The 72,089-nt window shown below is 43.0% G+C and overlaps 1 protein-coding gene across 1 annotated transcript; it reads left to right on the top strand.

Annotated features, from left to right (window-relative positions):
- The first annotated feature begins 19,365 nt into the window (after window positions 1-19,365).
- Window positions 19,366-63,470, top strand: LOC140119328 (eosinophil peroxidase-like). The gene is made up of 13 exons (XM_072138232.1): window positions 19,366-19,545; window positions 21,983-22,076; window positions 23,583-23,758; window positions 28,328-28,448; window positions 33,158-33,287; window positions 39,026-39,229; window positions 40,679-40,994; window positions 48,263-48,423; window positions 48,501-48,741; window positions 48,827-48,997; window positions 56,562-56,799; window positions 57,566-57,773; window positions 63,007-63,470. Exons 1-13 carry the CDS (start codon window positions 19,470-19,472, stop codon window positions 63,016-63,018), a joined length of 2,148 nt encoding a protein of 715 aa, XP_071994333.1. The 5' UTR covers window positions 19,366-19,469; the 3' UTR covers window positions 63,019-63,470.
- Window positions 63,471-72,089: the final 8,619 nt, after the last annotated feature.

Below are 72,089 nucleotides of genomic sequence, written 5' to 3'. Positions count from 1 at the left end.
GTTGGGGCCGCCATCTTGGATTTGTATTTGCAGCGTGCAGATGAGATTTCTGACTGTCTCTGCTGTGTGTACTGTAGCCATGCCCCTTGCACAAAGCTCAGAGACACTTACATCCTGCCAGGAGATCGTGAGGAGAGAGGGAGGCTGCAGACTATAAACTACAAGGAGATAAGTGATCCGGGGGAAGGGGTAGGCAGGCACATATCTGTGAGATGTAGCAGAGCTCAACGTTTAATAGTCTGTCAGTCTCTGTCAGCCTCTGACAATGGCGTAACAACCGCTGTAACAGCTGCTACGGGGCTTGTGCTGCTCAGGGGCCTGGAATAAAACCAAAATTTATTAGTGCCGAGAACGCTGCTGGCCGAACGTGGGGATGTGACACAAACACCCCAACCCCCCGCCACCCCCCCTTCCCCCCCGACGGAGGACACTGCAGTGCGAACAGACTCCCGAACTCCCGTCCTCAACTTCCCGCCAACACTCCCACGGTCCCATTCTCTTCCCGGACGCCAAAACCATCTCCCTGCACCACTAGGATCAGGAAACAGAAAGTAACATACTATGCGTGTATATATACATACTATGCATGTATATACATTATGTGGAGATATATATATATATATATATATATATATATATATACACTATGTGTATATTATATATAATATGCATATATACAATTGTCTATAAGTGTGTATATATAATATGCATATATAGAGCATCTATGTGTGTATCTGGTGTATATGGTGTGCATGTATAGGCAGTAAGTGTGTAGATGCTGTATATACTGTATGTGTGAATACACTTTATGTATAGACAGTATGTGTGTAGATGCTGTATACACTGTATATGTGAATACACTGTATGTATAAGCAGTATGGGGTATATTTATCAGGGCTTAACTAGGACTTGTGATTATTTTCCCCAGTCCCACCTTCATGCCAGTGGGTAGAGGAGAGGCGCGGGGGACACTAAGCAGCATAGAGAGTGATAGGAGCTAAAACAGAAATAAAACCAAGTAAAATTGTAAAGTAAAGGGTTAAAATTAACTTTATTGTGTTAACATCACTAGGGGATTGAGATGTGAGGATTTTCTTTTTTGGGAAAACCCCTTTAACCCCTTAAGGACGGAGGGTTTTTCGGCTCATTTCTCGCTCTCCAACTTCAAAAATCCATAACTTTTTCATTATTACGTGTACAGACCTGTGTGAGGGCTTATTTTGTGCGTAACAAATTTTACTTTCCTGTAATGTTATTTATTTTAACATGCCGTGTACTGCGAAGCTAGAAAAAAATTCCAAATGTGGAAAAATTGAAAAAAATTCTTGTGGGCTCAGTTTTTACGACTTTCACTCTTCGCTCCACGTAACACGCCTACTTTATTCTTTGGTTCGGTGCGATCGCGGTGATACCAAATTTATATAGGTTTTATTGTGTTTTAATAGATTTTCAAAAATTAAACGAATGTGTACAAAAAAGAAAAAAAAATTTTTGCCATTTTCTGACGCTAAAAACTTTTTCATACTTTGGCGCACGGAGATGTGTTAGGGGTCATTTTTTGCGAAATGAGGCGACGTTTTCATTGCTACCATTTTGAGGTCTGTGCGACATTTTGATCATTTTTTATTTCATTTTTTATGTTATGTAAAAAGGTGTAAAAGTCGCATTTCTGACATTTGGGCGCCATTTCCCGCCTCGGAGGTCACCGCCGCCCGTAACCGTTTTTATATTTTGATAGATCGGGCATTTTGGGAAGCGGCGATACCTAATATGTTTGTGATTTTTACTGTTTATTATGTTTTAGGGAAAGGGGGGCGATTAGAATTTTTAATATTTTATTAATTTTTTTTTATTTTTTAAACTTTTTTTTCTTTTTTTTTTCACTATTTTTTAGACCATCTAGGGTACATTAACCCTAGATAGTCAGATCGCTCCAACCATATACTGCAATACTTCTGTATTGCAATATATGGCATTTTTGCAGCACATTCATTACAATGAGCCACTGGCTCATTGTAACGAATCTGCAGATGCCAGATAGTCTCGGGTCAAACGAAGACCCAAGGCTACCATGGCAACCGATCGCCGCCCCCGATGACGTTTGGGGGCGCGGCGATCGCAAAAAAGATGGCGGCGCCCGCGCGGCGCCGTCTTTTAAACGCCGCCGGCGACTTTGCCGGCGGCGTTGAAAGGGTTAATAGCCACGATCGGTGCAAGCAATATGCAACAACCCCCACCTCTGTATGAAGAGGACTCAGCCCGTGAGCCCTCTTCATACATCCCTTATACCTCTGTGCCGTAGAGCTACGGCGCAGAGCGTTAAGGGGTTAATATGTCTACTGTTTTCAACCTAAAGGGGTTAATGTGTATTTATTTTAAATGTATCTTCCTGTAAGTTATCAGGCTAATGACTGGCTGTCACACTGGAAAGTCTCAGACACAGAGTCTATACATTTTCTCTCTCTCTCTTGACTGGGTCTTTTTGGAATTTAGTTCTTCTTGGACTGTGTCCTTCTGGATGTGTCTCTGTGTACTGCTACCACAGAGATTGCGATCTTGCTGCAAAAGAGCCACCTGGCACCATAGGAGCCATAGGACCCAGCGAAATTGACCACTGGTCCACACTGACGTTCCTAAAAGCCAACAGCGCTCATTACCACTAAAGCCAGACAACTCTACATCTACAATTGGAGCCAGCCAATAGAAGGAGCCATGGATTGTGTTAAAGACCTCCGCTTCACTCTATTTTTCCCTGGCTGCCACTGACGTTGCGGTCCTCCCATATAACATCTGCCGAGGTCATACCTTCTACACACACAACCTCTAACCCGTTTTGCTCTGGCTGGCTGACCTGACCGGGTGCAGATGAGGCCCATAGAAGAAGCCAAGGCTTCTATGACACTCATATCATAGCCGGGTAATCCAAGTGCAACACCCTCGCCGATGCAATGGCGAAGGAGTGCTTGCGAATAAGCCCCACAGCATGTCATCACATCACACAGGGGACATTGCAGTGGTAGCTCCTGCCTGGCAGGGCAGGAGTTAAGTGTTTTGTATGATGCTAGATCTGTCATCCAATGATCTGTGTTACATCTTGTCCTATGTAAGCTGAGATGTGATTGGAGGAGCAGCCACCACCTGACCAGAGGAGTTACAAAACCCCTGGCCAGGAATGTTCTGGGGACACTCTGAGAGGAGTCTCTCTTAGGAGAGAGAGGAGAGCAGTCTCTCCCAGGAGGGAGAAGAGACCAGTCCTGGTCAGACCTGAGGGTCTGCAGGACATCAGCTAGAGTTTAGATTTAGCCTAGCTCAAATGAGAAGGGAAGCAGACTGGGAACTCCAGCCCAGAATCTATTCAGCCAGCATACCAGATAAGAGCAGGAAGAGCCTAGCCCCTGCCTCTGAAGAGTGGAGCTAATAGATTAGCTAGTATAGTGAGGAAAGGGGTATCATCCTACCTTCCAGGGTGATACCTGAAGCAATCCAGGATAAGGCTGAAGCTTCCTATTAGGACACAGCTGCCTCCCAGCCTGCCCTCTGCATCCAGGCTGGCGATCTACCTCCTGTGGCTTCCTCCAAAAGCATCTCAGTGCTCCATCACTCTGTTAAAGGCACGTTGCTGAAGTTCCTGTCGGTTCCAATAAAGAACTGTAAGTGTTTTTGTTCAACCTCTGCCTCCGTCTGGTCCCTGCTACTACAACTACCATCATCACAGGCACCCTGTCCACCACACAGAGACGCATCCTCTAGAGACCAAAGGGTTGCCCCAGGGAGATCCGCTATAGCAGCCTCTCCCTCATCATTTCTTGCCAACACCACCCTGCTGGAGACCTGCCAGGCTGTAGGACAGCCCTCCGGTTCCCCATACCAAGCACCGTGACACTAGCGTGCCTAGGCCGCAACCGCCAGCCACTCAGGTACTGCGGGCCCCGGCTGACTCCAGGCCCCGAGAAAAGGCTAGGCCCCGGTGGGGGATGTTGGCCAAGTTCTAGTTCATTCTGCCCCCATCATCATACTAGTACAGAGAGGATATAATGATGGTAATCCACGGGGCATGCCTTGACCAGACGTCCCGATGACTTAAGGTATACTATACATCCCCAAAACTATAACGTATAGCATGTGTATCTTCTTCTAGAAAAAAAGGCTACATATGGGCTCCAAAAGTTCACTGAGCCTGGTTGTGTCCGGAGATCTGTCAGTCTACTCCTTGTACCTAAACCTCAGAAGATTTTTTATTTCATATCAAAATCATGTGGATATTTCCTGAGTAAATCTCCAATAGTACTAGCTGAATTTTTGGTGTCAGTTTAAAGAGGGTAATCTCCCATTTAACATCACATAAGAATTGAATACAATACAATAGAAACACAATCCTTATGTTACATCTGTGCCTACAGCATCCTCCGTCTAAAGTACGGCTTAGGATGTCCTGATAGTGTTAGTTTGTTTCATTCTGCTTCTTCCTAATCTGAACACTTGTGTATTCATTCTCCTGACAATCTCAATTGTAACTTATAACTGATTGTAGTCTGCAATGGCTACAAGCAATGGCTACAAGCAGCTACATGATTATGAGAGGCTCATATAAGGAAACTGCCATTGCTAGACATGACAAATTGGGGCCAATGATTCAAAAGCCAATAAAGAAATTCACAATGGAATTCAGATTTTGGTTTTATGACTATATTCCAAAAGATGATGATTTGAATCAATGTTGATATTTATTTTTTTTGGTTCAGTTAGAATTTTTGTTTATCGAAAAAAATGAGCGTACTCTAACCCCTAACCCATTTTTCAGAGCACAGAATCATACAAGACACTGTGGCCCCCCTTTTACGCATTGATTGACATCCCAAAAAGAAAGAAGAACATTACGATTTGCGTACAAAGAGTTTCCAACTTGTCAAAAAGCAGGTGTGGTCGCAATAATTTAAAACATGAAACACTCTAAATGGTGTCTTTTAGGGGGATTCTAATTTATTAAACACAAAAGCGTTTGTTTTTAACAAGATATCTGTCTCACAGGTAAGTGTCTCAGTTTCATGGGAAAATTCCTATTGCTATTTTATTGGATCAAGACAGAAGCAGTATTATTAATATTACGCATGAGAACAACATGTGCTTGTTTATGCTTTGCTATAGAGAAGAATCCAAAAATAATTCACACCGGACATCTCCTGACCTTCCAAGGATACAGAAAGTATAAAGACGTCTAGCAGTTCTGATGAATATAGTTTAGGCAATTCTAGTGAAAACAATTTAAATTTTGAAATTGTTTGGCAGTAGGAGGCGTCATTCATACCTAGACAAAGGACGGTCATTGACGAACAATAAACACACTATGGATAATAATAATTTGTATTGGCAACCACAATGTTCCTGCCCTTAGGTAGATTTTGTCAAGCAGTTGTTTAGCAAGTTGCTCACAATAGATACTGTGACAGATTATCTTGCTATAACTAAAGTTTATTCATGTACCAATTCAGGTATGTATACAGTATACAAAATGTATGTATGTATATAAAGTGAACACTAGAACCCCAATTGGTTTATTACAACCAAGACACAATACATGTGTGGAGTAGGTTTTGTGTGTACACTGTGTAACACTTGGAGATGGAATGAATTGAATCTGTATAACGACAACGACAGGTTTATGTTGTACAGTGTAATAGATCAGGCACCCGGAATGGATTTGAAGGGGTTGTCCACTTTCAGCAAATAATTGACATTGTTTGTGTAAGGAAAAGTTATACAATTTTCCAATATACATTCTGTATGAATCCCTCACTGTTATCTAGATCTCTGCTTGCTTTGCTTCTATAGAAAGCTTCTCTATTTACTTCCAATGGATATAATGGGGGTCATTTACTAAGGGCCCGATTCGCGGTTTCCCTTGGCGCACGCGATCGGATTGTGGCGCATCGGCGCCGGAATGCGCGCGACGGAAATCGGGGGCGTGGCCGAGCGAAAACCCGACTTATTCGGAAAAACCGACGCATTTAAAAACCGAAAATGTGTCGCTTGGGAAGCGCTTACCTTCACCTGGTCCAGCTCGGTGTATTCCGGCGCGTAAAATGCATTTCAGTGCAGCAGCGCCACCTGGTGGACGGCGGAGGAACTGCCATCATAAATCCCGGCCGGACCCGAATCCAGCGCAGAGAACGCGCCGCTGGATCGCGAATGCACCGGGTAAGTAAATCTGCCCCAATGTGTCCATACTGATGTGATGGACATGTAGGTGCATGAGTCGTTATTATCACACAACTCCTATTACTCTCAGTGATAAAAACGGCTCATGCACCTGCGTGTCCATCACATCAGTATGGACAGATTATATCCACTGAAAGTAAATAGAGAATCTTTCTAAAGGAGTACAGCAAGCAGAGATCTAGAAAACCCTGATGAATTGATGCAGAAAGTATATTGAAAAGTTGTATAACTTTACATTACACAAAAAATATAATTTACTGAAAGTGGACAACAACTTTAAGTAAATGTCATTTAGTTTGTGACTGGAAAACAGGTTTTTTGAACTATAAATATACATATCACTGCAACACATCTTCCATTTGAAAGGGAACCAGCAAATAGATTTGGGGATACTATCTGGCAGCATGTCTTCTTGGAGTTTAGGTTTCAGTTACTAAAACTTGTTACTTTCCTTGTCATGGTGTCCACACTCCCGAGAATCCTAATAGTAAAGGTGGAGGGGCTTTAGTGACTTGAGCCCACTGGGACCATCACCACATGTACACTCTGGGACGGCTTTAGGCAAATGTGAGGCTCAAAAATAAAACTACTTTAAGAACCATCATATTCAGTAAGAGGCTCCTTTCAGCCCTGCAATAATAGCACACTGCAGTTTCCAAACAGTAATATGGTGAGGCACTCCATATTATGGAATTTAACCCCCTTCGTGACTAAACCATTTAGGACTTAGCCTGATTTTTTAAATCTGCCCTGTGCCATTATAAGGTTATACCTTTGTAACGCTTTATCATATACAGGGTATTTGATGATTGTTTTCTTGTCACACATTGTACTTTAAATTCATAGAAAAACTTTGATGATATCTTTTGATATTTAGTTATGAAAAAAAAACGGAAATTTGTCAAAAATGTCAAAAAGTTCTATTTTTTTTGCACCCAAATAACTTTATAACCAACATTTCACAAATGTCTGCCTTGTATTGGCATGGCTTTTCATGCATCCTCTCTTTTTTCTAGGTTGTTCAAAGGAAGGTTGAGAATTTTAGGTGAAATTTTTCTCATTTTTATGAAAATAGCTAAAACCAGAGGACATATTAACCCTTCCATAAGCGCCATAGACACATTTTTACTCCCTAAAAAACTGCCCCTTGCGTTTAGCTTTTTACTGCACTGACTTTTTACTTTACATGGGGCCAGTGAGGACCGCAGGACCAAGTAGAAATGCTGCTGCGGATCCTGAGAGGTCGGCACACACACAAACACATCTGCTGCTGACAGGAGAATGAGGAGTTGTGGAGTTATTGTGGAGGGGCAGCTGACCTGTTCTGTGTGTGAGTCCGCAAATTGCAGACGCCAGGATGCAGCCCTCCCTGACCTGATGCAGTTTGTCTTCAGCCGGGTCAAAATGGGCGGAGCTACCGAAAGCAGTGCCCACCCCACATGCCGATGTCTCTGGACTATAGATGTTGCACATAAAGCAGGCAATGCAGTGGAAAGCAGTTTAATGGGGTGAGCACATGACTGGGGCAGCTAATTAGACAAGTGCCAAAGGGTCAGGGAAAGTTTAAATGAGAGAGGGTCTTGTTTATAGTTGAGATGGGGGAGTGGTACCAGGTGGGCAGGAGTACAGTGGCATCCCTAGCGGCAGCTCGGTGGTCAGTTCGGGATCCAGTACAGCAGCGGTGAGCAGCAGTCGGGCTGTGATGTCACAAACCTGCATGCTACGGCCACGGTGGCAGGAGCTTATGCATGGTCATGTAAGGTCACCAGCCAGGTAGCAGAGGGGGTTTGGGGGGGGGGGGGTTTGGGCTTTACTTGAGGGGGTTTGCAGCGGGTGCTTACTAGTGTACAGGATTTATTTGGCAGTGGGGGGCAGTGGGGTCACCGGTACAGCTGCGGAGGAGTGGGTCGGTAGCAGGGACAACTGCATTAGGTTGGCAGGTGGCAGGGGATAGTAGCACAACCTCAATGGGTGGGGAAGAGGCTGCGGTCCCAGTGGTCCCGGCGAACAAACAGTTAGAGGAGGTGCGCTTGGTGGATAGGGCCATGGGTGAGGTTTATGTTTGATATTGGGGCCTGCTAGGGGCGCACCTGAAGCAGGAAATGCCCCTTGAGATATTTAATCTCAATCAGGGTAAGCCTGATGAGAGTAAGAAGGAGGAGGAGCGCTGGCTCTATAGACTTTCGCGCACCCTCTCTAACTGGTTCTAGGCGTTAACAATTTTGGAGCGTAGAATATTTTGGCTGATGCTCTTTCTCGATTCTAGTGGCGGCTGTTTGGGGAATTGGTGTCTGCAGTGGACGAGCGAGGGGGGTCTGTCCAGACCATTTATGGAAGCTGGTGTGAGCATGGGTTGGTTTTTGGCGCAGCAGTCGGTGCGTACGCAGCAGTGTGAAAGGGGTAGGAGGAGTTAGTGGTGGTTTTGTGGGTTGGTGAAGTTCCAAATGAATGGGAATCGTGTTTGATGTTGTGGGTAGCGAAAGCTTATAATGAAGGAAAATCTACCTCGATGGTCGCAAAGAAAATGGTGGCCATGGCTTTTGGTTTAAGCTGAAAGGTTTGAAGGATTTCACAAAGTCTTTTGGAATTAGGCAAGCTTTAAAAGGGTTGAGAAGGCTACAGGTGTCTCGTGATGGATGCAGGCCAGTGATGCTTCAGTTGCTAGTTGGCTTGGTGGGTGAGCATTTTTGTAGTTCAGTTTGAAGTGTTGTTATTCAGGTTGTCTTTTTCTCTGGCGTTCTTTGGGGCATCTCCGAGTTGGTTCCCCCGAGTCGGGTGGTGCCAGGGGGATTGAGAGTGGAACATGTTGGGATGAAGGATGGGGTGTTGGTTTGTTTTTTGCAAAAATCAAAAACGGATCAAAGGGGGAAAGGGGTACATGTGTGGTTGTGTTTAGGGAGTACCAGGCTGTGCGGCCGGTGAAGGATGGCCCGCTGTTAATCCATGCGGATGGAATCAAGGGCGTTGGGAATCAGAGAGATTTCGATTGTATGTTCTCCCTCATTTAATGGTATACGTTGTTGGGAATATTGTTAATGTTGTTGTTTTTTTTTCTCTTTGAAGGTGCTGGTCCATGTCTGGTATGGATTGCAGGTCACTTCTATGATCACTTGGGAGCCGTGAGGGCAAATATGTGACCGGCAGACGCATGATGGGGTTTTTAAGTTTTCAAGTGCAGGTCAGATGGCTGGGGGTGAGAGGAATGTGGTTCAGATTGCTGTCGGAGGTGCAGTATCATGTGGATTTGGATCAGGCGCCGGATGTTTTAGTTGTTCATGGAGGAGGGAATGATTTGGGGTTGCGCTCTTCATTGACCCTTATGCGGGACATCAAGTTAGACTGTTTGTGGTTGCTGAAGACCTTTCCGGGTTTGCTATTGGTTTGGTCAGATATGGCGCCACACAAGGGTTGGAGGCATGTCCGTTTGGTTAGGAGTATGAATCATGCGAGGGTTAAGGTGAAGAAATCCGTGGGGAAGTTTGTAGCCCGTAATGGGGCCTGATAGTGGGACATAGGGAGTTAGAGGAAGGTGGTGGCTTGTATCTGATGATGAGGTATGAGATGATGGGGTACATTTGAGTGTTGTGGGACAGGATAAGTGGCTCCTAGATATCTAGGAACACGTTGAAAAAGAGGTCCGCTCAGAGGAAACGCTCAGTCCGAATCAGTCGGATCGTCACACGGCTCGGCCCCCGATTTCTGTCGCATAAAAGCTAGCGCAGCAATTCGATCGCATGCGACACAATCCCAGTGCAAACACCGGTTAAATACCTGTCCTAGCTGCTCAAATCCCAAAAACCATGAACAGTCCGACAAAAGTGCGATCCGCGACCCATAGTAAATAAGCCCCAATGAGTTGGGGATGGAGGGCACATGTCCCATAGTCAAAGGATGGAGCTGTACCAGAGGAAAGTGTGACATCCATAGTGAGTAGTCACATCAGCGTAACATCTACCACAGCCTGCTTCTCAGGCAGAGTTATACATGGAGGTGCTTACATCATGGGGCATATTTACTAAGGGCTTTGCGCTGGTTTTCTGATGGACTTTGCACTTTCTTTTAGGTGTAAACTGCTTGCACAGGTATTTAAGAAGTGTCCGACCCCTTTGTGACGCAGCTGCACTAGCCTCCATGCAACACAAATTAGGGGGCGTTCCAGTGCTCAGTCGGACCGTGCCCTGGATTTAACATGCAAAGTCTGTTGAACGCCCTATGTTAAAGGTGCACCACGTACCACTAGCGCATGGAGCTGTGGCTTTGCCCAAATGCATTTGCGTTTGCAGTGAAACACATGCAATTGGTAAGCACTTGCATGCGATTCACTGGAAACACTATTGAAATTGGGCTGAGGCATGGCCCCCCTTTGCTTGGTGATGGAGACGTGTCAACGTATCTTTAAAGGGGTTGTCCGAGTTTATTAAAAAATCTTAAGCTGTGCTGCTGGGCGCTGTAAAAAAAATTATAATTACCTTCTCCAGTGCTCTCATTGTTCCGCGTTGCTGTCTGTCATGTATGTTTACAGGGGCAGACTAGCTCCGCTCTGACAACTTCTGGCTGCCTGGCAAGCCCACCCATTACCTTCCAGCACTTGACACACATTGAAACTAATTGGGGCACATTTACTAAGGCCCTGGTGCCCCCTGCACACTACACAGACAAACTACAATTAGTGCAGTTTGCACTGTTCATAGTAAATATGCCCCATTCTGTATAGGGGCTGGGGCAGGGGACGGGAGGATGGAAGTTGTCCGAGCGGAGCGTACCTACCCCTAGAAACAAACAGACGCATGGCTCAAATGTACGGTGGTGTGGGAGAACGGAGCACTAGTGAAGATAAGTATAAGTTTATTTATTTATTTTACACCCCCCCCTTCCCAGGAAAAATGACAATTTTTTAATCAACTCCGACAACCCCTGAAACGCACATGTATCTTATCAGAATGCACAAGTGTTTTGTCATCATTTCGGCACAATGGGGCACATTTACTAAAGTCCTTGAGCCAGTTTTCTTTCGGACTTTGGACGTTCTTTCTAGTGCAAACTGCTTGCACATGTATTCAAGAAGTGTCTGCACCACATATGTGTCGCACGCGGAACATAGTTCCAAAGACAGACATAGAACTGTGATAAGGAGCCAGCCTAATGATAAACTACCCAAGTGAGTTTGTAGATGCATCCGTTCTCATTATTATTGCCATCTCTCAGGTTTCGTTTTTTTATAAGGAGAGAAAAGTCCTGCAAGCACAACTTCTACTTCCATAAAAAAAAATTTAAAAACTTAAGCCAATTGACAACTAATGTTTTTAAACAGCTATTAAAAACAATGGTAGCTATATTCTTCTGACGTGTGTACATAAAGTATTCAGTGAGTGTAGAGTGTGTGTACAGTTAGTATATGGTGAGTGTACAGTGTGTGTATAGTTAGTTTATGGTATGTGAACAATATGTGTACAGCTAGTGTTCGGTGAGTATACGGTGTGTGTACGGTGAGTGTACTGTCTGTTCAGTGTGTGTATGATGTGCAACATCCCCCACCGGGGCCTGGCCTTTCTTCAGTGGGGCCCATGTGGCTTATGCGGCCTTGGACACGCTGTGGTCACAGTGCCTGGTATTGGGACCAAAGGACAGGCCTACAGCCTGGCAGGTCTCCAGCAGGTGGTGTGTGCAAGAATAACGGAGGGAGAGGCTGACGTGAGAGGCTCCCTGGGGCAACCACTAAGGTGTATACAGGATCCATGGTTGAAGGATAGGGAGCCTGTGATGGTGAAGCAGCCTGATCAAGGGATCACATGGAGGCACGTTGTGCAAATCAACTGACAGTTCTTTATTCGAACAAGAGAAGTTGGCAATGGCCTAACATCAACAGCAGATTCGGCAGAGCTGGAAAGCTGACAAGAGATAGCTGGTCCGCAGGAAGGGTTGTTCACAGCATGGTAATAGCTTCAGGCTGGGCTGGGTAAGATGGAGGATGGAGCAGAGTCCGGACAGTGGACCTTTGCTCTATCCTAGTCTTCTGACTGGCTATAGGTGTCAGGCAGCTGGCCAGAGACACCTCTGCTTCCAGGTAGTGTGTCTGGACGGCATCTCTGCAGAAGCTGCACACTGGACTTGCTTCTCACTCTGCTGACTAATATCCAAGACAAGGGTCTGACCACCTGCTCCCACCCACAGGGGGTTTTTATACTCTCCTAGTGAAGTGGCAACACTGTCCAACCAGCTTCCAGCTTGCTTTACAATAGTACAAAGGATATAATTGGTTAATAACATCTCACATGTTAACTCTTTACCAGGCAGTTGTTTCCAGCTGCAATTACTAAGTTCTCCACTTTTGGAGATCTCCTAAAGAGATGGTCAGTCTCCCTAGGCATCTTCTAAAAAGGGGAGGACGCTTTTTGCAACAACTACCTACCCTATGCATCGGCAGGGTTGTTGCAGATGTATGCACAGTGTGTGTACCATGTTTGTATGGTGAGTGTACTGTGTGCACAAGGCAAGATAAATCCCTGTAAGGGGCTAGCACTTCCTTCAAGTCTCTCATCCTAAACGTAGAGCATAGGAAGCAAGGAATAGACTTTAATATGGATAAGAGGGGCATAGAAATCGGGCGCTAGGAGGACACAGTGGGTTCATGCTGATATGTGACATATGAGGGTAAGTGGGTGATATTGGGGGTAGAGACTATGAGTAAATATGGTATGCAGGTAGGCAGCCCCCTCCCAAACATACTGCATAGCCTGACCTGATGTGGAGTTGCAGTCTCTTCTGTTTTTTCAGGCACTTGTTTTCCCTCCTCCTCTCTCCTCCCTCTCCTATGTGTCCTCGCTGCCTCTTCTATCTTGGTAGGAGATAGCACCAGACAATACTGCCACCTGCTGGACACAATAATTATCTCTTCTCCAAAATAGAGGGGGGATAATTATTGGAACTTTCGGACAGCGTCTTCCCCAGCACAGCAGACCACTAACACTAGGTTACTGTCAGGATGCTATGTGCCAGACAGCGTGCCCCTCTGCTCCCCAGGGCCCTATAGAAGCTGCTGTGACTGCTAAGCTGGCACGACACACAAGTAATAACATGTGTTTTTTGTTTTAACATTAAAAATAAGGATTGACAATGTAAAACACTTATGGCTACTAATATAACATTAATTAATACAACATAACATTTGACAATGTGTTAGTCCTGTTTGTGTTTCAAAACACAATAAAAAAACACATCATGTGACCAAAGCTCGACAGTCTATAAAAGCCCTCCTACAGTCTTTATACAGCATCCCCCACAGTCTATATACAGCCCTCACAGTCTATATACAGCCCCCACAAGTCTATATACAGCCCCTCCAGAGCTATATACACCCCCACAGTCTATATACAACCCCCCACTATCTATATACAGCCCCCCCATCCGGACCGTCTGTATGCAGCCTCCCAACCCCACAGTCCATGTACAGCTCTTCCCCCACACAAACTATTTATAGGATCCCCCCCCCCCCCCACACACACACAGTTTAAATACATCCTCCCAAGTATTAACTATATAATGTACAATCCCCCTAGAAAATTCATTTGGCAATTAATAAAATTAAAACTTACCTGCCTGTTCCCACTTCACTACAATATATCCTTCTCTCAGCTTTTCAGAGATGTGAGCGACGACTGATGACATCAAATGCCAATTGGGTCCTCCAAGTGGGTACAGAGCAGGGAAGGCAGACAGTTTGCTCCAGGTTCCAGGTTCCCATAGAGCCCTAGTAACTATCCCATCTTTTACCTAAAAATTGTATCCCTCAGATCCCCACAAAATCAGAGTTATAAACTTGCCTTGTATCTATGTGCAACACCCCTGCCAATGCATAGGCTAGGTGGTTGTTGCAAATAGCGCCCTCTCCTTGTCAGGATCTATCAGGTGAGCCTGCGCAACTTATCCACAAGCTACTGCTAGGTAAACTTAGTAATTGCAGCTGCAGCCACTGCCTGTTAAGGCAAGAGATAAGCATGCCAAATCCTATTGTCTAATGATATTCTTTGTAATATTGTAAAGCAATCTGGAAGCTGGTAGGAGGGTGCTACCACCTGACCGAGGGAGTACAAAACCCCCTGGTAAGCGGGAGCACGTGGTCAGAGACTAGTCAGAAGTGAGAGACTCCATCTTGAGCACAAGTCAGCAAAGCAAGCAGAGGAGAGTGCACCTCCTGCAGAGCTTCAATTATTTTTCAAGTATATAAATGATAAGAAACTAAAAACAGAGAGTGTGGGTCCCCTTAGAAATAACATGGGGGTCATGGTGGAAGGAGACGAGGAAAGGGCCAATCTACTGAATGTCGCCTTCTCAACTGTCTTTACCCAGGAAAATCCCCTGGTGGAAGACACAATGAGGAATAATGTTAATTCTTTTTATAATGTCAACAGTTTAACCCAGGAAGAGGTACGGCGCCGCCTCGCAACCACTAAGATAGATAAATCACCGGGGCCAGATGGCATACACCCCCGGGTTCTGCATGAATTATGTACGGTGATAGACAGACCGTTATTTTTAATATTTGAAGATTCACTGAGGACTGGTTATGTTCCACAGGAATGGCGCATAGCAAATGTGGTACCAATATACAAAAAAGGATCAAATAGCGATCCTGGAAACTACAGACCCGTAAGTCTAACTGCTGTGGTGGGGAAAATATTTGAGGGGTTTATTAGAGATGCTATCCTGGAGTATCTCACTGTGCACAACCTTATAACCCAGCGTCAGCATGGGTTTATGAGAGATCGGTCCTGTCAGACTAATCTGATTGGTTTCTACGAGGAGGTAAGTTCAAGACTGGATCTGGGGGACGCTGTGGATGTTGTATATCTGGACTTCTCAAAGGCATTTGACACCGTGCCACATAAAAGGTTGGTATATAAAATGAGACTGCTGGGAATAGGAGAAAATCTGTGTATCTGGGTAAGTAATTGGCTTAGTGATAGAAAACAGAGGGTGGTCATTAATGGCACATTCTCAGATTGGGTTGATGTTACCAGTGGAGTGCCACAGGGGTCAGTATTGGGGCCACTTCTTTTTAATATTTTTATTAATGACCTTGTAGTGGGTTTACACAGTCAAGTTTCAATATTTGCAGATGATACTAAGCTGTGTAAAGTAATAAATACTGAGGTCGATAGTTTAGCATTACAGAGGGATTTGTGGAAGCTTGAGGGATGGGCAGAGAAATGGTTGATGAGGTTTAATGTAGATAAATGTAAAGTTATGCACTTGGGCCATGGAAACAAAAAGTATAATTATGTTCTAAACGGTCAATTACTTAGTAAAACTGGAGCTGAAAAGGACTTGGGAATATTGCTGGACGGTAAACTTAATTTTAGTGACCAGAGCCAGGCGGCTGCTGCTAAAGCAAATAAAATAATGGGATGTATCAAGAGAGGAATAGATTCTCATGATAAAGACATAGTTTTGCCCTTATACAAATCCCTGGTCAGACCACACATGGAATATTGTGTACAGTTTTGGGCACCAGTGTATAAAAAGGATATAATAGAGCTGGAACGGGTGCAGAGGAGAGCAACCAGGATTATTAGGGGAATGGGGGGATTAGAATACACTGACAGATTACAAAATTTGGGATTATTCAGTTTAGAAAAAAGACGACTGAGGGGAGACCTCATTACAATGTACAAATACCTGAACGGACAGTACAAGGATCTCTCCAAAGATCTTTTTATACCTCGGCCTGTGACCAGGACAAGGGGGCATCCTCTACGCCTAGAGGAGAGGCGATTTTACCATCACCATAGACAAAGGTTCTTTACTGTAAGAGCAGTGAGACTATGGAACTCTCTGCCGCAGGAGGTTGTTATGGCCGACTCTATGTACATGTTCAAGAGAGGCCTGGATGACTTTCTGGAGAGAAATAATATCATGGGTTATGGGGATAAAACATTTATTTAATTCTTGAAGGTTGGACTTGATGGACTTGCGTCTCCTTCCAGCCTTATATACTATGATACTATGATACCAGAGAGTGTCATAATACCAGGAACCACAGGTGCCTCAGGCCCCTGCCTAGCACCCAGGGGAAGTCAGGAGACTAAGCCCCCAGAGCAGAAGTCCACGATCCGGACTTGGCTCCATCTTTACCAGCCCAGCCTGAAGTTACTACCAGGCTGTGAGCAACCTTCCTTCTGGAGGCCGTCCTCTGGTCCCAATACCAAGAACCGTGACTATAGCGGGCCAAGGCTGCATAAGCCAGCCACTCCGGTATTCTGAGCCTACAGCCATCAAGATGCATATGCATCTTTAGAGCGAGCCGTGGGGGAGTGGCTTAATGTCATGTGACCAGGGTGACATCATTGCATCAAAGCATGCTTGCATGGACTTCTACTCCTATGCAGGCTGCTGTGATTTCATGTGATATGATTTGCTCTGATTTCATGAAATATATGTTTGGTGTACAGTTTTCTGATGTTTGAAGGCTAAAGGACCTGTGATTATGTCACCCTGGTCACATGACATTACTGCTGCATGCAGAGATAGCAAGGGGTGGAGCTGATGGATTCAGTCTGAGGAGGCCACACCCACCTTGGGGATCTGAGGGGAACAAATTTTAGCTAAAAGGAGGGTGTCAGTTACTAGGGGCTCTATGGGAACCTGCCACCAGCTGTATTTGTGAATAATGGGGTGAAATGTTCCCTTTAACTGCTCTATACACTAATGAAATGTATTATCAGTAATCAGGTTATAAAGAAGTCTATAGCAAGATAAGGGGGTGAAGCACAAGAGACACAGATTTATCAGATCTCATACACCAGTTTTCTAGTGTACATGCTCTAAAATAATCACAATGAGAGGCAGAGTAGACACAGGTTATAAAGCAATTCTACAACATGCAAGACCTGGCATACAATTGACTCTTACAGCCGGAGACAGGTTCGGAAGAGGAGTTTTATCATCAAATGCCGATGCATGATGCACTGGTGTATGGTAATTTCTCCCATAGACATGTTGATTCTGAAAATTGTATATTTGTTTACAGTATTGAACAGCAGTGATGTCAATAAGCAGCTGCACGAGAAAGAATACTTATTGCTATCTGCAGCAGGATTACCATTTTGTCTTTTCTCTGCTTTTCTGTCTCATCTTTAATCCCTTCTCTTTTCACTTAAAAAGAAGCCAAAGCAGTAAAGAAGCATTTTTATGTTATCAAATATATTACAAATTGTCTTATATTCACATGTACACCTAATTGATAAAGAGAAAATAGCACAAAGCTACTGTTTATCTATCACCAGAATAAAGGATTGTAAACCAAGCACAGTTACATACCCGTCGAGCGCCATCCCAGGAAGTGCATTGTCCGACCGGAATGCATGTCAGCCGCGATTCATGAAGATTGTGCGCCCGATATCCTGCATGTGTCTTTTCCCCGCTCAGGTCCGCCAAAGTTCACCATCTTCGTCCTGGTGCATGTAAGTGCTTGTTCTTGCGACACAATTTAAATGTTAAATCCCGTGCCCAGTCCGAATCCGTCGTATCATCAGACGGCACGCCCCCGGTTTCTGTTGCATGAAAGCCGGCGCAGCTGCGCCAAAATCCGATCGCGTGCAACACAATACCCTTCTAAATACCTGTCAAAGCGGCGCAAATCCCGAAAAAGATGGAAATTCCGACAGAAATGCGATCAGCGGACCCTTAGTAAATAAGCCCCACTGTGTCCCCTTTGCCAGGATTCACTCTTATTTAAGCTTTCCTATGCCTTATTTTTAAGAAAAAGGGGCATTAGAAGTTATGCAAATGAGCCTTATGGGCTCCAGGCTCTATTAACACCTATGGAGCCCAGAGCCCCTCAATCTCATTTGCATAATTGTAAAAGCCTTTTTTTTAAATAAATCAGGGCATAATGAATGCTGTGTAGAAATGACATATGACATGCAATGGCAATACTACTGTATTGCAGTATATGATAGGAACTATCAGACCATCTAGGGTCTAAAAAATAGTAAAACAAGAAAAGAAAAAGAGAAGTAAAAAAGATATAAAAAGTAAAAAAAATATAAAAATTTTAATCATGCGCCTTTGCCAAGAACTGATATAAAACTAAATAAGCAGTAAGAATCACAAACATGTTAGGTATCGCCAAAGCTCCATACACCAAAGTATGAAAAAGTTATAGCGTCAGAAGATGGCGAAACTAATTTTTGGGAGGGTACACAATGGGGCAGATTTACTTACCCGGTCCATTCACGATCCAGCAGCGCGTTCTCTGCGGTGGATTCGGGTCCGGACGGGATTCATTAAGGCAGTTCCTCCAACGTCCACCAGGTGGCGCTGCTGCGCTGAAGAGCATCGGAACGCACTCAAGTTCACCGGCCTATTCCTAGTGAAGGTAAGTGCAAGCTCCGCGACCCTTTTTTTTTTTAATGCAGCGTTTTTTCCGAATCCGTCAGGTTTTCGTTCGGCCACGCCCCCCGATTTCCGTTGCGTGCATGCCAGTGCCAATGCGCCACAATCCGATCACGTGCGCCAAAATCCCGGGGCAATACAGGGAAAATCGGCGCAAATCGGAAATATTCGGGTAACACGTCGGGAAAACGCAAATCGGCCCTTAGTAAATGACCCCCATTGTTTTCATTTTTGAAAATGTATTAAAACACTATAAAACCTATATAAATTCAGTATAAATGTGATTGTACCGAACCAGAGAATAAAGTAGATGTATCATTTGGAGCGCACAGTGATAAAGTGGTAAAAATGGAGCCCGAAAGAAAGTGAGACAAATGCGCTTTTTTGCCTATTTCACCACATTTGGAATTTTTTTTCCAGCTTCCCAGTACACAACGTGGAATAATAAATAATGTCAATCAGAAGTAAAATTTGTTACGCAGCAAATAAGCCCTCACACAGGGAAAATGAAAAGGTTATAGATTGAAAAATGAACGCAAAAGGGTTAATATTCAATGCTGATTTATTTCTCATTACCTGTCAAATGATCCACTGAAATGTTAACTAGAAAGAACCAGAAAATTCCACTGAAATGTTCCAATTTTTTTTTTAATTTGCAGTTGCATAACTAACAGGAACCCATCACTTGAACCACCCCTGGGGTGTATCTGTGGCCAATCACCATAGCTCGCCCTGCCTATAAATTACAAGGTAAGTGGAAAGCCACTCATCAGGAGGAGGGAGAGGCGCTCAGTATCTTCTAGAGACGCATCATCCAGCAGCTGTAGTCACATATTGTCTTTTCTTTCAGGTGCCTCAGGATGAATTCTCCACCTATCTGTGCTGTACTGCTGCTGGCAGGTTTCCTGATCCAGACAAGTGCAGCTTCCAGTCAAGGTAATTTTTTTTCTCCTTAACCATTGTGTCCCAATATATGACAATATATCTATTTAAATTGTAATATTATTTGTTCGAAAACATATTTTTTACATTTTTTAATTCTTACATTATATTGTCACCTAATATGTTCCTCAAGGGCTGTTAACCAAGCACACTGACATACTGGATCCACACTGACATACAGGATCCAGTCATGTTTAGACTTCTTATACTTTTAGAAAAAAAAAAAGGTTTCAAAATTATGCAAATTAGATTGAGGGGCTCTAGACTCCATAGGTGTTAATGGAGCCTATGAAGAATGCAAATACGTTTTCCAAGGTGTTAAATGGAAAACAATACCTCCTTTTGCTACCTTGAAAGGCAGCCCCCTTGAATACATTTTTGGAAAAACCAGGGCATAAGAAGCTTAAAGGGGTTGTCCACTTTCAGCAAATAATTAATATAGTTTGTGTAAGGAAAAGTTATACAATTTTCCAATATATTACTATTATACTATTAGTACTAGTATTAGTATTATACTATTAGTACTATTATACTATTAGTACTAATATACTATTAGTTTTAGGTTAGCTGTATGAGTGGTCCTGGCCTAAAGAAGACAGTGTGGGGCCCCTCACTTGATGGTAGAGAGCGTGATTAGCCAAATTTGGTGCTAAAACGAATAAAGACTCATTATGGGGATTAGAGAAAATAATTATAACTGCACTGGAATTGGGAAAGCAGCACATACTAAGGGATGTAGAGAGTTAGAGTTGGTGAAAGTTCCTCTTTAATGCTCTTTACGCTGTGGTGAGTGGATAGTGTGAGCTATGAGTAGATTGAAATCAGTTTTATATGATTATTACCCTTCTAAACAGCCCAGAAGAATGCTTTTGTTGACCTAGATGAGCAGTTAGAAAGATATTTTATTGTGTTTTGGTCCCAATTATTTGTAGAATTTACATACATATGTATCAGGGCCTCTGCGCCACGTGCAGTGGCGTAGAAGCTCTGAAATAATCGCAACTGCTAGGTTATTGCTAGCACTTGCGATTATTTAGCCCTTTCCGTCACCTTCAAGCCAGTGGGGCGTGAAGGGGCGTGAAGTGGGGGCGTGGTCGGATGGCGCAGGGCGTTACTGTCCCAGCGCTTGTGCCCACGCTGCAGCCACATGTGATAAGTCGTTTAAAAGAAATCTACCGTTAAAATGTTCATGATAAACCAGGGACACTTACTCATACATCCAGGCAGCGTGATTGTGGTAATCTTCTTATATTTGTTATCCTTTGCCTCCTTTCTTCTAAAGTCAACTTTTTAAATTATGCTAATGAGTCTGAAGGGCTCTGACGCTGGCGTTTCCATAGTTCCTCAGTCATGTCTTTTCACTTGTTGTTACAATTAGCTGAGCAGGTCTCCCCCTAAACTTCTTGCAATTTTTAGATTACACAGGTTGAGGGAGGAAGGAGAGAGCAGGGAGAGGAGGAGACATGTTCTGTTATTTATAACAGTCTGTAAAGTTACAGCACTGAGAGGCTCTGGAAACACCCACCAGAGTCCCTCAGACTCATTAGCATAATGTTAAAAGTTTATTTTAGAAGTAAGGAGGACATAGATAACTGTTAGATTACTATATTCACTGTACCTGGATCTATAAGTAAGGGTCCCTAGCTTATCCATGCTTGATTTTGATGGTAGATTTCCTTTACCTTAATAAACAGAAATAGGGATGACACAAGTTAAAAATCTGCAGTTAAAAATCTTGTTCTTGCCTGGGTTCCAAACCTGCAACACCTGTGATTGGTGCTAGTACTGATCTCAAGTGTTAACTGCATAAATGCCGCTGACAGAGTCGCCTGTGGCATTTAAATAGATGGGGTTGGGGTACATGTACTCCAGTACTAATGTGCCGACTCACTGTGCACCACCATTTCAGGGAGGATCGGGCCTTCCCATGACTTTAATGGGTACTGTGATCCTCCCCAACATTTACATGCCTGTGTGCACGTGCCAGATCAATTTAAATGTTGCTGGTGACTTTGCGCCTGCGAATCGTGCCAGTGTTACCGCCAGAGGAAGGGGGGGAGGACAGTTGAGCCGGTACCTGGACCCAGAGTTTGCTGTTCGAGTCTGCTCATCCATAATCATAAATCAATGTAATAATAGTATGTTTTATCATATACTATATTGAAAAAATTATGTCCCCACTCCAACCTTTGCTCCTTCTATTACCGGTTTGTGTCACAGCATAGACTTACCAAGCTAAATTATCAAGAACAATATTAAATGGAAAGCATTTATCCTGTCCTCGTATATCTGCATATGTACAGACTTGAAAAAGCTTTTAGATACACTGCTCCATGCAGGAGAAGAAAGGAGCGGAAAATTATACTTCAAAGGTTTGATTACACTTTAAGGATTTGGTTTTGACTGACAGATATTTTTTCTTTTTTTTAAGGTGAAGAAAGCCTTCTGAGCTATGATATGATTCGGGAGTCTGCCAAAGAAGCCAGGGAGCTGGTGGATTCTGCATACTCCAAGACCAGGAAGGAGTAAGAATATATAAAAAGATAGGCAGTTCCAGAAATGAATATAATTGCAGCAATCACAGAGTGCTGCAGCGGCTGCTGACCCCAGAGAAACACTGCAGCACATCCATTGAAATTTTGGTGCTGACAGTAGTACATGACATGACATGACATAGTACATGACAGTACAGATAGGCTACTCCCTGTACTGTCATGTATTGTGTGCTTTTAATAGATTTGTAATAAAGCATCAAAATTTCAATAAATGTGCTGCAGTGTTTCTCCGAAATCTTCGGGGTTAAGGTCTGTTTAAAATAAGAATACACGGATGACAAATGTATCACAAGACACTTTAGATTAATAAGGGTGTACAAGTGGTCCCCTACTTAAAGGGAACCTACCACCACGAATCTACCTATAAAGGTAGATTGGGTGGTAGGTGGATGTAAGGGACGTGAGGAGAGCTCTTTTTAGAGCTAATCCTCACGTCCCCGCTAACTTTTGGGAAACTTTATTGACCTAATATGTAAATTTCGTTATGTGGCTACTGGGGCGTGGAGTAGCCGGCACGAGGCTACACAGCGCGGCTACTCCACGCCCCAGTAGCCACATTACTCCTCCTACCCTGTTGTGTACGGCTGCGCATGCGCAGTAGCTCCGGCCTCGGATCTGGGACTGCTCAGCCGGCGTTCTGCGCATGCGCATAACGCCATCATGACGGACGAGGGTGCGCAGCTACGAGGAGCTGCGCGCCGCACGCAACAGGATAGGAGGAGTAATGTGGCTACTGGGGCGTGGAGTAGCCGCGCTGTGTAGCCTCGTGCCGGCTACTCCACGCCCCAGTAGCCGCATAACGAAATTTACATATTAGGTCAATAAAGTTTCCCAAAAGTTAGCGGGGACGTGAGGATTAGCTCTAAAAAGAGCTATCCTCACGTCCCTTACATCCACCTACCACCCGATCTACCTTTATAGGTAGATTCGTGGTGGTAGGTTCTCTTTAAGAACACCTGACTTACAGACGACCCCTAGTTACAAACAGACCTCTGGATTTTGGTAATTTATTGTATTTCAGCCCTCGGCTACAATAAACAGCTATAACAGTTACCAAAAGGTGTCTGCAATGAAGCTTTATTGCTAATCCTGGTTGACATCCTAATAACAATCCAACATTTTTAAAATCCAAATGTCACAGAGACCAAAAAAGTTTTGACTGGGGTTACAATAATAAAGTATACAGTTTCGGCTTACATACAAATTCAACTAAAGAATTAACCTACAGAATCTTGTATGTAACCCGGGGACTGCCTGTATTCACACAAAGCATTCAACGTTTGTGTTTCAAAACGCATTGCAATAGCTGAAGTGAGATTTGCCTAATTAAATTGATGTAAACATTTGCGTTTACAAGATGCATCTGTTGACACAATAATACCAGATGCGATAACATCCCTTTAATGCATGCATTTGCTAATGAGATGTAAATACATGGAATTCAATACATTCAATAAAATTTAAATGTATTTTCAGTTTGAAGGTTCGCGCAAAAAGAGCAAATGCAAGAATATCGGATTTAAGGGCATTCTGCAACCAAGCTGTAGGTGGAGCAAGAAACTCCGCCCGAACAGCAGATTACAAGGATTTCACTATGATGCTCGTCGAAGAAAAGCTAAAATGCCTCTACCCAGGTGCCTCCAATGTATCAGGTATTGAAAATGGTTACAATAGAGGTGCCTCGCTAGTAATGTTTAGTAATAGCTTCCATATTACCTGGGACATGTTGTATTTGCAATCTCTGCTTGCTGTCATACTGTAGAAACCTTCATTATATTTATTTAGTGGATAAAAACTCTTCTGGTCACGTGATGGACACACAGGCGTGCGGCTTGTTAGGCCGGCGCCACACGTAGCGCTTTGTCTGCCCTTGCAAACGCAAACAAAGTCGCGCCCATCGGGGCGGGCCTCGGCCCGATCGCATCGGCGTTTCTATGGAAACACCTGCGATCGGGAACGAGCCGCCGGTGTTTCGGGTTAAATTAACGCGAAACACCGGCGGCTCATTCCCGATCGCAGGCGTTTCCCTAGAAACGCCGATGCGATCGGGCCGAGGCCCGCCCCGGTGGGCGCGACTTTGTCTGCGTTTGCGTTTGCAAGAGCAGGCAAAACGCTACGTGTGGCGCCAGCCTTACAGGCATAGCTAGTGGCTAAGCACCAGGGGCAGGTTAACACTGCCATGGGCCCTCATACCTACATATGGTACTAGAATCAAGTTTCTTGGGAAATGGAGGAGGCGTCCTTTCTGCCTGTTTTCAGTCTGCAGTTTTGGTATCTTTGGAGGATCTTCAAAGGTCCCGTTATGGCTCTTGTGTTCATGTGTATTGAGAGCAGGAACAAAGGTTTCATTGGTGAATGTTTTTTGCACTATAAAATTTGGAGGGTAGTTAAGGTGGACATGGGCCCCCTAGAAGACATGGGGTGATGCCACACGTCCTGTTTTTGGACCGTTTTAAAGCATGCAATTTCAATCTTTTTTTAAAACTTATCCGTTTTTGACTGTTTATCATGTGTTTGGCTGTTTATCACGTGGCGCTTTTGTCTGCGCTTGCAAACGCAAACAAAGTCGCGCCCACCGGGGCGGGCCTCAGCCCGATCGCATCGGCGTTTCTATGGAAACGCCTGCGATCGGGAACGAGCCGCTGGTGTTTCGCGTTAAATTTGCAAGCGCAGACAAAGCGCCATGTGTGGCCGGCCTAAGGTAAATAGTCAAAAACGGATGCGTTTCAAAAACACATTCGTTTATAAACGGACTGAAAACACATGCTTTAAAACGGTCCAAAAATGGGACGTGTGGCATCACCCTTAGGCCGGCGCCACACGTGGTGCTTTGTCTGCGCTTGCAAACGCAGACAAAGTCGCGCCCACCGGGGCGGGCCTCGGCCCGATCGCATCGGCGTTTCTATGGAAACGCCTGCGATCGGGAACGAGCCGCCGGTGTTTTGTGTTAATTTAACGCGAAACACCGGCGGCTCGTTCCCGATCGCAGGCGTTTCCATAGAAACCCCCATGCGATCGGGCTGAGGCCCGCCCCTGTGGGCGCGACTTTGTCTGCGTTTGCAAGCGCAGACAAAGCGCCACATGTGGCGCCGGCCTTAGGGTGAAGACACACGTGGCGTTTTTAGGCCGTTTTTAGTAGAGCGTTTTCAGATCGGAAAAAAACGCATGCGTTTTTGACCAGTTTGAATTAAGATAATTGGTCAAACACATGCGTTTTTAACGATCTGAAAACGCACTAACTAAAAATGGCCCAAAAACGGCCTAAAAATGCCACGTGTGTCTTCACCCTTAGGGCGCGTTCACACGTTGCGTTTTGGTTGCGTTTTCATTGCGTTTGAAACGCATATACAACAGCTGGTGAGAGGTAATTTGCCTAATTACATTACCGTTTACGTTTGTAAACGCAATGTTAACGCATGCATTAACAAAACGCGTGCGTTAACATCGCGTTTACGATGCGTTTTGTAAATGGAAATGTTAACAGTGATGTAATTAGGCAAATCACCTCTCCTCAGCTGTTGTATATGCGTTTCAAATGCAATGAAAATGCAGGTCAAAACGCAACGTGTGAACGCGCCCTTAGGCTCTGGGTTACCACCTGAAACGCCTACATTATAATCCACTACTATTAGGCACCTGTGGGATCATCACATGACTACAGCATGCTTATATACTGGAAGTGAAACCTAAAAGACCGAAAGCAGAGATCTTGAAAGACTTTGAGGAAGGCCAATGGCAGTAAGTGTGTTACATCAGCACTCTTTCTCTGTAGGATCCATTCCTGGTTTTGTCTTACAGATACTGATGCAAAATACTGATAGGAATACTGCAGTGTGAAACTGGTTTAACTGATACAGAAAGTATATTGGGAAATTTATTATTTTTAACCCCTTAATGCATTATGACGTACATGTATGCCATAATACACTAAGAATGTACAAAGAGGGCTCATGGGCTGAGCCCTCTACATACATGGTAGGTACCATTTACCTGATGGCGCGACGATCCATTCCCATGGCTGCCTGGCGTCTGTATGTGATTCCAGGACCTTTCATGAGGAAGGATCTATAAGAATATGCGGAAACACACTGTTATATATCCCCAGCAAATACTCCGTATACTGAAAAAAAAGGAAAAAAATTATAAAAAACCCAAAAAGCATAAAAATTCAGATCACCCCCTTTCCCTAGAACTGATAAAAAATAAATAAACATATGTCCGATCTATAAACATATAAAAACGGTTATTCCATGCAATAAACCCTGTGACAGAAATGTCCAAACGCATTTTTTTTGCCATTTTGCAACACATAAAAAATTTAATAAAAAGTGATCAAAGGTTAATACAGTCCCCAAAATGGTAGCAATGTAAACCTCCTCACGTCCCGCAAACAATGACATCATATAAAGGTCCGTATGGCAAAGTATGAAAAAGTAATTAGCGTCAGAATAGGGCAAAATGAAGAATTTTTTGTAAAAAAGATTAAAATGTTTAAAATCTATTAAAACCTATATAGATTTGATAGCCCCATGATCGTACCAACCCAAGGAATAAGTCGAGGTGTCATTTTGAGCGAAAAATTAAAGCCGTAAACACTGGGGGGTCATTTACTAAGGGCCCGAATCGCGTTTTTCCGTCGGGGTACCCGAGTTTTACCGTTTTGCGCCGATTTTCCCTGAATTGCCCCGGGTTTTTGGCGCACACGATCGGATTGTGGCGCATCGGCCCCGGCTTGCAAGCAACGGATTTAAAAAAAAATAAAAGGGCCGCTTGACACGCGCTTACCTGCACCCACGCTTGCTTGGTGAACTTCAGTGAACTCCGACGGACTTCAGCGCAGCAGCGGCACCTGGTGGACATCGCCGCACTACCTTAGTGAATCGCCGGAAGACCCGAATCCTCCACTGAGAACGCGCCGCTGGATCGCGAATGGACCATGTAAGTAAATGTGCCCCATTGTGTCCAAAAGAAATTGGTGCAAATGTGTTTCATTGCATTTGGAAAATTTGCCCAGCTTTTCACTAAGTGGAATGCTACATAAAATGCTGTCACTAAGAAGTACGATTTGTTACATAAAAAAACAAGTCCTGAAACTGCTCTGTAAATGGAAAAATAAATAAGTTATAGATTTTTAAAGTCTGGGAGTAAAAAGTGGAAACACATGAAAACAAAAATGGCCTGGTCTTTAGACCCTTCCCGACGAGCGCCGTAATAGTGCGGCACGTGTCGGGTCCCGGTGCATGGAGAGGGCTCATGGGCTGACCGGTAACACCCGCGAACGGTGCTAACATGGGCGCCGGCATCTTGCCTAGGATCGTCGCTCCCCGTGAAGTCATCAGGGAGCGGCCATCCGTTGCTATGACAGCCTCGGGTCTTCCAGAGTTTCAATCTTTACACAGACATTGTGGGGAGATCAAACTAGGTAACTTTTTCAGGAACGAGAAGCGACCACTATCAGAAAGATCAGGCTCTCATAGATAACCATAACACAGTAGAATACCATAAAGAAACTGCAGACCCTAACCCTAACTGCGACACAATCCCAGCGCAGACACCTGTCACCGCCGTGCAAAACCCAGAAACAAAAATGCGCATGTAAGTGCAATCTGCCTAGCTACTCCTGCTTTATAACATGCTGTCTGCAGATAGGACTCTATGTACAATCTGCCTAGCTACTCCTGCTTTATAACATGCTGTCTGCAGATAGGACTCTATGTACAATCTGCCTAGCTACTCCTGCTTTATAACATGCTGTCTGCAGATAGGACTCTATGTACAATCTGCCTAGCTACTCCTGCTTTATAACATGCTGTCTGCAGATAGGACTCTATGTACAATCTGCCTAGCTACTCCTGCTTTATAACATGCTGTCTGCAGATAGGACTCTATGTACAATCTGCCTAGCTACTCCTGCTTTATAACATGCTGTCTGCAGATAGGACTCTATATACAATTTGCTCATCTCCGTCTGCTCTATAACATGCTAATGCAGATATGACACTGTGTACATTCTGCTCAGCTCCTCCTGCTCTATATCATGCTGTCTGCAGTTAGGACTCTATGTACAATCTGATCTGCGAACCTTGCTCTATTTTTACAAGTTTTCTACAAGCCTACAACATGATTTCAAGTTACCAATTTGTTTCTAGATGTAGGTGACAAGTTTGGATTCTATAAGCAACATTTCACATAATTATTAATATGCACTTGTTATTATGTAGATTATCTGACAGAAGAACAGAAGGAAATTATTGACCAACTGACTGGATGTGCCTATCTATATCTGCCAAAAGTCTGTGACCCAACGCCCTACCGCACCATCACTGGAGTGTGTAATAACAGGTGAGAAACCTTTTTTTAAATACGCAGCCTTATAGTCTGCCAAAGTTATTTATAGTATTGAATAAAAGTCGTAAAAACTCTGATTTAAAACATCTTGTTACAGATTTATGTATCAGATTTTACACTTGCTTGGCCTTAAACCTAAAGATTAGAAAATTATGTAATGGTGACTAAAATTAAATCACAAAACTTGAAGAACATGTCATAAGAAAAATATATACCTATAGCAGGGGTGCACAACAGTAGTTTAGGTTGTATCACAATATATGGAAAATGCCATTGTGCAGCACTAAATATTGCTCTAGTAACACCACAGTGTAGCCTGATAATAAACAATAATATAATCTCCAGACCAAATAATCCCATGATGGGGATTACTAATAATACAGAAACCAGTATTCCAGACTGCGTAATAATACAGACCAAAACCAGGTGATACATAAGCAAACCCCAGAAAAGAAATATAATACAGACCCCCAAACCAGATGATTTATAACAATACAGACCCCAAAATGATGAAAAATAATACAGACCCCCCCCCAGACTTGACAATATATAAAGATACATTTGTTGTATAAACTGGAACTTCCCCTTTTTTGCTGTAGAGGAGAGAACTGGGCTTCCACAATGCCCAGTTACCTGCGGCAAAAGAATGGGCTTTGGCGCTAATATAATGTATCAAAAGAAAATATCATTGCCACTAGTATAATGTATCATTAGAAAATGCCATTGGTAATAGCATAAAGTACCAATAAAAAATATCATTGCCACTAGTATAATGTACCAATATAACATATCATTGCCACTAGTATAATGTACCAATATGTTATATTGGTACATTATACTAGTGGCAATGATATTTTTTATTGGTACTTTATACTATTACCAATGGCATTTTATATTGGTACATTATACCAGTGACAATGATATGTTATATTGGTACATTATACCAGTGACAATGATATGTTATATTGGTACATTATACTAGTGGCAATGATATGTTTGGGGGGATTGGGGAATGACGGTATGAGGAGCTGATGGTCAAGTGGGGAATGAGGGTATGGAAAGTGGACAGTGTGTTTGGGCTGAGGGGATATGGAGCTGATGGATTGTGGTCGGGACTGTGGGGATTGGGCTGATAGTGTGTGTGGGGCGGGCTGAATGAAAAAGGAGCTGGTAGTATATGTGTGGGGGGTGAGGGTTGGGGAGCTGGTAGTGTGTGTTTGGGGGGGTGACGTTATGGGGAGCTGATGGTGTTTGAGGGAGACTGAGGGGATGGGGAGCTGATGGTGTGTAGGGGGCTGAGGGGATAGGGAGCTAATGATGTGTGGGGGACTGATGGTATGAGGAGCTGATAGTGTGTTTGGTGGAGGGCTGAAAGGATATAGAGCTGATTGTGGTTAGGACTGAGGAGATAGGGAGCTTATGGGTTAGGGGTACTGAGTGGATGGGAGCTGATGGTGAGGGGTGGAGGGACTAAGAGGTTGGGGAGCTGTTGGGATGGTGAGCTGATGCATGGATTTAGTGAATATGGTAAATAGGGAACTCAGGGTAGAAGAGGAAGGGGCAAAATGAGGGCACCAACTATAAAAGGAGGCACTTATGAAGAAAGAAGACATTAAACATGAACTAAGATGGAAACGACAAGGAAGGGGACAGTCACTCTAAAAGGGGGTACTTAACATAAATTGAGACATAACCTAAAAGGGAGCCTAATCCTTAGTCGAGGCAAAGAAGTAAACTAATAGCAGTAAAAAGGGTACTAATCCAAGGAGGGAGCAAATATATGGGTGCAAAATTTAAAAGATCCTAAAGTTCAAAGGCGGCAGAGGGTGTACTCAACTTATGAGGCAGGGTGTTTTCATGTCGATCGCCGCATGGGCGCCGCCATCTTGCCGCGGATCTTCGCTCCCAGATGACGTCACGGGGAGCGGCAATCCGCTGCCATGACAGCTTCGGGTCTCACGAAGGCCCAATGCTGTCTCGTTTTAACCCATTCATTACAATGTGCTAATTGCACATTGTAATGAATGAGGAGGAAAATCCCCATATACTGCCATACTGCATAGGATCGATCAGACAACCTAGGGTTAAAATACCCTAGGGAGTCTGAAAAATAGTAAAAGTAAAATTTTAAAAAAAAGTTAAAAAAAAAAAAATAAACAGTAAAAATCATAAACACATTAGGTACCGCCGCGTCCGAAAATGCCCGATCTATCAAAATATAATCGCGTTTTTTCACTGCGTTTAACCCCGTAACGGAAAATATCGCCCCAAAGTCGAAAATGCCACTTTTTTGCCATTTTGAAAAATATAAAAAAATTAATAAAAAGTGATCAAAAGATCATACAGTCCTAAAAGTTATAGCAATTGAAAAGGCCGTAAAAAGTCGCAAAAAATGACACCACCCACAGCTCCGTGCACCAAAGTATGAAGAAGTTATTGACGCCAGAAGATGACAAAATCCCCCCAAAAAATTTTGCACAGGAGGTTTTAATTTTTGTAAATGTATGAAAACATTATAAACCTATACAAATTTGGTATCCCCGTAATGGCACTGACCCAGAGAATAAAGTAGACCTGTCATTTGTGGCGCTCAGTGAAAGCTGTAAAATCCAAGGCCACAAGAAAACGTCGCAAATGTGTTTTTTCACCATTTTCACTGCATTTGGAATTTTTTTCCTGCTTCCCAGTACACGGCAGGGAATATTCAATGCCGTCACTATGAAGTGCAATTTGCTACGCAGAAAATAAGCCATCACACAGCTCTTTATGTGGAAAAATAAAAAAGTTATAGATTTTTGAAGGTGGTGAGTGAAAAATGGAAGTGAAAAAACTAAAAAAGGCCAAGTCGTTAAGGAGAGTGGCCCCATTCTGTAGGCATGGCCATGTAATATGGGTGGAGCTACTAACCTCCATACAAACTGTTTATAGATGGTCTAAATCAACATGTACATCACAGAAAAAAGACTATTACTACCTCCCTTGTACAGGAATAAAGCTTCTTTTTTAAAAGAACACAACTTAATACTGTCTTATATACATTAAAAAAATACTACAATACATTCCCCGATAAACAAGAATGTAACTACTATAATACTGCCCCTAAGTAAAATATATTGTAATACTGCATTTTATGTACAAGAATATAACTACTTTAATACTGCCCCCTATGTACAGCCCCCCAGTATATAGCCAGCCCCCCCAGTATATAGCCAGCCACCCCCTCCCCCAGTATATAGCCAACCAGCTCCCCCAGTATATAGCCAGCCAGGCCCCCCAGTATATAGCCAGCCAGGCCCGCCTAGTATATAGCCAGCCGCTCCCCCCCCAGTATATAGCCAGCCGCTCCCCCCCCAGTATATAGCCAGCCGCTCCCCCCCCCAGTATATAGCCAGCCGCTCCCCCCCCAGTATATAGCCAGCCGCTCCCCCCCCAGTATATAGCCAGCCAGGCCCCCCAGTATATAGCCAGCCAGCCCCACCCCCCCAGTATATAGCCAGCCAGGCCCCCCAGTATATAGCCAGCCAGGCCCCCCCAGTATATAGCCAGCCAGGCCCCCCCAGTATATAGCCAGCCAGGCCCCCCCAGTATATAGCCAGCCAGGCCCCCCCAGTATATAGCCAGCCAGGCCCCCCCAGTATATAGCCAGCCAGGCCCCCCCAGTATATAGCCAGCCAGGCCCCCCCAGTATATAGCCAGCCAGGCCCCCCCAGTATATAGCCAGCCAGGCCCCCCCAGTATATAGCCAGCCATCCCCCCCCAGTATATAGCCAGCCATCCCCCCCAGTATATAGCCAGCCATCCCCCCCAGTATATAGCCAGCCATCCCCCCGTATATAGCCAGACAGCCCCCCCCCCCCAGTATATAGCCAGACAGCCCCCCCCCAGTATATAGCCAGACAGCCCCCCCCAGTATATAGCCAGACAGCCCCCCCCAGTATATAGCCAGACAGCCCCCCCCCAGTATATAGCCAGACAGCCCCCCCCCAGTATATAGCCAGACAGCCCCCCCCCAGTATATAGCCAGACAGCCCCCCCCAGTATATAGCCAGACAGCCACCCCAGTATACAGCCAGTCCACTGTAGTATATAGCCAGCCAGCCCCCTGTAGTATATAGTTAGCCAACCCACCAGTATATAGCCAACCCACCAGTATATAGCCAACCAAGCCCCCCAGTATACAGTTATCCAGCCCCGCAGTATACAGTTAGCCAGCCAGCCCCCTGTAGTATATTGCCAGCACCGCCCATATACAGCCAGACAGCCCCCTTATATATAGCCAGACCCCCCTTTACACAGGTCCCCACTCCAGTACATATATAAAAAAAAAAACATGAAATCCCCTTCCGACCAGTATGGGGAGAGTCGAAAGGTGAGTTCATGTTTTTTGTTTTGTTTTTTGGTTGCAGGTGTCAGTTCCTTGGCCCTCTCCTGCACTTGGTCTAGCTGATGCAGCATATACAACAATATTAGGACCCAGTACATAGTAGTTCTCTGAGCAGCGAGTTACAACCTTGGTTACTGCACCAATAAACGCCTCCAATATTGACAGAAACACTGGGTTTGGATTTACATACAGGGTGTTGGTTGTAATAAGCAACATATGGACAAGTATTATTTGAAGAAAGTGGAAATATTTTTTTTTATGCCAGACTAACTCTTTGATCTGTGATACTACAAAACTCAAGATATTTTTTTATTTACAGAAAACATTCTTATTATGGTTCGGCAAACATTGCTTTCATACGTCTTCTCCCGGCTAATTATGAAGATAATAGATCCGTGCCACTAGGCTGGACACCTGGCTCTACCCACAATGGCTATTCTCTACCTCCGGTAAAATAACTTTGGACTTCATACGGGTGGAGGGTGTGGTATACAGAATTAGGTTATTTTTCATAAAGGCTCAAAACACATCCATACTCAGTGCATGAAACCTTAACCATGTGAGGATTTCACAGACAGAATATAATTGGGGGCATATATTATCGAACTTTCAAACGGAAAACAGGCAGAGATTTTTTCCCCCCATGCTGCGCCTCTTGCACCTATTCATGAAGTGACGGCACCACAATATTGGTAGTTTTCCGAGACTTACAAATATTTTTTATGGGTAGCAAAATTGTGGGATACCAAAAGTCCCAATGCCAAATATGACCATATGGTGCACTGTATATGCGGTAAAGTTTACCATTATGGGCACATATGATGGACACAAGAACATGGTTCATTAGCACAAATACACATTAACAATTAACAGATGTGACTACCTGAAGTAAACAAAAATTCAATAACAGCAAATATCTAGAAACTTGTGAGGAAATGACAAATAAACTATACTGAAAAATGTCCATAAAAAGAAAAAATGATACACATGTCACCAGAGGCTGCACAAACTTTTTGAAGGCAGAGAAAAAATACTTCTCTTGACATTTTGGAGAAGTATTTTTAGCCGATAAGGAGTACCAAACTTGTAATACTGTGAATAAATAATATTTAGGCATATATAATAATAATCGGATGTTAATTGTTTGCAGGGAAACCATAACTGGAGGTTTAGTGGCCCCAATGTATGAGGCACCCACACAGCGTTGCTACATCACTATCATATTACATGACATAGGGGCACATTTACTAAGAACAATGCCATCTGTGCTATGTGTAGTTTACCTGTGTATAGTGCAGGGGGCGCCAGATTCAGGATTGCTGGTGCACATTCTTCATGAATTTGGCACCCCCGACACTGCCCCAACAGAGTGCGCCAACTTTGTTTTTGGTGCACCTTTGACATGGGGCGTGCAACACAATTCTGTCAGAGTCTGCTTGATAAATCTGGCGCACGGTCCGACTGAGCACCGGAACGCCTCTAATTTGTGTTTCATGATGCCCAGTGCAGCTGCCCCACAGACACTTCTTAAATACCTGTGCAAGGAGTTTGCACTAAAATGAACGTGCAAAATCTGACAGAAAACTGGCACAAGCACCTTAGTAAGTGCCCCATTGCATGCAAGAGGTGCAAAGCCCTGCTACATGACTATTATACACAAATTACATGCATGAGCTGCAAAGCTCTGCTACATGACTATTATACACAAATTACATGCATGAGATGCAAAGCTCTGCTGCATGACTATTATACACAAATTACATGCATGAGATGCAAAGCTCTGCTGCATGACTATTATACACAAATTACATGCATGAGGTGCAAAGCTCTGCTACATGACTATTATACACAAATTACATGCATGAGATGCAAAGCTCTGCTACATGACTATTATACACAAATTACATGCATGAGATGCAAAGCTCTGCTGCATGACTATTATACACAAATTACATGCATGAGATGCAAAGCTCTGCTGCATGACTATTATACACAAATTACATGCATGAGGTGCAAAGCTCTGCTACATGACTATTATACACAAATTACATGCATGAGGTGCAAAGCTCTGCTACATGACTATTATACACAAATTACATGCATGAGATGCAAAGCTCTGCTGCATGACTATTATACACAAATTACATGCATGAGGTGCAAAGCTCTGCTACATGACTATTATACACAAATTACATGCATGAGGTGCAAAGCTCTGCTACATGACTATTATACACAAATTACATGCATGAGGTGTAAAGCTCTGCTACATGAATATAATACACAAATTACATGCATGAGGTGCAAAGCTCTGCTACATGACAATTATACACAAATTACATGCATGAGGTGTAAAGCTCTGCTACATGACTATTATACACAAATTACATGCATGAGGTGTAAAGCTCTGCTACATGAATATAATACACAAATTACATGCATGAGATGCAAAGCCCTGCTACATGACAATTATACACAAATTACATGCATGAGGTGCAAAGCTCTGCTACATGACAATTATACACAAATTACATGCATGAGGTGCAAAGCTCTGCTACATGACAATTATACACAAATTACATGCATGAGATGCAAAGCTCTGCTACATGAATATAATACACAAATTACATACATGAGATGCAAAGCCCTGCTACATGACTATTATACAGAAATTACATGCATGAGATGCAAAGCTCTGCTACATGACTATTATACACACATTACATGCATGAGGCACAAACAAAGCTCTGCTACATGAATATAATACACACATTACATGCATGAGGCGCACACACAGCTCTGCTACATGAATATAATACACACATTACATGCATGAGGCGCACACACAGCTCTGCTACATGAATATAATACACACATTACATGCATGAGGCGCACACACAGCCCTGCTACATGAATATAATACACACATTACATGCATGAGGCACACACAAAGCTCTGCTACATGACTCTTATACACACATTACATACATGGGGCACACACACAGCTCTGCTACATGACTATTATACACACATTACCTGCATTAGGCAACTGCACAGCTCTGCTACATGACTATTTTACACACATTACATGCATGAGGCACACACACAGCTCTGCTACATGACAATTATTCACACATTACATGCATGAGGCACACACACAGCTCTGCTACATGACTATTATACACACATTACATGCATGAGGCACACACACGGCTCTGCTATATGAATATAATACACACATTACATGCATGAGTCACACACACAGCCCTGCTACATGACTATTATACACACATTACATTCAAGAGACGCACACAGCTCTGCTACATGACTATAATACACACATTACATGCATGAGGCGCACACACCACTCTGCTACATGACTATTATACACATTACATGCATGAGGCACACACACAGCACTGCTACATGAATATAATACACACATTACATGCATGAGTCACACACAGCTCTGCTACATGACTATTATACACATTACATGCATGGGTCACACACACAGCTCTGCTACATGAATATAATACACACATCACATGCATGAGGCGCACACACCGCTCTGCTACATGACTATTATTCACATTACACGCATGAGGCGCACACACAGCTCTGCTACATGACTATTATACACATTACACACATGAGGCGCACACACCGCTCTGCTACATGAATATAATACACACATTAGTTGCATGAGTCACACACACAGCTCTGCTACATGACTATTATTCACATTACATGCATGAGGCGCACACACCGCTCTGCTACATGAATATAATACACACATTACATGCATGAGGCGCACACACAGCTCTGCTACATGAATATAATACACACATTACATGCATGAGGAACACACAGCTCTGCTACATGACTATTATTCACATTACAGGCATGAGGCGCACACACTGCCCTGCTACATGAATATAATACACACATTACATGCATGAGGCACACACACACACTGCTCTGCTACATGAATATAATACATTACATACATGCGGCACACACACCGCCCTGCTACATAACTATAATACACACATTACATGCATGAAGCGCACACAGTTCTGTTACATGACTATTATACACACATTACATACATGAGTCACACACACAGCTCTGCTACATGAATACACACATTACATGCATGAGGCGCACACACCGCTCTGCTACATGAATATAATACACACATTACATGTATGAGGCACACACAGCCCTGCTACAAGAATATAATACACACATTACATGCATGAGGCGCACACACAGCTCTGCTACATGAATATAATACACACATTACATGCATGAGGCACACACACAGCCCTGCTACATGAATATAATACACACATTACATGCATGAGGCACACACACTGCTCTGCTACATGACTATTATTCACATTACACGCATGAGGCACACACACAGCTCTGCTACATGAGTATAATACACACATTACATGCATGAGGCACACACACAGCTCTGCTACATGAGTATAATACACACATTACATGCATGAGGCACACACACCGCTCTGCTACATGACTATAATACAAACATTACATTCATGAGGCACACAAAGCTCTGCTACATGAGTATAATACACACATTACATGCATGAGGCGCTCACAGCTCTGCTACATGAATATAATACACACATTACATGAATGAAGCGCACACAGCTCTGCTACATGACTATTATACACATTACATGCATAAGGGGCACACAGCTCTGCTACATGAAGCGCAAGGGCCTTAGTAAATGTGGGCCATGTTATAAACACAATGTTAACATGTGTTAACATTAAGTTTTTATATATGCATTGTTATCGCAATGCAATTAGGCAAATCTCCTCCAGAAAGTGTTTGCACATTGGATCGCAATGTACATGACACATATTAGCAAAGCCTGACTTCAGTGCTACTCTCTCTAGCTCTATGACTTTATATATTTTAATATTCATGGATGATAAAATGGCAAAAAAGTGGCAATTCGACCATTTAGGCGCTATTTTTACTGGGAGGGGGCTTTAAATGTTTACATTTTTCTATTATTTCAACCGCCCCCCTAGGGTACTTTAACACTGGAGGGTCTGATCACTTATACAATATACTACTGTTATATAATATTAATATAATATAATTGATATATACTATATTAATGTTACTGCTGATTTCTAATAGCCTGCTATCGGCAGGCTATTAGTACCCATGGCAAACCTACAAGTCCTCTATGAGACTTTAGGCTGCCATGGCAACCGATCGGCGCCCTCTGATGTCACAGGAAGGGTGCCGGTCAGCCCTTTTCGGTGACGCGGCCCGATTCAATCGCTGCAACTAAGGGCACGTTCACACGTTGCGTTTTCATTGCGTTTGAAACGCATATGCAACAGCTGATGTAAGGTAATTTACCAAATTACATTACCGTTTACGTTTGTAAACGCAATGTTAACGCATGCCTTAACAAAACGCATGCCTTAACGCTTTAACGCGTGCGTTAACATCGCGTTTACGATGCGTTTTGTAAACTGAAACGTTAACAGTGATGTAATTAGGCAAATCACCTCTCCTCAGCTGTTGTATATGCGTTTCAAATGCAATGAAAACGCAGGTCAAAACGCAACGTGTGAACGCGCCCTAACAGTTTAACTGCTGCAGTTACAGGAGGGTGTCAGCTGTGTTATACAGCCAACACCCGCCGTGTATGTACTGAGCTCAGCCTGTGAACTTTTCTCCACCCCCCCGTAGCACCAGGATTTAATTGTAAGATGTGATGCCCAAATGGGTTAAAATACATCTGCATTTTTGCCATTATTAATACTGATGCATTTTGTGATGCGTTTTGCTTCATGCATTTGCAGTGCGTTTCAAAACGCAATGCAAATGCAGCGTGTGAACACAACCTAATATTGTACAGGTAATAATTCCATGTAGCATTTCCCTGAGCCCCCAAAATCAATTTCACTGGTGGGCCCTAGGACTCCCATTCCGACCCTGGAGTCCACCACACTGGACCATGAAAGAGGAAATGATCTAGAAGATGTTTAGATACTTGACAACAAGCTGGTAGCAGTTTATTAGGTCCGTTTGTGCTGACAGGTTTCCTTTATGCAGTTTGATTTTGGTGATGTAACCATTCTCCCCTAGGCACACTTGTAACACTATTTTCTGACTTTCTTACAACAGGCTCGTGATGTATCAATTGTCATTGCACGCGTTTCCGCTAATCCCATAGAATATGATCCCGAAAGAGGAGTCATGTTTATGCAATGGGGACAGCTTCTTGATCATGACGTTACCTTCTCTGTTTCCTCTCCAACAAGTTCACCATATACTGGAAATGTGGACTGCAATAGCTGTGAAACAACTGGTCCCTGTTTCCCCATAGTGGTAAGATCATTTTCTGACACATTTACATTTCAATATTCTGATTGTCGTCCTCCCATGACCATAGCTATAAAACCTCCACATTAGGCAGTAATGTGCCTTAAATGGCTCCATAACATGTCAGATGGATCACACGACAAGGTTATCACGGGTTGGGGGCAAAAGTCTTAGTTAAGCCCCAAGTACTTTATTCGGATGCCTTATATAATAGCTGTGTGCATGAGGTTTTAGGCTTCTTTAAAACAAACATGTTCAGAAACACAGACTGTGAGACTGGGTATAGTTTCACAGACTAGAAACTACCCTAGGGAAGGAACTTCATAGTTACATATGATGCAAGGAGTCTGTGTATACATGTGGGACTAACATGCCATACAGTAATGATGTATTAAAGGGAACCTGTCACCAGGGACCTAATTTTCACTAAAGACAGGTTGCACAAGCCCTTCACACCTGCAGTGCAAAAATGACTCTGCTTTTTCTAAGCATTTGCATTACAATATGATTGTGTGTTATGACTTACCTTGCACCCTGACAAAATCCTGGGGTAGTCACAAGGGTTGGGCTTTGATTTGGATGCATTTCAAAAAACAACATGTGATTAGTCTGTGTTACTCACTCATCAGATCTTAGCCCCCACCTTTGAGCTGTAGAGCTCCTTCTCCTGCTCCTTCTCAGAGGTCACAGCCTGGTGAGCTGACATCAGTGGGAGAGGGAGGAGCTGCACAGGAGCACAAAGATGGGGGCTAAGATCTGAGGAGATAGTAACACAGACAAGTCACATGTTGTTTTTTGAAATGCATCCAAACCAAAGCCCAGCCCCTGTGACTACCCCAGGATTTTGTCAGGGTGCAATGTAAGTTATAACATACAATTATATTGTAATGCAAATGCTTAGAAAAGGCAGAGAGGCATTTTTGCACTGCAGGTGTGATGGGCTTCTGCAACCTGTCTTTAGTGAAAATGAGGTCCCTGGTGACAGGTTCCCTTTAAGAATGGCACATTTGTCCAGGGAATGCAGGGACTCCTTGCACAACATATAACTGTGTTGATAACAAGCCGTAGTCTACCTGCACACAAACAAGGGCAAAATCCATTAACATTCATTTTTCACAGCTAATTTACTTCATTCTGGTATCCATTTCTCGTGTAATTTCTCATAAGTAAAAGTCTATGAATGTTCCATGAAAATCGTTTATGACTCGGCCGCGCTCTGCTGTTTAACGGATTTGTTGCATGGGCTGCTAAAATAACTACCCCTGTCACTGATCCATTAAAAAATTGCATTTAGTGCAGCCGATATTCCCTGCCGTGTGCACTAGCCCCAAGTGTTCAAAAATTTGATAATATCATCTCCACTTTCTATCAATAATCTACAATCTAAATGTATAATGTATAATTTACAGTATTATGACATCATTATATTATCCTTTCATTCGGTCCTTTTTCCAGTATCCACCACATGATCCCCGATATAACAATGGGCAGAAGTGCATACCATTGATTCGCACAGCTGCTGCGTGCAGTCTGACAGATCCTAGACGTAACCAGCTGAATGGAAGGTCTTCATTCATTGATGCCGGCCCAGTGTATGGCAATGACATGAACCTCGCCAATGCGCTTCGCAACCGCACAAACGACTTGGGTCTTCTGGCTATTAATCAGAACATCTCCGACAATGGATTACCCCTGCTGCCTCATGATACCAGTTCACCAGACCCATGTTCTATTGCCGATCCAGTAGTTAAAGGTCCTTGTTTTCTAGCAGGTGAGATTATGAAAAGCTCCTTTGTGTATGTGACAAGAATTAAAGCACTTACCATTTATAATCCAGTATAAGCCGAGTTTTATATAAGCCCCACTTGGCTTATATTCAAGTATATAAAGAAAAATAAACATAGTACTTACCTCCGGCGCTCCCCGCAGCTCCTCTTCAGTCTCGGGTTAGTATGTATCAGTGCGAATAGAGACGGGCCCATGCACTCTGCCAGCTCACACAATGTGACGGCGGTGTCGCTACCTGATGACGTCCTAGTGGTTGCGAGGGTAGAGTGCATGAACCGGTCTCTACCTGACCTATTACACAGGAAGCCACGAGAGGAGGAGCTGTTGGGAGCGTCAGAGGTAAGAACTGTTTGCACAAAAAATGGGACTAATATTTTTGTAAACATCAACTCAAACACTTTTTTATATCTAACGGGTGCCTATTTTACCCTTTTACTTGAACCTCTTTTCATCCAAAATATAAAAACTTTCATTATAAAATGTTTACTTTTAAAAGAATGTATTCACACTTGAGTGATTAAAATGACTGCTGACTGATTAGATCTAGTTTGTCACTTGCCTGTGGCAATATATTTGGAGTATTAGTGTGGCAGTCTATAAATATCCAGAGTATCTGATTCTAGATTGACAATGATGCTGATAGTCTATCGCTCTCTGCTACATAAGATAATACAGGCGGTCCCCTACTTAAGGACACCCGACTTACAGACAACCCATAGTTACAGACGGACCCCTCTGCCCACTGTGACCTCTGGTGAAGCTCTCTGGATGCTTTAAAATAGTCCCAGATTGCAATAATCAGCTTAAAATTGTCTGCAATGAAGCTTTATTGATAATTCTTGGTCCTATTACAGCAAAAAAATTTGAAACTCCAATTGTCACTGGGGCAAAAAAAAAAATTGTCGGGAACTACAATGATAAAATATAGAGTTTCGACTTACATACAAATTCAACTTAAGAACAAACCTACAGTCCCTATCTTGTATGTAACCCGGGGACTGCCTGTAGTGTGTAATGCACTCCTCTATATAAGTGACCAGGACTGCACTCACACTACTCTCACGATCATTTTAATTTGGTCCCATAGAACTGCCTTTGTCATCATAAGCTCGAGGAGGCAACAATGTAATGTAATTGGTATTATGTGGTGAACTTTAAACAAAAGTCAGTAGGGGGGGGGATGTAATTCTCAATAAGAAATATAATTCTCATTCAATTCTGTGATCTACTCGATATACTCAACATTCATTGGACCTTGTCTAATCTATGTCAAGCTACAGTATAGAGAATTTTATCTGATAAATTGCAACTTAAAAAAAAAACCATCCCAGCCCCATCCCCCAACATATTTTACCACAGGAATGGCATCATCAGGGGTATAGGGGGCTTTAGACTGCTATACAGGAGGTCCCCTACTTAAGAACACCCGACTTACAGACGATCCCTAGTTACAAACAGACCTCTGGATGTTGGTAAATTACTGTACTTTAGTCCTAGGCTACAATAAACAGCTGTAACAGTTATCACAGGCGTCTGTAATGAAGATTTATTGTTAATCCTGATTCTTATGACAACCCAACATTTTTAAAATCCAATTGTCACAGAGACCAAAAAATATTCTGGCTGGGGCTACAATTATAAAATATACAGCTTCGACTTACATACAAATCCAACTTAAGAACAAACCTACATACCCTATCTTGTACGTAACCCGGGGAATGCCTGTACTAATACTCCAAATATACTGGAGTAACTAACTATAGCAAATAAGTCTGCAGTAATTTAAATCACTCAAGTGTGAATACATTCTTTTAAAAGCGTTGAATTAAAAGTTACATTTTAGATTTTTTAGTGAAAAGAGGCCCAAATATAGGTGTAAAATAGACACCTCTATTACTAGGGGAGGGTGCAGGACATTTCATTATTAAGGGGAGGCAGCTGAGCTTTTCCATAGTGAGGTGAGGCTGCTAGTAATTTCATTAGTGAGGATAGGCTGTGACCAGTGTTTTTCCCGCCCTAGGCTTATGCTTAAATTAATGTTTTTCCAGTTTTTTGTGGTAAAATGAAGTGCCTAGGCCTACATTCAGGTCGGCTTATACTTCATTATATGGCACGTTACACAGACATTGGGGCACATTTACATACCCAGCCGACAGAGTTGACCCGAAGTGCATTGTCCGACCGGAATGCACGGTGCCGCTATTCACTAAGATTGTGCGCCCGATATCCTGCATGTGTCGCTTCCCCGCTCAGGTCCGCCAGAGTTCACCATCTTCTCCCTGGTGCATGTAAGTGCATTGGTTGCGACACAATTTTAAACTTAAACCCCCCGTTCAGTCCGAATCAGTAGGATCATCCGACAGCCCGTCCCCCATTTTCTGTCGCATGAAAGCTGGCGCTGCTGCGCCAAAATCCGATCTGGTGTGACACAATCCCCTTCTAAATACCTCTCATAGCGGCGCAAATCACGAAAATGTTGGGAAGTCCAACGAAAATGCAATCCGCGGACCCATAGTAAATAAGCTCCATGATTTTTTACTTAGAACAGCCAACGTTGGAGAGAATTCCTTTGTAGTGCAACATACCCACCAGGACCTAGTAGTCCAGGAGGTGATTGGCTGAATGGTAAAAGCAGCATTACAGCTAATTCATTGAATAATGCACGGGACAAGGCCAAAAGGGAGGAACATGACCCATTTTGATTGTATTTCTGAAAACTTGGAGTCCTGCTCCTCTCTTCAGCCTCTGCACAAGGAATGAATCAATTCAATGAATCAGCTGTGACTGGGGAGTTCCTTTAAGTACTATCTAACTCTCCACACCTGTCTTGGCTATCAGTGTAGACGCAGAATAGTAAGTTTTCCCCTGGAGAACTCCCAGCTGATGTTAAAGTGGATAGCCTGGGACACATAGAGAAATGTCATACATCTCTGGTGGCAAACAAGCCTCCATCACATTTATATTGTGGCCTTTGTCCTCCATCTCCCTCATATTGTGGTCCCTGTCCTCAATCCCCCTTATATTGTGGCCCCTGTCCTCCAACCCTCTAATATTGTGGTCCCTGTTCTCCATCCCCCTCATATTATGGTCCCTCACCCCCATCCCCTTTATATTGTTCTCCTCCTTATTGTAATGTGTATTAAACAAAAGTTATTACTTACCTTTGCCTCATTCCCCTCCTCTTCTTCTTTGGCTCTAAAGCTCACTTGGGTGGGGGGCTGGTCTTGAGTCGCACAGGACAGCAGGACAGAGGTAAAAAACCAAGACTGTCCCACGGCATCTAGGATGGTTGGGAGCTACCTCTTGTCTCCTGTTGATGTTTGCTAATAGTATTAGATTATCATGATACAGGGTTTAACTCCACTTTAATTTAGTTTCTAACATTCTACAAGTATCTAACACATAGAAAAAGAGAGATGAGACAGCTCAGAGTCATGAGAAGGATATAAGACCCCATAATAACACACTCAGCTTCTTCTGTCATCTCAGCTGTCGGTCATGTGACCATTGCAGAGTAGAACTAGACAGTTCTCTGCTGCGCCAGATTACTCCCCGTGTCTGGTGCAGTATAAGACTGAGTTTTCTGGCAAAGGGTGGATATTTTCTGGGTTTGCTACGCTCTCTTTTATGGAGGACGCGCCCTTTTTTTCAGAAAAGCCGGAAAAAGTCGAAAAGCTGCAGTAAACGTGTTGCAGAGCATTTTCAGGTGCAAGTTACTCAAGTATTCTGGTGTAGACATATGAATACATCATCCATCAATTTGTTATTTTGCCATCTTGAGTATATTTAAGACCTTTGTCCCAGTGTGTATAACTCTTTAACCCCTTAGGGTTCTGCGTCCAATATATCAGATGCTGAGTGCAGTGACTTAGTGCTCAGCGTCCGATGCCGGTTCAGCTCAAGATCCGAACACCCTCGGTCGGAGTAGGCTCTGATTGCGGGGTCTTTTAAGGTGTGTTCCCATTCCTACACTCCTACCCTTTCACAGTATGTACCACACACCGCACTGATGGCTCTTGCTCCCCATTCCTTGCTGTCAAGCATTGTTCTATTTGGGGGTATTTAACACTATTTATGGAGAGGGCTCACAGACCAAGCCCTCTCCAAAAGCAGTGGGTGTCAGCTGTATTACACAGCTGACACCACATTCGGTGCTGGCACAGATCACAGCACTTAACCTGTTTGGTGCTTCGGTCCAACCCAAATACGCCACGTAGCAGTCCTGTATATGGACGCTGCCATCTTGGATGCCCAATAAGCATGTGACATCATCAGAGGGTACCTATCGGTTGCCATGGCATAGATGTCACATAATCAGCAATATGTATTACACTGTGCTAGTGGCAGATTGGGCACTGTAATTAAGAAGCAGTATGTTCACAATATACTGCAATACAGTATATTGTATAAGTGATCAGACCCCCTAGGGTTTAAGTACCCCAGGTGGACCTGAAATAATAGTAAAACAAAATTTTGAAAAAGTTTTAAAAACTAAAAAAAAAATAGTACACATATAAAAATAAACAAGTTAAGGCATAATAAATATGTTAGGTATCCTTGCATCCCAAAAAAGTTCGATATATCAAAATATACAAACAATTATTCCTGTCGGTAATCCCTGTGATAGAACATCGTGCCTAAATCACTACTTCTTCGCCCTTTTTGCCTCCAATAAAAATTGGTATAAAAAGTGATCAAAAGGTCCTACAGTTGTCAATATGGTAACAAGGAAAATGTCATCCCTTCCCGCAAAAATGAAGCGCCAAACTCTGAAGTATATACAAGTTATGGTGTCAAAATGTGGAAATGCAAAGTTTTCTGCAATCACTGCAATCACACTGAACCCAACAATAACTGGGAGGTGTCATCTTGACCACCAGAATATGGCGCAACTGTGGTATTTAGCCAAAGTTTTTTTTTGTCGGAGCATATAAAATTCTCCACATTTTTCAAAATAAGACACTCTCTCACTCTCAAAGTTCTTGATTCCCTGCCTTGTTACAAATGAATAAATTATCTAACAATATTTAACCGATACTCGCCTGAGGCAGACCGAGTCTTCCTTGATCGTCGGCTTTTAGCAAGTTAGAGAAACAAAAAAAAACAAACAAAAAAAAAAAAAACGATAACCTTTATGAGCCTTCCAGGCTTCCGTAGTTTCCAATTAACGAACGGGGATAGAATAAAGGAGAAAGAAGTCATGCGCCATCTTGTGGAATAAATGTGGAACTGCAACGACCCTTTTGTCTATATTTGAAAATAAAATGTACACCGAGGACACCTTGTGCATAAATTTAAACATTACACCCACATACAAAGCAATGTAGGTACGCTGAGGACACCCTGTGGGCGAAGTATGTCTTACATCCACATAGAAACTAATATACGTACGCTGGGGACATCTAGTGGAGGGAGATGAGAATTACAATCGCGCAAGGGGTAACACAGCCCAATTCAAATGGACACCTAGGACCCCTGGTGGATATAGTAAATATAACACTATCTTCACGCCATATAGCAGCAATACACGATATAGCAATTCAAATTAATACAATGTAGGGAATTGTATTTTCATGATAAAAATTTTGATTTTGTATTTTCTTTTTCTCTCTATCTCGTGCCAAAATGGCTTTTAAAACTGACTGTGATGAAGTTAAAAGATATTGGACTGATGATGTGCTCGGTACGAGCCACGAAACGCATCTCCACGTTTCTATATGTTAATATATTTGAAAGTGTTTTTACTGTGCATTTGCTCATTCTTTTGTGGAATAAACAAAACAGTATTTATACACTTTTTAGGCGCCAAACGGATTTTTTTTCCCACAAGGCGCTATATGCTCACAACCCCTAGATTTTTGCCAATTCCACCACATTTGGAATTTTTTCCCAGCTTCCCACTACATGACACAAAATATTAAATGGCGCCTCTCACACTACAATTTGTCTCGTAGATTCAGACTTGTAAACAGTAAAATCAAAAAGATGCCTTGTGGATGGAACAGAGTAAAAAAAAATATACATATGTTATCTGTATGTACAGGCGGCCCCCTACTTAAGGACACCCGACTTACAGATGACCCCTAGTTAAAGACAGACCCCTCTGCCCCCTGTGACCTCTGGTGAAGATCTCTGGATGCTTTACTGTAGTCCCAGGCTGCAATATTCAGCTGTAAAGTGTCTGTAATGAAGCTTTATTGATGATTCTTGGTCCCATTACAGCAAAAAATTTCGAAACTCCAATTGTCACTGCGCCACAAAAAAAAAAATTGTCTGGATCTACAATTTTAAAATATACAGTTCCGACTTACATACAAATTCAAGTACAAACCTATGGACCCTATCCTGTACGTAACCCAGGGACCGCCTGTAATCTAAATGAACCACTGCACTTAGGGTGATGCCACACATGGCGTTTTGAACCCGTTTCCAGGGTGGTTTTTAAGCAGTCCATTAAAAAACGCATGTGTTAAAAAACGCATCAGTTTTTGACAGGTTTTACCAATTATCTTAATTAAAAATGGTCAAAAACGGATGCGTTTTCAAAAGCCACATGTGTTTTTAAAAAACGGACCAAAAACGGGTTTGAAAGGCCATGTGTGGCATCACCCTTAGGGCACGTTGTGCTTTGATTGCGTTTTAAAATGCATTACAACAGCTATCTCAGTCAATTTGCCTAATTACATTACTGTTAACATTTGCTTTTACAAAACGCATTGTAAACGCAATGTTAACACATGCGTTTTGTTAACACGTGCATTAACATAGCATTAACAAATGTAAATAGTAATGTAATTAGGCAAATCCCCTCTCCTCAGCTGTTGTAATGCGTTTCAAAACGCAATGAAAACGCAACCAAAGCGCAACGTGTGAACGTGCCCTCATTGTTCTTTTTAGCCCAACCACAGACAGAGCCACCCCATTATCAAGTCCTTCAGGGCGCATTCACATGTTCCGCTATCGCACAGTGGGCGGGGCTCCGGCCGATCGCATATGCGTTTCCCGGGAAACGCATGCGATTAATAACCCGATCGCATGCGTTTCTCTGGAAACGCATATGCGATCGCCCCAAACTCCGCCCCGTGTGCGCTAGCGGCGCATTATGAACGCGGCGCTAGCGGAACGTGTGAACGCACCCTCCGTGTTCTAAGGGCAGGACATAAACAAGGAAAGACCTGGAAGACCACATTGATACCAGCGTGGAATCCCTGATGAAATGTTTCTTTGTTCTGATTTGCATTGTTGTTTTAGGGGACAGTCGTGTGAATGAGCAGACTATGCTGACTGCCTTTCATACGCTCTTCATGAGAGAGCACAATCACCTTGCGACACAAATGCATGAAATGAACCCACATTGGTCCGGAGACAAAATATACAACGAAGTCCGAAAGATAATCGGTGCAATCTTTCAGGTACAATATCATTTTTTCCAGTTCCTTTCCATTAAAAAGACTTTTCCTTTTACAAAAGTGTCTTTATTGTTGGACAGAAAATTACATACATTGAGTGGCTGCCGCTATTGTTGGGGGACCATATGTCAGAGTGGATTCCCCCATATACAGGCTACGATGAAGACGTGAACCCAGGAACATCCAATGTCTTCACCCAAATCTTCAGGGTCGGTCATACAATGGTTCCGCAGGACATGTACTTGGTAGCAGAGGATTACACCACAGTATCAAAAATTCCAATTTATAGAACATTTTTTTCCGCTTTCCCTATAATAACAGGTAACTTCTCAATTTCAATATTCTAGTGATAGCAGTGCTACAGGAATAATGACTAATCTCTGAGGACCCCTCATTACATCCGCAGGTGGAATTGATCCAATCCTCAGAGGTATGATGCTGTATAATGCCAAACTAAACCGCCAGGATCAGATAATGGTGGATACATTGAGGGAAAGTCTTTACCCAGTGTTGAATGATTATGGCGCTGATCTAGCCGCAACTAATGTGCAAAGAGGTCGAGACCATGGGATGCCAGGTAGGGCGTGAATACGTGACAGTAACAATATATAGAAATGCAATGTTTTAAACCATAACCCAATCTAATATATAATATAGTATAATACAACGACGTTGGATTGGGTTCAAAACGCCACGTGAGCCGCCAGGCTTTGGCAACGGTCACACGTACCGCTAGGCGTCCGTCATAACACGACGATAGCGCACAGGGGGAGGTCCTCGGCCTGAACGCACATGCGTTTCCAGGGAAACGCATTCGATTGTTAAGCCGATCGCATGCGTTTCTCTGGAAACGCATGTCCCTTCGGCCCAAGGACCTCCCCCTGTGCGCTAGCGTCGCGTTATGAACGGACGCCTAGCGGTACGTGTGACCGCGGCCTTAGGGCGCGTTCACACACTGCGTTTTGGTCACGTTTTCATTGCGTTTGAAACGCATATGCAACAGCTGATGAGAGGTAATTTGCCTAATTACATTACCGGTTATGTTTGTTAACGCAATGTTAAATGCGTTTTGTAAACGGAAATGTTAACAGTGATGTAATTAGGCAAATCACCTCTCCTCAGCTGTTGTATATGCGTTTCAAATGCGATGATAACGCAGGTCAAAACGCAACGTGTGAACGCGCCCTCAGGGTGAAGACACACGTGGCGTTTTTAGGCCGTTTTTGGGACGTTTTTACTAAGTGCGTTTTCAGATTGTAAAAAACGCATGCGCTTAAAAACGCAAATTACGATCTAAAAACGCACTTAGTAAAAAGGGCCCAAAAACAGCCTAAAAACGCCATGTGTGTCTTCACCCTCAGGGCACGTTCACACGTTGCGTTTTGACCTGCGTTTTCATTGCGTTTGAAACGCATATACAACAGCTGAGGAGAGGTGATTTGCCTAATTACATCACTGTTAACATTTCAGTTTACAAAACGCATCGCAAACGCAATGTTAACGCATGCGTTAACAACGCGTTTTGTTAACGCATGTGTTAACATTGTGTTTACAAACGTAAACGGTAATGAAAATCACCTCTCATCAGCTGTTGTATACATGTTGCGTTTTGACCTGCGTTTTCATTGAGTTTGAAACGCATATACAACAGCTGAGGAGAGGTGATTTGCCTAATTAGATCACTGTTAACGCTTCCGTTTACAAAACGCATCATAAACGCGATGTTAACGCATGCGTTAATGCATGTGTTTTGTTAACACATGCGTTAACATTGCGTTTACGAACGTAAACGGTAATGTAATAAGGCAAATTACATCACATCAGCTGTTGTATATGCGTTTCAAACGCAATGAAAACGCAACCAAAACGCAACGTGTGAACGCGCCCTCAGGGTGATGCCACGCATGGCATTTTTGGTCCATTTTTAAGCATGCGTTTTTGATCATTTTGGACTATTTGGCTGGTTACAACCTATTTATCTATTAAGATAATTGGGAAAAACAGACAAAAACCTAAGGGCGCGTTCACACGTTGCGTTTTTGTCGCGTTTTCATTGCGTTTGAAACACATATACAACAGCTGATGAGAGGTGATTTGCCTAATTACATTACCGTTTACGTTTGTAAACGCAATGTTAACGCATGCGATAACAAAGCGCATGCGTCAACGCGTTGTTTACACATGTGTTAACATCACGTTTACGAAGCGTTTTGTAAACTGAAATGTTAACAGTGATGTAATTAGGCAAATCGCCCCTCCTCAGCTGTTGTATATGCGTTTCAAACGCAATGAAAACGCAGGTCAAAACGCAACGTGTGAACGCGCTCTGAGGTTGAAGACACACGTGGTGCATGCGTCCAAACCGATCAAAAAAGGATGCGTTTTTAAATGGACTGAAAACGCATGCTTAAAAATGGACCAAAAGAGCATCACCAAAAGGCTGGCGGCACACCTGCCGTTTTTAAGAAGTCCGTTAAAAAACGCATCCGTTTTTTGAAAACACATCCGTTTTTGACAGGTTTTACCAATTACCTTGATTAAAACTGGTCAAAAACGCATGCATTTTTTTTAACGGACTGCTTAAAAACGGCCCAGAAACAAGTCCAAAACAGGTCCTAAGGCCAAACGTGGCGTTTTTTAGACCATTTTTGGGCCATTTTTAGATGTGCGTTTTCAGATCGTGAAAAAAAAACCGCATGCATTTTTTAAAAAGCATGCCTTTTTGAAATCGCGTCCGTTTTTGACATGTTTTACCAATTATCTCAATTAAAAACGCATGCGTTTTTGACTATCTGAAAACGCGCGACTAAAAACGGCCTAAAAACCCTGAGGGCGCGTTCACACGTTGCGTTTTGACCTGCGTTTTCATTGCGTTTGAAACGCATATACAACAGCTGAGGAGAGGTGATTTGCCTAATTACATCACTCTTAACGTTTTCGTTTACAAAACGCATCGTAAACGCGATGTTAATGCATGCGTTAACAAAGCGTTAACGCATGCATTTTGTTAACGCATGTGTTAACAGTGCGTTTACAAACGTAAACGGTAATGTAATTAGGCAAATTACCTCACATCAGCTGTTGTATATGCGTTTCAAACGCAATGAAAACGCAACCAAAACGCAACGTGTGAACGCGCCCTTAGGGTGAAGACACACGTGGCGTTTTTGGGCCGTTTTTACTAAGTGCGTTTTCAGATTGTAAAAAAACGCATGCGTTAAAAAACACGTCAGTTTTTTAAAAACGCTTCCTTTTTTTTGGAAAACGCATCCGTTTTTGTCCGGTTTTTCGAATTTGTGCAATTAAAAACGGACAAAAACGCAAGCGTTTTTTACGATCTGAAAACGCACTTAGTAAAAACGGCCTAAAAACACCACGTGTGTCTTCACCCTTAGGGCGCGTTCACACGTTGCGTTTTGACCTGCGCTTTCATTGCGTTTAAAACACATATACAACAGCTGAGGAGGGGTTATTTGCCTAACTACATCACTCTGGGTGAAGACACACATGGCGTTTTTGGGCCGTTTTTGGGCCGTTTTTACTAAGTGCGTTTTCAGATCATTAAAAACGCATGCGCTAAAAAACGCATCCGTTTTTGTCCGTTTTCCCGAAATTGCGCAATGAAAAACGGACAAAAACGCGTTTTTTAACGCATGCGTTTTTAACGATCTGAAAACGCACTTAGTAAAAACGGCCCAAAAACGCCATGTGTGTCTTCACCCTTAGTAAAAACGGCCCAAAAACGGCCCAAAAACGCCATGTGTGTCTTCACCCTAAGGCCTCTTGCACACTAGCGTTGCGTTTCACGTCAGGGTGCAATGCGTGAAAAACTGACGTTTTTGCTGCGTTTTTGTTTCATTTTTGTTCGCGTTTTTTTGCGTTTTCGGTGCGTTTTTCACGCGCGTTTTTTTAAGTCAATGGGACTTTTTCAAAGGGACCAAGGTTCGGGAATAAAATGTTTTATTTAATTGAAAAATAATGTCTTCTGATAAGTTGCAAACATCTGCGATCTATTCTTCACTGTTCCGCGCGCGTATATTATCTCCCGACAAGTTAGCAGATGTGAAGAACATTGAAGAATAGAATAAAACCAGTGAACACAGTGAAAACAGTGACCACAGGATCATTTAAGATAAAAACACAGTGCAGAACACAGTGCAGAATAGATTACAGATGTTCGGCACATCTGCTTACTTGTCGGGAGATACGCGCGGAGCGGTGCGAACAAAATAGCATGTGAAGAACAATATATATGTGTGTGAAGAAGACATTGCAGATGTATGGAAACATCTGCAATGTGTTCTTTACACACATATATATTGTTCTTCACATGCTATTTTGTTCGCACCGCTCCGCGCGTATCTCCTGACAAGTAAGCAGATGTGCCGAACATCTGTAATCTATTCTGCACTGTGTTCTGCACTGTGTTTTTATCTTAAATGATCCTGTGTTCACTGTGTTCACTGTTTTTATTCTATTCTTCACTGTTCTTCATTGTGTTTTTTTAATTAAATGATCGTTCGCGAGCAGGGGAAATACTGTTATACTGGTCACCTAGCAACCCTTACGTTTAAAACGCATTGCACTCGCATTGCACTTGCAATGTTTGCGAGTGCAATGCGTTTTTGATACGTCCCCATAGACTTGAATGGGGCGTGAAAAATGCGTGTGAATCGCAAAAATAGAGCATGCTGCGATTTTGACGCGCGTGCAAACGAACGCAAGCACGCGCGTTGAAAACCATGCAAATGGAGAAAGACCCATTGAATACAATGGGACAGAGTGCAATGCGAGTTCTGAGCGTCAAATGCACGCGCAGAACTCGCGCGTGAAAAACGCCAGTGGAGAAGGGGCCTCAGTCTAAACACAATTGGCACTTAAACACAAACACCACATGAGCGCTGGTGTAAACAAAGTCTGTTTGCAATGTAAACAGAAACGCTAAGCAGATGCCAAGTGAGTGTAAATGCGATCTTAAAGGAATCCTACCACTTGGGATAGGGCTTATAAGCTGGACATGCCGTGCACCAGCTCAGGGTGAGCTGGTGCCGGCGCTCATCTCCGTTATGTTTTTAAATAGTTTTAAAGTGTTTTAACACAAACGCGACATAAACACAAACACTGTGTAAGTGTAAACGTATACAAAATAAAAGCGATGCAAACACGACATAAGCGCAAACAACACATAAATGTAATCGCATAATTCCAATTGCCACATCAACATAAGTGTAAATGCGACAGACCCAAACGCCACTTAAAAGTAAACGTGATGTAAATGCAACATAAGCGTAAATGTAAGTGTAGATGCAACATAAATGCAAACGCCACGTATGTGTTAATACGATGCAAATCCACATAAATGTAAGCGCCATGTAAACGCAAGTCTGTTTGCGATGTAAACAAAAACGCAAAATGCTGTGTAAGCATAAACGAGATGCAAAAACTACATAAGCATAAACACGATGCAAATGCCACTTAAGTGTAAGGGCGCTGTCACACGTTGCGTTTGCAAACGCAGACGCAGACCAAACCGCGCCCACCGGGCGGTCCGCGGTCCAATCGCATCGGCGTTTCTCTTTGTTTCTATTGAAAACGCCGATGCGATTGGACCGCGGACCGCCCGGTGGGCGCGGTTTGGTCTGCGTCTGCGTTTGCAAACGCAACGTGTGACAGCGCCCTGAGGGTGAAGACACACATGGCGTTTTTGGGCCGTTTTTGGGCCGTTTTTACTTAGTGCGTTTTCAGATCGTTAAAAACGCATGCGGTTTTTAAAAACGCATGCGTTTTTGGAAAACGCATGCGTTTTTGTCCGTTTTTCATTGCGCAATTTCGGAAAAACTGACAAAAACAGATGCGTTTTTTAGCGCATGCGTTTTTAACGATCTGAAAACGCACTTAGTAAAAACGGCCCAAAAACGGCCCAAAAACGCCATGTGTGTCTTCACCCTAAGTGCGTTTTCAGATCGTTAAAAACGCATGCGTTAAAAACGCATCCGTTTTTTAAAAACGCATGCGTTTTTGTTTGTTTTTCCGAAATTGCGCAATGAAAAACAGACAAAAACGATTTTTAATGCATGCGTTTTTAACTATCTGAAAACGCACTTAGTAAAAACGGCCCAAAAACGCCATGTGTGTCTTCACCCTAGGGTGAAGACACAAGTGGCGTTTTTAGGCCGTTTTTGGTCCGTTTTTATTTAGTGCGTTTTCACATCGTTAAAAACGCATGCGTTTTGAAAAACGCATGTGTTTTTGACCAGTTTGAATTATGATAATTGGTCAAACCTGTCAAAAACGCATGCGTTAAATCGAAAACGCTCTGAAAACGCACTAACTAAAACGGCCTAAAAACGCCACGTGTGTCTTCACCCTTATATGGTGCTTGTGTTTGTAGCATTTACACTTACATTTATGTGGCACTTGTGTTTATGTCGCTTTTACAATTACATTTATGTGCCGTTTGCGTATAGGTCGTGTTTGCATCACGTTTACGCTTATGTGGCTTTTGCATTTGTTTTGTTTACACTTATGTTTATGCAACATTTGCTTTTATGTCTCATTTGCATCGTGTTTATATTTGTGACATTTGCATTGATTCTCCGTTTTATGTGGAGTCTGTGTTGCATTTACGTCACATTTTGCATTTAACGTGTCGTTTTATGTTGCGTTTATGTTGTATTTGCATTTACGTGGCATTTGCTTCAAATTCACATTGCATTCGTGTTTGCTTTGCACATTCTTTGGGTGAAAACTGCTTGCACAGGTACTTAAGAAGTGTCTGCGCCACTATTGTGCCGCATGCAACCCTTTTGTGGCGCAGCTGCGCTTGCCTCCATGCAACACAAATTAGGGGGTGTTCCGGCGCTCAGTCGGACCGTGCGCCAGATTTAGCATGCAAAGTCTGTCGCACGCCCTATATTAAAGGTGCACCACAAAAAAGTTGGTGAATTCTGTTGGGCCAGTGAAGGGAAGCGACAGATTCATGATTTCTGGCGCACGCTCTTAATTAATCTGTCCCCCCAGAATTCTACACAGGAAAAGCACTTTTAGAACAGTTTCCCACACTCCAAGTAAATTGCATTTGCATGGCATTTACATCGGATGTGTGTTTACAATGCAATTGCGTTTACGCCGAACTCGTGTTTTACATCACATTTGCATCCCGGTCACATTGACAGTTAATTTTTGTTAACAATCTCCAAAGGTCACAATCACCTCTTAGATATTTTCTATGCCTGGTCAGGGACAGCTGTAGATTTGCACCAATTTTTATTTTTTAAGTCACAACTTTCTCATCTGGATTCAGGTGATAACTCGGAGAACACTGCAGAAAACTAGACGATGCCAAACTTTGAAAGGAGACTGTCTTAGGCCCCTTTCACACTTGCCTTTTTCACGCGCTTGTTCTGCGTGTGCTTTTGGTGCGCAGAACTTGCACTGCAGTCTGACCCATTGCAATCAATAGGCTTTTTCAGACTCATTCTTTTTCACGCACACACTTCCTTTTTTTTTTTTTAACAGCGTCTAAATCTCGACATGCTCTACTCTTGCAAGTCACACACATAAAAAACGCACCATACAAGTCTATGGAGATGCATCAAAAACGCATTGCACTCCGAGACACATGCAAGTGCAATACAAGTGCAATGTGTTTTGCACGCATCAATTGCCATAGAAAAAGATAGAGCTCAGTCCTGAGTCCTTTTCATGCGTGTTACATGCACATGAAAAACGCATTGAAAATGCGCGTAAAAAACAGAGACACTCAACAAACTGTGACTGAAAACTGATTGAACTCTGATGCAAAATGTCAGTTTTTCACTAACCAAACCCTGATCGCTCCCTGATCAGACTCTGACGTGATCTGCAACGCAAGTGTGGAAGGGGCTTTAGGTGCAAAAAAAGTTACAAATGAGCACAAACACTATGAAGTCACACAAAATAAAGGAAAAGGCAAGCAAAAAGTTTGATACATGTGCCCCATTGTATCTAAAACCATGGTAGGTGGATGCATGATCCTCTCCCATTGCTGTATACTAATGTAATAGATTTATATATACCATAGTTGTTATTTCCACCCCTTAACTGGTTAATCTCCTATTAGCTTCTAGTAAAGTAATTACACAATTTTCTTAACGTTATAGGGTACATTGCATGGAGAAGCCACTGTGGACTTTCTGTACCGATGGATGTTCATGAATTGGCCGCTGTGATGGATAGCACAGAACAAGCTGAGAAGTTCATGAAATTGTATAACATGACTGATAATATTGAGATCTGGCCCGCTGGAGTCTCTGAGCCCCACGTTCCAAATGGAAAAGTTGGGGAAGCGATTGGTTGCTTGATTGGAGACCAGTTCCGCAGAATTAGAGATGGAGACCGGTAAGTACAAAGTAAAAAAAATGTGTGTGTATGTATGTATATATATATATATATATATATATATTCCCCAAAAACTACCTCTAACACTAATCTCCATTTTAAAAATAATTTTCAAATTCTAATGCATTAAAAGGATATTCTATTGAGTTATTATTCATCCAGACTGTTGGGGGTCTGACCACTGGGTCCCCTAGTGATTACCATTCTCCTGCCCCATGTACCCAAAGCCACAAGACCACAGTCAGCAGGAGCTGGACGGAGAATGGACATATTAGTGCCCTATACAGTCACCAGAGCGACTCACTGGGCTGCTCCTCCTCGAATCTTATCCTAAAGATGACATTTTCAATCTTAGTCCTAACCCAAAGAATAAAATGGCTTTACCATGTCAGATGGTGGGTGAAACACATAAGAACAAGGCCCATAAAAAATGGCGCTACTGGGTCTGTTTTATCAGTTCCATTGCATTTTGTAGCTCCCCAGTGCATTAAAGTGAAGTAACATTTAATACTGTGGATAACAAGCGCTCATATAGTTCTATAAACAAAATGATACTGACTTATTGCTTTTGAAAGTGGGGGGGTGGAGTGATTAAATGTAAACATGGACTGTGGTGTTAAGGGGTTAATGACATATGCCCTTCCTTTCACATTGGCAGCTATTCTAGAACATGCTGTTGATCTGGATCCCAATGTGTTACTTTACATTGATTCTAAACTTTCTGCATACACCATGTATAATGAATCGTTTTTTTTTTATCTTCTAGTTATTTTTACCAAAATCGAGGAGTTTTCACCCAAGGGCAGCTCGAAGCCATAGAGGGTGTGTCAATATCATCGATCATATGTGCTAACACTAACATTCGTGAAGTTCCTAGAAATCCCTTTCTTGGCAATGATTACCAGGATTTCATGGATTGTTCTAACTTCTCCCCCATGGATATATCATCATGGGAAAGCCCAGAATTCGGAGATGTAAGTACCGTATGTCTCAATGTAAAGAAATGAAATACAATATTGTGTAAGGAGCTTTCATTCTAGTTTACACCATATTGCTTACATTGCTTCTATGGAAGACCGCCATTTATTTGTTTAAGGGATTCTAGGCACAGAAACGTATAATTGGTCAGTAGGTGTAGGATGAAAAGATGTCAGAATACTAAATCAGAGGTTGGGAATCAAACCCCCACGGCATTAACCCCTCACCGCCAGAGCCGCTTTTCACCTTCCTTACACGGTTCTATTTTTCAAATCTGCCCTGTGTCACTATAAGTGGTTATAACTTTGGAACCATTTTAACATATCCAAGTGATTTTTGAAATTGTTTTCTCGGGACACTTTGTACTTTGTGTTAATTGGAAAACTTTGGTAGCATGTTTTGCGTTTATTTAAGGAAAACCTGAATATTTGGTGAAATTTTGGAAAAAATCCTCAATTCGCCCATCTCTACAATTCACCGTTGCCATAAAAATAACATATTGGGGCAGATTTATCAAGCCGTCAGAATATTTCTAGTTGCCCATGGCAACCAATCACAGCTCAGCTTTCATTTTACCAGTGCTCATGAAAATTTTAAAGCTGAGCTGCGATTGGTTGCCATGGGCAACTAGAAATATTGTGACTTTCAAACAACTTTATAAATCTGCCCCAGTATGTTTATTCTATACATCACTACAATTATGGTGATACCTCAGTTATATGTTTTTTTTAAATAGATTTTTACAATTTCACTTCAACTTTAATATTTTTTGGTTGACTGAGCTGGTTTCGGGCTTATTTTTTACATTTTGAGTTGTCCTTTCCAGTGGCACTATTTTGGCGCGCATAATTTACGGTCGCGGCAACAACAAATTAGTGAGGAGGGGTTGTGATTTTGTGTTCTTTATTAGATGTGTATAGGGAATGTTGGTGTTTAGGGGACTTTCCCTTTATTTAATTATTTTAGTAAAAAAAAAACTTTATTAGGTGTTTTTTAACCCCTTAAGGACCAGGCCCTTTTTCGTTTTTGCGTCTTTATTTTTCACACCCCACCTTCAAAAATCTATAACTTCATAGTGATGGCATTTAATTGTCTATGCCATATACTGGGAAGCGGGAAAAAAATTCTGAATGCAGTGAAAATGGTGAAAAAACGTATTTGCCCCGTTTTTCCACGTGCACGTATTTGCCACGTCTTTCACTGTGCACTCCAAATGACATGTCTAATTTATTCATTGGGTCAATACGATCACATGGATACCAAATTTGTATGGGTTTTATAATGTTTTCATACATTTACAAAAATTAAAACCTCCTGTACAAAAAAAAAATATTCATTTTGCCATCTTCTTGCGCTAATAACTTTTTTCATACTTTGGTGTATGGAGCTGTGGGTGGTGTAATTTTTTGCGACTTTTGATGACGTTTTCAATACTTTTATTTTTAGAATTGTACAACCTTTTGATCACTTTTTATAGAATTTTTTATATTTTTCAAAATGGCAAAAAAATGCCATTTGCGACTTCGGGCACCATTTTCCGTTACGGGGTTAAACGCAGTAAAAAAACATTCTTATATTTTGATAGATCGGGCATTTTCGGACGTGTTTATGATTTTTACTGTTTATTTATATTTATATCAGTTCTAGGGAAAGGGGTGTGATTTGAATTTTTAGGTTTTTTTAATATAATTTTTAATTTTTTTTTATTAAAATTTTTTACCATTTTTTTAGACTCCCTAGGGTACTTTAACCCTAGGTTGTCTGATTGATCCTACCATATACTGCCATACTACAGTATGGCAGTATATGGGGATTTTGCACACCATCTATTACAATGTGCAGATCGCACATTGTAATAGATGGCCTAAAACATGATAGCCTCGGATCATTGTGTGATCCGAGGCTGTCATGGCAACGGATCGCCGCTCCCCGATGACGGCGGCGATGAAAGGGTTAACATCCGCGATCGGTACAAGCACCGATCGCGGGTGTTAGCGACGGGTGCTTGCTTCTTTGTGAAGCAAGCACCCGGTGTGTATGAAGAGGGCTCTGCCCGTGAACCCTCTTCATACTACCCCATGCGCAATAAAACGTACAGGTACGTCTTATTGCGCTTTGGGGTTAAACATTATTTTTATTACAGCTTGGCTTGAACAAGCGATGCTCTGATCGCTTGTTCAAGCTCTCATTCACCTAACACAACATAAGACAGATGTAAGGGATTAACACCCCTGTGTTACAGGCCGGTGTCAGCTGTAATGTACAGCTGACACCGCAGCTTCTGGCACCAGCTTTGTTCAGCAGTCGGTGCCAGAAGAGGGACATAGTAGTACATTGCATTGCGGGAAGTCCCTGCCTCCCATGATGTACTACTACGTACAATGTCGGGAAGGGTTATAGATTATGTTCCTTAGTGTTTAAGTTATAACCTATCCACATAACAATGTGCCTGATTAGGGTTCAGCTACTGGGACCAATTACAGAAACGGGGCCCTAAAGCATTCTGGAGAATGGGAGTCCCATTCTCACTCATGGATGGAGCAGCAGGATAAGCATGAATCCTACTACTTCAATTAAAGTATAGGACTGTCATGAAATGCTGATCACAGCTGTCAGTTATCTCCAGATCTCACTGTCTATGTATGTACTGGAGATACCAGAGTGTTGTGCTCTACGATTTCCTACACTATCATACTATTTAATAAAGAGACACTTGCTTATGCTGATCCACTCATGAGTGAGAATGGGACCCCCATTCTCTGGATTGCCAGGGGCCACAATTTGGTGGGAGATCCAGCAGGTGGACACTCATCAATCGCATTGTTATCCCCTATCCCAGTGATGGCGAACCTTTTGGAGACAGAGTGCCCAAGCTACAACCAAAACCCACTTATAAGTGCCAACATGACAATTTTAGCAGTAACTTATTGATCCCTGCTGAATCACAGGTTTTAATTGTATTGGCGTCCTGAGTTCACCAATACAATAGAAACATGATGGAGAAATTTGTATTGTAGCTTCCCTCCAGGGTCCCCTGAAGTGGGAAGAATCGGGGGACCCAGAGAGGAGCTCCGACAATAATCCATCTCTGTACATACTTTCTTGCTCCTTCTGTAGTCCTGGCAGCCAAGGATATCTCTTTAAAATAGCTCTAAGCATGGCCCATCCTGTTCCTAGCTGGCAAACTCTCTGTTGGGGTGAAGGCCTGGGTGCCCACAGAAAGGGCCCCGAGTGCCACCTCTGGCACCCGTGCCATAGGCTCCCCACCACTGCCCAATCCTGTGCATAGGGGATAACTTGAACACTTATACACTATGCACTTAAAATGGGCCCCTTTGCTCAGTATTGAGTAGAAGCAGCTTTGGAGCTGGTGCAGCCATGAGTCTTCTTGGAAATGATGCAACAAGTTCTTCACGCCTGGATTTTGGGATCCTCTGCCTCTTCCTTGCAGATCCTATCCAGTTCCCTCAGGTTGGATGGGGGACGTTGGTGGAAGCCAAGTCTCTCCAGAGATGCTCAATTAGGTTTGGGTCCAGGCTCTGAATGGGCCAGTCAGGAATGGTCACAGAGTTGTTCTGAAGCCACTGCTCTGTTTTAGCTGTGCGCTTAGGGTCATTGTCTTTTTGGAAGGTGAATCTTCTGCCCAGTCTGAGGTCCAGAGCATCTGGAAGAGCTTTTCCTCCAGGATATCTCTGTACTTGGCCACATTCATCTTCCCTTCAATTGAAACCAGTTGTCCTATCCCTGTAGATGATTAACACCCCCGTAGCATGATGCTACCACCTACATGTGTCAGTGTTGGGATTGTATTTGGCAGGTGATGAGCAGTGTCTGGTTTTCTCCATACTGCTTAGAACACCAAAATTTTAATCATCGTCACATAAGACCAGGGAATCTTATTTCTCATAGTCTAGGAGTTCTTCATGTGTTTTCTTTGCACACTGTATGCGGATTCCATATTCTTGCACTGAGGAGAGGCTTCCATCAGCAGACTCCAGTAATATTGGCTGCAGTAATATTTGACTTTGTCAAACTTTCTCCCATCCCCCTACTGCAACTCTGGATCACAACCCAGTGATCTTGGGGTTCTTCTTTACCTCTCTCACCAAGGCTCTTCTCCCATGATTGCTTAGTTTGTCTGGATGGCCAGGTCGAGGAAGAGCTGTGGTCATCTCAAACTTCTTAGGGATTATGGAGTTTTCCTAATCAAGTTCAATCAGTCCTTATCAAGGAGGATCAGAAGGAAATGAACAGCATATGAGTTAAATATGAGTATCACAGTAAAGGGTCTGAATACTTACCACAATGTGATATTTCAGTTTTTCTTGTTTAATAAATTATCAAAAATATCTACATTTCTGTTTTTTCCTGTCAAGATGGGGGGGGGGGGGGGGTAGAGTGCACATTAATGAGCAAAAAAGAACTTTTGAATCCATTTGTCCAGCGCATCCCAAATATTTTAGATCATTAGTAGAGCTTGGGCCATGGGTAAGAAATAGACAGGTACAGAGATGCTTAGAAATTTGCATTGATTTCAAATGGACGTAATGATTGCTATGGGGTAGAAGTACAGATGTAGCACCAAACAAATGAATGTTTAACCATTGCAGAGGATAATTATTTTTTACTCTAATAACCTAATGGAAAGGGCATAGCACAAAATGAATCTGAATCTGTACAGGGGATGGCAACCTGCCTTCTGCATTTGGGGCAAAATGGGGAGGTGTCATAGGGAGCTAATAGGTCACTGTACCGGTGTCAGACAACACATTGGGGGACATTTACATAAAGTGTCGGTGGCTTTGTTACCGACCTGCTCTGGGAAAGAAGATACACATTTAATATTGTAGAGCTGTGCAGAGACATTTCTGGCGCCGAGACCATTTTCTGTCCCTGGGACCAAAATCTGTCCCGAGCACCAGAAATGTGTCCAACAGTCCCTGCTAGACCAGTTTTCTTTTGGTCTACTTTCCGCCAGTTTTCAGCGCCCAAAAAGGGCTGCGACACATATTAATTGTGTCTGAGTTTCCACTCCGCCAAAGCCACGCCCCTTTTAGGAGAAGAGTCGGAGCAGACGGAAAAAGGCATTTTTTCTGGCGCCACCAACTAATAAATAGGTCTGAGACCAGAACATGTGGTGAGAGCGCCACAAAACTGGCGGAAACGCCATAGTAAATGTCCCTCATTCTTTTTTAAAAAAAGACTCTTTTATTTATTTGTTTATTACAGAGTTTCGATTGAAAACCTCCAAGACACAAAATAAAATTGATGGGACGGAATATTCTTGCTTGTCCTATGGATGATCATAGATCTTGCCTGGCTGATATCAGAATTATAGCATTCTTTCTACAACATTTTAAAAATGTTAATAGTTCTCTGTTTAAACTTTTGCATGGATATGAGCATTTGTTATGGATATGACCTGATGTTATTCATGGAGGTGGTCAATGTTCGGCACAAACTAGAAAAAAACAACACGCTTTACATGACCACTCTACACATGTCCGCTGACATAACACTTGCATCTGTAGTTCACACGCTTATGTTATTTACTCTCTATGCCTGCACAGCTGTGGAAATATTCACAATTAAGATAAGACAATGGAAATAAAGTTTAGTACCTAGGGGGACTAATCCCTCCCTAAGATAGATAAAAGCTTAGCTTAAGAATAAAGTAGAGAATCTAACTTCAATACCAAATGTGTCTGTGTTATTCTTTCCATGTCTGCATACCTTTATATTTAAATTTGGAACAGAGATCAATACCTTGCAAGTGGCAAACAGGTTTCAGTGTGCAATCCAAAACACAGTGGAGGGATTTTTTTTTTTTTTTTTTTTTTTTTTTTTTTTTAATAATGCTTTATTATTCCATATAAAGGTACAAGACATCGTTTGCAACAGAATCCATATATCATTTAAAACATTACAAATAAAGTTGATAATAACCTCCTATACATTAACTCCATCTACAAAAATCAACCATCCTATTGCAAAACACATAATGTCCAGATCTTAATACGTATAATCCCCCCCCCCATACCCCCCTCCCTCGCCACCCTCTACCGATGCTGGAGACGCTGAATGGAAACGATCTATACACCGTGGGTTACAGAGGGCCCTCTATAACCTCCACTGATTCCATACCTCTCTAAGTCTGTTGCCTTTCCTATATCGTTTCTCGAACGCACATTCATATGCTTTTATGCGCTTAACTAAGTTACTCCATTCATTCACATCTGGGGGCTTTTCATCCAGCCAGTGTCTAACTAATACTAATCTTGCAAGAAACATAATCTTCAAGACCAGATCCCTTTTTAGTCTATCATCTAAGGAGATCGGTATCAAACCCAGGAGCCCAAAGGTGGGAACTCGCGGGAGAGAGCATTGGAGCTGGACCTCTAATCTCATAAATATCTCCTCCCAATAGGGGTTAATCTTAGGACAATCCCATAGAACATGTAAAATATCTGCTTGTGAACAGTTACACCTCTTACAGTTCGCATTTTCCCTTAAACCGATTTTTAAACATTAAATCTGGTGAAAAATAAATTCTATATAAAATGTATAATTGTGTGCATCTGTGGTTTAAATTAATTGTTGCTCTTACCACATTCTTATAAATATCACGCCACTGTGCCCCAGTGATAAACCCAACCTGGTTTACCCATTTCAGTTGAGATACGTGACTAAACTTCTGATCTATAGTATACCTAAGAAGCCTATAAATTTTTGCTAAATTAATTCGTGTTAAATCTAAATCTAATAGATCCATAAATTTACCCCCTATGTGCCTCCTAAACCTATCGTGCTGTGTCTCTTTCCTATAAGCATGTTCGATTTGACGGTACCTAAAAAAATCCCTTTCCTCAAGCATACCCCTCAGACACCAGTCCTGAAAGGAGGGCAAGGTCCCATCTTCTTCCAACTGTTCTAAGGACGTAATTCCCTTTCTTTCCCAAAACCCGACATCCTCCATCTTAGCTAGTTCCGCAAAATTAAAATTACTCCACAACGGAGTAAATTTAAACCCTCCAGTAATACCAAATAACCTCCTAAGGTCTCTCCAGATATACAGCAGTAGCCGAGCCAGAGGGATTCTCTTAGCGTTCAAACGCTTCAGCTGGCCTGACTCTAATAATGCCAGCATTGAATCAAATCTACATTCCACCAGCGAAGTGAGCGCCATAAATATATTAGATTGTCTGTTTTCCAGGATGAACTGGGTTTGGGCAGCCAAGAAATAGTGATAGAAGGAGGGAAGCGACAGCCCGCCCCTCTCCTTATTAAGCATTAGGGTTTCTTGCTTAATGCGGACCCTTTTCCTCCCCCACAATAACTTGTTTATAATAGCACGAATAAACCCAAACCATTTCTTGCCTATCCAACATGGAGCATTAGCTATTACATATAGAATTTGGGGAAGCAAAACGCTCTTTATAAGTATAACTCTCTCAGCACGATTTAATGGTAGCGTATTCCAAGTGTTCACCTTATTTTTAATTTTTATTAATAAGGGCGCTAGATTCAAGGAGATGTAATCGTCAGCCTTGGCAGTGATCTTTAGGCCAAGATATTCGCAGGCAGAGGAGATCTTAAGTCCGAACAACGAATAATTAGGATGAGGATCCTCATCCAAAGGCACCATGATTGACTTATGGGTATTTATCTCAAATCCAGAAAACCTACCATACTCCTGAATAACCTTTAGGGCCCTTGGAGCCGATATATCAGAATCTTTGAGGAAGAGAAGGGCATCATCCGCATATAACATTATCTTATCCTCCGCACCAGCTATTCCTCCCCCCTCTATCATACTATCTGCCCTCAGTTTTATTGCTAGAGGCTCTATAAAAAATGCAAATAGGAGTGGGGACAGGGGACAGCCCTGCCTTGTCCCTCTAGACAGTGTAAAGAAAGGGGAGAGATCACTATTAACCCTGACGCAGACCTTCGGGGATTTATAAAAGAGTTTAACCCAGCTCAAAAACAGGTCGCCCAACCCAAATCTAGACAATACCTCCCAGAGGAAGTCCCACTCCACCCTGTCAAAGGCCTTAGAGGCATCCAAAGACAGGATGGAGCGAGACCCCCCCCGGCCCATCTGGAGACCCGCGAAGAGCCTTCTTATATTAGTCTTACTCTGTCGCCCAGTCAAGAAGCCACATTGGTCTTCATGTATCAGTAATGGAGCGTGATCTTTGAGTCTATTTGAAATTAACTTGGCCATCAGCTTAGCATCTGCGTTAATAAACTAAATCGGCCTATAAGATTCCGCCTCCAAAGGATCTTTATTTTTTTTCCGAATCAAGACTATGCTGGCTTCGTACCACGAGTCAGGTAACCTGCCCTCCCTTTGCGAAAATTCCCAGGTCTCCATCAAAACGGGTAAAAGAATAGCGCCAAATCTACTATAAATTTCTAAAGGGAGCCCATCCAAACCCGGGGCGGATTTACGTCTAGAGGAAGCAAGAGCCTCCTCTAGCTCTGCGATCGTTATCGGGCGCGATAGCGCCTCTACCCCTTCCCTCGAAATAGCGGGAATTTGAACCTTACCTAAAAAGGATCTTATGTCATCAATTGAGACCTCCAAGTCTGAGGTATATATACCCTGAAAAAATTGTAAAAAGGTGTCTCTAATCTCCTCGGCGTTAGTAGTTTTGTCCCCATAGTTATTTTTTATGGCTGTTATTCTATTATCCTCTTGTTGTTTTTTTACTTTCTGCAGGAGACCCTTTGAAGGCATACCACTCTCACAATGTGCCCTTTGGTCCAAAAAGAATAATTTCTGTGTCGCCTTCTCTGCCATAAATCTATTATATTCCTCTTGTGCCCCAATAAAACTATCACGCCGTTCCCTCGAACCACTCTCCAAATAGGCCCTTTCTTTTTCTTTCAGCTCTTTATTTAACAGCCTCTCCTTGCTAGCCCATTGCTTACGCAGATAAATAATTTCTGAGTTTAATATCCCTCTAAGAAAGGATTTCAGGGCATCCCACATTAACCCAAGGTTAACCCCGGCTCTGTTCGACAGAATAAATCTATGAAGTTCTCCCTTGATTTTGTCCTCATCTGACAGTAAGACTAGCCAATGCGCATTGAGCTTCCAGAACTTGACCGGCGCGTTCCTTGATCCCAACAACTCAAGAACCATTGGGGAATGATCGGAGATAGAACGGTTATCATACCGCATTTTCCCTACCCAATCTATGGCCAAATCATTAGCCAACGCTAGGTCAATCCGGGAAAAAGTGTTATGGGAACGGTTGTGACATGAGAAAATCTGAAGTTCCCCCTTTAAGCTTCTCCAAACATCTCTCCAGCCCACTTCCTGGCAGAACCTAGCAAAGGGGGTATCTCCCTTCTCTATCCTTCCCGGGTTTTTTTTTCCCACCTGTGCGATCTCTCTCCTCAGACATTACGGCGTTAAAATCGCCCATTATCAAAACCGGGCAGTCCCCCACCCTTTCAATAAACCGCAGTAGCTTTATCAGGACCTCATATCTAAAGGGGGGAGGTATATAAACTCCTGCAATAACGCATTTATTACCATTTAATATACCTGACAAAAATACGTATCTTCCGTCTGGGTCGCAGCTTACATCTGAGACTTGGAAGGCAACAGATCTATGAATCAAAATAGAGACTCCTCTAGAGAATGTTGAAAAGACAGAATTGTATACCTGACTGGCCCACCTCCTTTCTATCAAAACCAAAGACTCTCTATCAAGATGTGTCTCCAATAAAATAACAATCGCAGGGAGTTGTTTAACCAAATAGTCAAAGATAATGCAGCGTTTCATGCGATCTTTAAGCCCTCTTATATTCCATACTATAAACCTAGTACCCATCTATTATATCTAAGAAAAAAGGACACAACAGCATACTCTAACCAGACAACATCCCCAGCATCGGCTCTTCCCACCCCCCCAAATCCCACCACCTGTTCTACCATAGTACAACTCTTCCTACTTTAGCCACTTTCCCGCCCCCCCTTCCCTCCTACCCCCCATTGCTGACCCAAAATATATGTAATGGCCTAGATGTTCTTATTCAAAGACCTTTTCGATCCAGCCAGTCTGAAACTTGTTCTGGAGTATTAAAAAACTGGGACTGGCCTTGATAGATAATTTTTAATTTGGCCGGAAACATTAACGAATAAATAATACCCTTGTCTCTTAACCTTTTTTTGACCTCCAAAAAACTCTTCCTCCTCTGGAGGGTGTCCTTAGAAAAGTCCGGGTATATTGCTATTTTAGCCCCTTGTATTGTAAGATCTTTTAAATCACGTGCTCGTTTCAGTATCATATCCCGATCTCTTGAAAGTAACATTTTGCATATAAGAGTACGGGGAGTATTCCCCGGAATATAGGGGCCTGTCGGAATTCTATGGACCCGCTCAATATCAAAGTGCGGGGAGAGATGCTCCTTCCCTATTTCCTTCAAAAACCATTCTTTAATAAAGCTTACGGGGTTATCCCCCTCAACTTTTTCTGGGACCCCTATTAATCTTAGATTCGATCTTCTTGAGCGATCCTCCATGTCCGCTATTTTCCCTTTCAGGGCCTTGTTCTCTACTTCCAAACGTGAAGTGACTTTTTTGAGGGTGCATACCTCTTTCTCAATGTTAGTAATTTTATCTTCTACCGTTTTTTGCTTATCTCTTAGCCTGTTCAGCTCTTCCCTCATAATGGAGACATCTCCTCTCAGGGCCCCGACCTGGTCTGTCAGCCCCAGTATTGCTGAGTTACAGGTTTTTATGGAGTCTAAGATCTCTTTTAGCATTTCGTTTTCACCTCCCATGTTAGCCTCGCCCCCGTCCCGATCCTCCTCCTCAACCGGGCCAGACCTCAAGCCCTGCGGTTTAGGGTCTACATTTTCATTTTCCAGATTTTTCTGACTCAATAGTCCTGTCCGAGTTTTAACTGGGGGGGATTTCCATAATTTATCCAACTTTGCGGAGTTCTCTCCTTTAGCCCCTCCTTTCTCTTTTTCCTTGGGGGAAGCTGTCCCCAAGGACTTCCTTGCAGCGTTTTTAGGAGGCATCCCTACTACCGTAAATATACCCCAAGACACAATGTTACAAAGCTAGACAGAGATTCGTGTACTCAAATTGAGGAGCCTATAAACCGGACCGGATATAATACCCAATTGACAATGAGCAATATAGAGTTATTACAATACACAGATCACTTAAACAATCGGAGGAAAAGTCGGGAATTAACAGAAAAACCACAGACTGTTCTGTAAACCGGAAGGGCTGATACTACAACGGATACATAGACAGGACCGGGACCATACATCCTAAGGGAAGTAAAGCAATTATAAGTCCAGAAGTAGTATATCACACATGTTCCGTTGTAGTTCTCCTATATTCTTGAGGGTATAATGCCCCGTGGCCTCCGGATTGCAAAAAGTCCAATTTACCCTAACAAAATTCAAAACGGCTACAGAATACGTGCAGATAATTGAAATCGAACCATCAGATCGAAAACAAATAGCAAGCAACTGTCCAACGGATGTTAGTGTAGTTAACAGATAGAGCAGAGTTAGTAGCATATGCAAGCCAATGTCAAGCGAAATGTTAGCGCGATTAGCAAAAAGACAGAATCATCACCCTATTCAGATGAATTAGTACACGGGTAAGGAAAATTAAGGCCAGGTACATCTCACCCATCTTGGCGAACCGCTACACACAGCAGGCAAATCAGGCCAGGTACAGGCACATCTCACCCCTCCACGGCAATTGTATCAACACGGATTCGTCACCGACTTGCGGACCAAGGACCAAACACGATGAACTGCTCACAATCTTTATCTCCGGTCGCGCCGTCATCCAGGGAAACCTTCCAACCTCGCCGCCTCGGCAGCGGTCTCAGAATGCAGCCCTCCAGGTCAGCGCGTTTCCGGAACCAGGCATCATCGTATCGCTTGCGCCCTCGGTCGTCTTCGTCTCAGACGTCTTCAACTTGTTGCCACCTTAGGACAGTGGGAATTTCAGCGCTTGGGCGCCCGTGCGCCACACCTGCAGCACACCTGCGCACAGATGCGCCCAAAACAGCCGGCCTCCTTCCACAGCGCACGGGGGACCGCTGCAGCCACCGGTCATAGCGCCCGGACCTGCGCCGGAATCCTCCATTCCCCTTCCTCGGACCAGGACCGGGACCCGGCGCTTGAATCAGGTCGGCGTCAGCGTGGGGAGCGGGGGCAGGGGGAGCGGCGGTGCAGCGCGACGTGCACGTACTACGTGCTACGTCATGCCGTTACGCCCTCGCCATCTATAGTGGAGGAGGGATTTACTAAGCCTTGTCCGACAGTCTTTCTACAGACAAGGCTTCTCAAAATCAGGGTTTCAGCGGCTTTCAAGCTGTTTGCGCAGGGCATGGAGCCAAATGGGTGGGGGCAGGGAGAATTCTCCAGCCCACCAAATTTATTAAAGTCTCAGAAAATGGTTTGACTTCAGTCGTACCTGGCGGTAATCAGGGGAGTTTGGCAAGTTTACTAAGAGGTCAGATGGTATGTGCTACTATGAAGGTTGGCATTTAAAATTCCAGTCTTGGTAAATCCCCGCCCATTGTCTTTTTCCAATAAACCACCAATCTATTTCAAAGATTTTTCCCATTTCTACCTGTGTCTGCAGTGCAATATAGGAATGCAAAATTTACTTAGGGATAAATTTGTCTCTACATTTACACCTGCATTCAACAGCTTCCATTTATTCATAGCAGAAAAGTCCTTTTTTCTGCTATTAATAATGGATGCATATTGGAAGCTCCACCTTCTGGTTATCTTCTATTCCATTCCACTCCCCTGTAAAGAAAAGTCAAGAAACAATGGGAAATATGCCAAAGGAGAAATCTTACACTCCTATAATAATATATAGGATTAATTAGGTTACATTCCAACCAAATGTTTTCCCTCCATTTTATGTTGGGCAGATTCCAGACATATCTATGTCAAGGGTGTCCCTCCCTGTGGCGGCGCCCGTCCCTCACTTACCTGTCCACCTTCCTGCTCCCGTCCAGCCTGGTCTCCGCGCGCTTCCCGGCACCCTATGGCGCGAGCACGCCGACACTCACATATTTAAGGGGCCAGCACACCACTGATTGCCGCTGGTCAATTCCAGGTTTTCTATTTAATCTGGCGGCTCCAAGCATTCCCCGTTGGATGTTTGAGCTAATGCCATTGGTAAAGACCAGGTGCCACTTAGATTCTGGTCCCAGGTATCGGCTTGTGTCATCATCCGCGGTGGTCCAGGAGGTTCACTATCTGACAATCCGTACAATAAGACAAAGATGTATCTCACTGTATGCTCATACAATGGGATATGTAGACCTGTTCAGGGCTCCATAGCAGACTTCTGAATGGGGTCCCCTCCCCCCTCAAAAATATACATATTTGTTTATATGTTATATTCAATTATGCATTTATACAGTACTGTCCCAGGAGGGGGGGGGGGGGGAGACGGTAACATGCCTCAATAGTTAATCTTATCTATGTTGCAATGAAAGCCTTGCTTGCCGAGTTCCCTTAATCTTTGCCCTAGAAATTCAAAAGATGATCAGATTTTCTGAACTTTTTCATATCCTGTAGGTAAGCTACAAGACATCTTTTGACATATAGACAATGGAACTCGGTCTCCTTCTGATTTGATGGATGAGCTGAAAAGCAAGGGAGTTCCCTATGAAACTTAGAGACAACAATAGGTATAAAACCAGGGATGATGAGAGAAGGTTATGCTACCCCCTTTAATCCCTAAGTATGAGGGCTTACAGGAGAACGCCTGTTTTCCTCCTATAATCCTAGCCATTATTGCCAGGAGAAGGGTTTTCTTAAATGTTCAGTTTAGTAAAGATTTCTTCCATAGGCTCAAAGGGAAATTATTGAAGAGCAGATATTACCACTGACAAACCCCGAAGGAGGAAATCTTGAGTGAGCAAAAAATCTCCATCTGAGGCTTTGATCAACCTTTTCACATAATAATAACAAAGATAATATAATGTAATCTTTATTAATATTGTGCCATCATATTCCATAGCGCTTTACAAATCATAGGGGACATCTAATATATAAAGCTGAATGTATGTGTATAATCACCAAATTTTGCACAGTTGTTGCCTGTGACTCAGGGAACGTCTTCACCCCGCGCTTTCCGAAACCCACTAATTACCCACCATATACAGGAGCCATTGTATGCTGCTGCTGTGGCAGTTGGAAGCTGTGCCGTGATTGGCTGCTATCCTGCCACAGGTCATTAATATGATCTCTTAGCTGTGATTGGTTACTATAGGCAATGGCAATGAGTATAAGACACT

This window comes from Engystomops pustulosus, chromosome 2 (assembly GCF_040894005.1).
Source record: "Engystomops pustulosus chromosome 2, aEngPut4.maternal, whole genome shotgun sequence".
NCBI classification, from domain to species: domain Eukaryota; kingdom Metazoa; phylum Chordata; class Amphibia; order Anura; family Leptodactylidae; genus Engystomops; species Engystomops pustulosus.
The sequence above is the reverse complement of the archived record's forward strand: the minus strand, read 5'-3'. Positions and strand labels throughout refer to the sequence as shown.

Excerpts from the sequence above, each read along its gene's own strand:
- LOC140119328 (XM_072138232.1), top strand. The coding sequence starts at position 19,470 with ATGAATTCTCCACCTATCTGTGCTGTACTGCTGCTGGCAGGTTTCCTG. Across the intron at positions 23,759-28,327 it reads AGGTGCCTCCAATGTATCAG|ATTATCTGACAGAAGAACAG; the intron begins GTATTGAAAATG and ends GTTATTATGTAG. Across the intron at positions 48,424-48,500 it reads TAATCGGTGCAATCTTTCAG|AAAATTACATACATTGAGTG; the intron begins GTACAATATCAT and ends ATTGTTGGACAG.